The sequence below is a fragment of the Rutidosis leptorrhynchoides genome, chromosome 4 (assembly GCF_046630445.1).
Source record: "Rutidosis leptorrhynchoides isolate AG116_Rl617_1_P2 chromosome 4, CSIRO_AGI_Rlap_v1, whole genome shotgun sequence".
Classification (NCBI taxonomy): domain Eukaryota; kingdom Viridiplantae; phylum Streptophyta; class Magnoliopsida; order Asterales; family Asteraceae; genus Rutidosis; species Rutidosis leptorrhynchoides.
Genome location: NC_092336.1, coordinates 149380277 through 149452365, shown reverse-complemented (window position 1 = coordinate 149452365; position 72089 = coordinate 149380277).

The window sequence follows — 72089 nt, the reverse complement described above, 5'->3', positions numbered from 1 at the left end:
GACTTCTTTCATACCTGAGAATAAACATGCTTTCAAGTGTCAACCAAAAGGTTGGTGAGTTCATTAGTTTAACATAAATAATCATTTCATAATTTTAATAGACCACAGGATTTCATATTTCCATTTCTCGTAAACATACGTCCCATGCATAGAGACAAAAATACCATTCATATGGATTGAACACCTGGTAACCGACATTAACAAGATGCATATAAGAATATCCCCATCATTCCGGGATCCTCCTTCGGACATGATATAAATTTCGAAGTACTAAAGCATCCGGTACTTTGGATGGGGCTTGTTGGGCCCGATAGATCTATCTTTAGGATTCGCGTTAATTAGGGTGTCAGTTCCCTAATTCTTAGATTACCAGACTAAAAAGGGGCATATTCGGTTTAATAATCCAGCCATAGAATGTAGTTTTAAGTACTTGTGTCTATTTCGTCAAACATTTATAAAGCAGCGCATGTATTCTCAGTCCCAAAAATATATATTGTAAAAGCATTTAAAAAGGGAGCAAATGAAAATTCACGCATATAAATATTGTAAAACAGTTAATAAAGCATTTGCATGTATTCTCAGCCCAAAAATGTAATGACTAAAAAGGGAGCAAATGAACTCACCCAATGTATTTTGTAGTAAAAATACATATGACTGTATTGAACAACTGAACAATGCAGGGTTGGCCTCGGATTCACGAACCTAAATCATTTGTATATTCATTAATACATATAATCGTATTCGAATGAATATATATATATAAATTTATTAATTACATTATTTTTATATTAATAATATATATTTCTAATTTGTATAATCATTCAAATGGTTAATATTCTTATAGTTATATTAATATATTGATATACGTACTTGTTTGATATTATATTTAAAAAAAATTGATAATTTGTTGTTTGTAAGTGTTTATATAAATAATTTTTAATAGGTTATATATATATATATATATATATATATATATATATATATATATATATATATATAGTTATGTAAAGTTTTAATATAAGTGTAGTATATATGATAAATATATTTTATGTACAAAATATTTATTTGCTTAAAAATGATAGTTTTTGAGAATAATAAAGATAATATTAATAATCATATTATTTAATATTAATACCTATTTTGATAATGATATTATTAGTAATAATAATAATAATAATTATTATAATTGTAACTAGGGTTATGTTAACGATAATAATAGTTGGTAACTACTAATTATATTAACGGTAGTAACACTAATAAGTAACATTCATAATGCTTATTAATAATAATTTAGATACTTAAAAATAATAATAATAATAATAATAATAATAATAATAATAATAATATCTTAATCATAATAATGATAATTTATACTTATTTTAACATTAATATTAATAATAATTATAATACATGTGATAATAATAATAACTATAACTAATTATAATAATATAAATAACAATAATAAGAATAATAATGAAAGTGATAATAATAATAACCATTATACTTCTAGTAATAACATTATTATTAATATTAATAATAAAAATAATAATAATAATAATAATAATAATAATAATAATAATAATAATAATAATAATAATAATAATAATAATAATAAAAATAAAGACTACCTTTAACATTTTCCCAAAAAAAAAAAGTCCACAACCAAGCTCGAACCCGAGACCTCTCGCTCACCCGTTAACACCACAAACCACTCAATCAATTCTGTTTTTCCTGAATTAAAACACAGTTTAATTTATTTAAACCATTTATTCGATTGTATCCATTTTCTTCTTCTAAAAAAATAGAGTAACTAGAAAACAATTCTTAACACTCAACTATTTGTTTGTTTTATAACCTTTGATTGACATAGAAACGATTAACATCTGGTAATTAGATTATTTGAAACAGAAAAATAAAAATCAAGCTGTAACAGTTTCATATGAATTCGTTTGAACTTAAAATCACTTTCGAAAATTTAAGAAGTTTCAGGCAACGATTCCTGAATGAAAATGATTGTAAATTTTCCTTATAAACTATCTGAATCATCAATTTAACTCAAAACATCAAAACACGATCGAATTTCCTTATGAACAATTTATTTGACTTTTGAACTCAGAACTTTGACTCCAAAATTCGAATTCAATTTAATGATTTGAGTTCTGAAACTTTCCAGATAGTTTAGGCAAGAGATTTCTAGCAAAACTATATTTTTACATTTTAAAAATTCATTCGAATTTAAGTCAATGCTCATCACAGTTTAGGACGTTATAAACACCAACATCAAATTTAAATTTTAAGATATTTTAGATCATAATTGTTGAATGAAATATGTTTATAATCCTTCCTATAAACTTTTTGAATCATTAATTGTATCAGAAACATCAATCAGATTTCAAATTTTGAGATGAACAAAATCTTTGACTTTTTGAGTTAAAACTTTGACTTGAAAATTTCGATTAAATAAGATGAATTGGAAGATAATATTTTACAGATAGTTTACTTACCTGATTCCTAAACAAGCTGCATTATTACTTTTTGAAATTGATTTCGAAATCGAACCGTTGGAAAAATCATGAAGAACAGGGTACAGCGAGCTGTATCACTTAGTTTTCTGTTTTAATTTCAACGAATAGGGTTACTTTAAATTGATATTTGATAGAGATGATAAAAGGACTGAATGATTTTTAAACTATAATACTGACGAATTCGTTTCCAATATATACAGATAAGGGTCGACAATATTTATCTTCAAGGACAGAAGAAAATGAAAAAAAAATAAAAAGTAGAATAGGACCTATAACAGATTTTGGATGTATGTCTGTGTTTGAACTCTTAATTGGTATGATTTTATTAGACATAAAGCAATTTTTGTTCAGCTTAAAAAAAATTGAAGGGAAACAGAATACATACATTCTTATCTATATTTACATACGTATATGTATAATACAGTATTTATTTATATAATATTTCGTATATGTTTTTATATACATGTATATCTGTATTTTATATATATGTATAATTATATATAACTGTATTTATTTATTTTGATTATATATTTGTATATATATGCATATCAAATTTCTTATTTTTGATAATTAACTAATACCTTTATATTAATACTACCAATATTTATGATGCTCATAATATTATTAACAATATTGTTAACAAATATTAATAATAACAATTGACAAAATAATATTGTGACTAACAATGATGATAATAATTTTATAAAGATAATATTATTAATATTATTAATGATAATAATAATATCACAAATTATATGTATTCTATTTTCATATTATAACCTTAATGATACTTATAATATTATTAATAATTATTGTAAATATAACAACTCATATTTATATCCATTTTTGTAATAATATTAGTATTACTGTTATATGTGTTAACATTGTAAGTGTAATATTATTATTATTACAATTATAGTTTAACTTATAATTAAATTTATTATATTAGATATTTACATTACATATTATTAATCACATGATATGTATAAGAATAACAATGATAATAATAATAATTCTTAATGTCAAATGATTAAATTTTATTATTTCCAATTATTATATATATTTACATTTATATATGTATACACTTGTACATATCTATTTACAATAATTGTTCCTGAATCGTTGGGAATAGTCAAAGGTCAATTGAATATAAGAACATCGTTTTGAAATCTTCTAGACTCAACATTACATACATTGCTTATCGTGTCGAAATTATATAAGAATAAGTTTAAATTTTGTCAGAAATTCCCGGGTCATCACATTAAGTTTAAATTTAGTCGAAAATTTCCGGGTCACTACAGTTCTAATCCCTAATTAGTTGGAATATTTGACTTCGGGTATAAGGTTAATTTGACGAGCATTTTATAATTATGACCGATGAACTATTATGGGCATAAATCAGATAGGTTTCAAATAAATCCAGGACAAAGAACAATTAACCCAGGGTAATAAATTAAAATCAAAACGTCAAACATCATGATTACGGAAGTTTAAATAAGCATAATTATTTTATTACATTTCTTAACGCAATTTTATATATCGTTATTTAAATATCGTTATTTATTTTACGCACTTTAATTTTCGTCATTTATATTTACGCTTGACTTAAAATCGACAAACCGGTCATTAAACGGTAAATCCCCCTTTTATATATTATTATATATAATTATATATATTTTGTACAAATATAGTTATATAAAAATATAGTGTAAAATAAGCCAGCTCCCTGTGGAACGAACCGGACTTACTAAAAACTATACTACTCTGCGATTAGGTACACTGCCTATAGTGTTGTAGCAGAGTTTGGGTATATCCTATTTGTAAATAAATTAAATAAACATGTATCATTTTTCGTCGTATTTCGTAGTAAAAATAATAGTATATTTGGTACGCCTCCGCAGCATCATCATGTATATATTTGTTATAGGTTCGTGAATCGACCCGTGGCCAAGTCTAATTCTCGACGAATTAAAAATCTGTGAAAGTGAGTTATAGTCCCACTTTTATTATCTAATATCTTTTTGGGATGAGAATACATGCAGTTTTATAAATGTTTTACAAAATAGGCACAAGTAATTGAAACTACATTCTATGTTGAATTGCTACTCCGGATATCGCCCTTTTTGAACTTGGTAGCCCATGAATTAGTGTTTAATATAATTGCCACTAATTGACGCGAATCCTAAAGGTAGATCTACTGGCTTTGACACGCCCCAGTTAGAGAATTTGAACTGCTTTAGTACTTCGATTTTTTCTCTACAGACGAGTGGTTCTGTTTTGGGGATATTCTAGATGCATTTTGTAAATGTCGGTTACCAGGTGTTCAAACATATGAATGATTTTTATACCGATGGCTATTTATGAGAAAGGAAATCTTGTAGCCTATTATTACGATTTGATAAATATATAGGTTAAACCTTAACTCACCAACATTTTTTGTTGACGTTTAAAGCATGTTTATTCTCAGGTGAGTATTAAGAGCTTCCGCTGTTGCATGCTAAATTAAGGACAAGATTTGGAGTCGGCATGCTTGTATAATATTGTTTAAAAACTGCATTCGAGAACTTACTTTGTTGTAACATATTATTATTGTAAACCATTATGTAATGGTCATGTGTAAGCGTGATATTTAAGATTATCATTACTTGATAATCTAGGTTATGTCCTTTAAATCTTTGTCGATAAAATAGAGTTTATGGTTTGCTTTAAAAACGAATGCAGTCTTTGAAAAACGTCTCATATAGAGGTCAAAACCTCGCAACAAAACCAATTAATATGAAACGTTTATAATCGATATGAACGAGACATTTCACAGGCGAGAAAGGTGCACCATGATAAGCACGAGTGAACCTCGAATGCTTACGATGAAGAAATTTGCCTAAGTAAAAATCTACATATACGCACTCTTAAATTTAGGCGCGATACAATAAATGTAAACACTGCTAACAACAGAATAAATCATAAGAGATTAATATTTCATTATCGAACAAGATATTACACAATCCAAAAAGTTCTTTACACTTGCTTCTGAAACGACCCAACCCGTCGTATTCCTGCACACATAATTTTTTTTAATGAAATAAAAATTATAACATTTATATCCCAATTATGTTTCCAAAAACATCTTCATTACAATAGTAAGTTTAATTGACTTTAAAACATACATTACATAAGTTGAACTACAAAACGGGAATACAACCCAAGACCCGTTTGAAATAACCAAAAGGTAAACCTTGACCCGACTATTTTACTTTTCAACAAAACCGAGCATGGTGATTGGGAACGCTACCCAATCCTAATCAAAAGTCTAAAGCACAATCTTCTAAAGCAACCCGCAAAGCACTAGTCCCCATGCTTACCCAAGCCGCCACCTTGTGAACCTATAAAAATGTAAACAACGAGAGGGCAAGCTAATGCTTAGTGAGTGAGAATATACTACATCCATATATTTGTATAAAATGGACACGCCACACACAATAATTAAATAGCACATACCGGAGTCCGAGCATAAAGGCAAGCTAATCTAAGCATACCGTACGATCGCTATACAACAAGCTAATATGTCAGCAATGTAAGTACATCAACAACGATATGTACAATGTCATCAAGCTACACCCGGAGGGTTAGCTACATCACAACAATACGACAATAATATATAACAATGCGTAAACCGCCCAAGGTTAACCCCTTAACCCAATACCAAATGAAGATTGGCCGAAACTACACGAGCCTTAGTAAATCCGCACCATATGCGACTACTATCTTCAATACCATCACAACATCGAGGTTGGCCGAAACTACACGAGCCTTAGTGAATCCGCACCACACGTGACCACTACCTCAATAAGATGACCGAATCTACACACGTCATCGTGAATCCGCACCACACGTGACTCACCTCCCAAATCAAAACCCACGGTTCTGGGATTATATAAATTCGCATCATTGGGGTTACTCAACCGCAACTCAAATCCCAACCCTTTGCCATCGGGGTTATATAAATCCACATCACAAGCCCATGTGATAACGTACACGCGAAGTTTGCACCTCGCCAAAGGTGGTCAACCAAAATGCACAACCATGCCAATTGGACCTATTACACAAGTCCATCAACTCCACCTATTTGTGAAGTGAGCTCTATAGTCGAGGATCACTTCACCCAACCCGCTCCCATCCTATACATACATATGCACATAATATATTGACACTCACCTTGAAATCTTGATGGATGCAAAACCAAAATCTGCAATCGCCAATGGAACGTACCTATTCCATTTATCACATAACAAACAACACAATTAGGGTGGATTACAAACTAACCCATATTGACACCTAGTGCAATTTCGACCCAATTTCACTTTCAAACAAAATCCAAGCCCAATCTCACCAATAATCACTAACTAGAGTGATAATGGTTCTAATAACGCCAGTCAAACCCAATCATAAGTGTTAAACACCTATCTTGCCCAATTTGACACATAAATCCTAATTTTGACCCATTTTAAAATTAGTCAACCAAATGCATCCAAATGGGTTCCAATACTTCCAAAATCACTAAACTAAATGATTACACCCAAAATCAAAGCCTAATCATGGCCAAAATGTCAACTAACCCAAAACCCACCAAGTATCAAAAATAACTAGTCATCATAAACCCACTTCATCATCTAAATGGGTTTCACAACTAACAAGCTCAAAACCCTAACTTGAATATCAAATCATAAAGATGAATTTCAGAGTTGAGACTTACCAATACCACTAAAATGATGCCATTGACGAGTAGAACAACTTTAACTCTTGAGACCCGACCCAAAACACTCTTCTTCTTCCCTGATTCAACCTTTCCCTCACTAAAATGGGTTTCTCACTCTAGGGTTTGAAGAAGGAGGTGAAGTGTGTGAAAAATGAGATAAGGATAAGCTTGGTATCAGTTTTTATGCTCACAAACCGTCCATATAGTGAAAAGACCAAAACACCCCAAAAGATACCCTTAAAAACGAGTTAAAATAGTCAGTTCAGCTACTACGTCGCGTTTCGTGACAACCTATCGCGTTTCGCGACGACTCAAACGCGACAACATAAACTAAAACGCGATAAAGTGGTCAGGAGTAGTGGTTTTCAATCCGTCGCGTTTCAATCACTTCTGTCACGTTCCGCAACATACTGAGACGCGATACTCCCCTTCCAAACGCGACGATTCACCAGTTTGCACCCCAAACTCAAATCTTAAACCATTTTAAGTCATACGTAACTATGTAGATGCGTTTTAAAGATTAAACACCTATCCTCTGACTCCGTATGATGCCTCAAGCGTCATGTTTAGAAAAACGGGGTGTTACAGCTTCAGAAAAATAAAAATTACAATTTTTTCACCAACAAGCACTGAGCATTGGCGCTGAGGTCCTTGGACAAAGCAACCAACTTAGGTACCATGATGTTCACAAAAGTAGGCGCAATCTGCTCACTCTTTTGAACCACCTACGGGTCCACATCTTCGCAAATGATAGCATCCAGGGCTGCGGAAGGCTGGACGTGGGGTCTGATCTTCTCCCAAAACAAGAACCTTTCCTCTAACTTAAAAGCAAACAAGGCGTCCACAAATAGATCGCTCACATACTGAGAATCGCATGCACGAGCGACCAATGAAGGGAGCCCCTCCTAAAGAATTTGAAATTGGCACAGAGTCGCATCGCGGTCACCTCCACAAACGGTCAACCTACTAGCCAAATTCTCGCGCTCTTTTACCAGCGCCTGTCTTTCAGATTCTAAAGAGTTCACCTTTTCGGTCAACTCCCCAACCCTAGTGGCCAATGATGCCTTCTCGGAGGCAAGGGTAGATGCAGCAGTAGTGGCCTCAGTCTCAACACACGCTTTCTCCGCTTCTTCAAGTTGCCCCTTCAAAATGACTATGCGATCATGCGCCTCATCGGCAAATAGTATACTTGGCGCCGAAGAACTAGCGCCGTCAAGATGAGCTCTCGTCTCCTGAAGACGAAAGTGAGAGTACATCAAGTTCAACATAGTCATTTGAACATCTACACGCCACAATGCCTCAGGCGACAAACTCGAGAAGTTATTTCAGAAAGAGACATCCCATAAGAAGCTGTATTGAGAGGTCACCGCCTTCTCTGGCATTGACAATAGGTGGGTCATGCCGTGAAACACCAAGCGATTCTCTGCAGACACTAAGACAAAGTTAGCCATAGCACACCAGCGCAAGAACGCAATATGAACAGACAAATGACTACCTTTTGCCTTCTTGGCGCATTTCCACTTGTGCCCACTTTAAATCAGGGCCTCTGTTTCCTTAAGCCCCTCAGTATTAACTCTTTGAGAGTCGTCAACAACATGACTCTCATGCAGATCAACACCATCAGAACCACCGCCCTGAACCGAATGGTCGACATCAAAATGACGCTCGCCTTCATTCCCAACGTCTGGCGTCTCAGTATAAACGACCTTGATGTTGCGGGATCCAGGAAGCCTATCAAGACGCATGAATGAAATAAATAACACAAGTTAGAAGGAAGAAATATAAAGAAAAGAAGTGTATAAAGTTAGCGCCCATCTACCGCTTACCATTATCACACTCGTCTTTGATAATTGGCAGGGTGGACGGATAAGGACACATGTTAAAAGCCCGCAAAATTTTGCTACTATAGTGGCGAATTGGGAGTTCACGATTAATAAAATACTCGAGCCTTCGCTCGTCGTCTACGGACAGCACTGGTTTAACGTTCAAATGCACATCAGTAATTTCTGTATGCCAAGCACGGATGTTCGCGCGAGCGACAGGGATGAAGGAATCATCAATATAAAAGAACGAGTTTTTCCACTTCTTGCGAACACCAGCCTTCAAGTGTATCATAAAATTAACCCTGTCGTTGAAACCGTACCAACTTTGTTGCCTTTTTTGGTAAGAGAAACCGTTTTTAAATAAGGCCAATGTGGGTGGAGACTGGTAATGATTACACCACATCTCAAAGAGCGTAACACGACAAGCGCTATATGGATGCAATTGGCCAATACCAATGTTGAAGTGACTAAGAACCTCCATGAAATAAGGAGTCAAAGGGTAGCGCAAATTCCCTTCCACCATAACTTGCCGATACACAGTAATCTTATCAGGAATAACAGTATCCGTGCGCTGATCGGGTAGAGGCGCGATGGGGTTTAAGTCACGCAAAGGCGGGTACCACTTTATCTATCTCGCGATTGCTCAATCGGTAATGACGGGCCTAATGCTCCCGCAGTTGGGAGGTTCACCAGAAGAAGAGGAAGTAGACACCATCTATCACAACAAAATCAAAAAATATCTCAAACAAAAGAAACCAAATACGCGTTCACCAGAACACTTAAAGTTGAACCGGGAAGCACTAAGAGATAGGTAGAGAAGATTCTCGCTGGATCAGAGAAAACAAAGAAAGTAAAAAAGTGGGAGAAGAAGTTATGAGGTATTTATAGGAGAGTAAAAACACATGAAGCGTCTCAAAAGAAGTTGGGAAAGGGCGGTTAAATAACAAATGGCAGAGATGTTGCCACGTGTCGAAAAGCATGAATGGTAGGACAGCGAAGCGACCACAGGCGGCTGAAGTGACAGCCGAGTCATTGTAGCGGACTGACAAACGTCGTCGGAACTTCCATGCATTTAATGCAACAAGACAAAATATTATTTAAGTAGAATAATAAGGAAAATGAAGGCATTTTGGCGCAAGGCAAGCGGATGGCAAGGGGGTATTGTTGGCAGGTCAGCTCACACAAGGAGGTATTGTTGGCAGACCACGACCCTTTAACTCTATTATGTGGTAATAGAAGAAAAAAAGGTTTACCCTATAAATAAAGGACTCACTCCACAGCAAGGGGACATCCATTGGACTTTCACACATATACTATTTTTAGCATCTCAAACAGTGGCGCTTCTCTTATAGCGCAACTTTGCTCGCGCTACCGACTCATAGCGTATCAGTAGACTTATCTTTGATTTACAAGTAACGTTCTATGAACACAAATCCTATAATTCAACCTGAGCCATCACTCGCCGGCTAACCTGTCGATGGTGGGTCTACGTTTAACCACCCCTGCTGAGATTTTCATCTCGTAAGGGGTTATTCACGGTACTCTGGACCGGAGGGTTAAACTCAATTGACCCTTAAATCCTCCTTTATTGATGTCAAGTATGGACCGAACCCGACATATTTATTCTATGCTTGATCAATGTCATTTTTTCATTAAAACTGTTACATGTCAACAACAACAACAACAACAACAACAACAACAAAACCCAATACCACATAAGTGGTGTATGGGAGAGGTGAGATGTAGACAATTATTCCCCTATTCGAGAAAAAAGACAAGTCATTTCTCCACTCTTCAGAGTGAAAACACTCTCAAAAGTAGAGAAAGTCATCCCTCTCTATTCGACGGATAGAGAGATTGTAGTGACCTGAACTTTTCCATGTTTATATATATTAATTGAGATTGATATTTACATGATTAAATGTTTCCAACATGTTAAGCAATCAAACTTGTTAAGACTTGATTAATTGAAATATGTTTCATATAGACAATTGACCACCCAAGTTGACCGGTGATTCACGAACGTTAAAACTTGTAAAAACTATATGATGACATATATATGGATATATATATAGTTAACATGATACTATGATAAGTAAACATATCATTAAGTATATTAACAATGAACTACATATGTAAAAACAAGACTACTAACTTAATGATTTTTAAACGAGACATATATGTAACGATTATCGTTGTAAAGACATTTAATGTATATATATCATATTAAGAGATATTCATACATGATAATATCATGATAATATAATAATTTAAAATCTCATTTGATATTATAAACATTGGGTTAACAACATTTAACAAGATCGTTAACCTAAAGGTTTCAAAACAACACTTACATGTAACGACTAACGATGACTTAACGACTCAGTTAAAATGTATATACATGTAGTGTTTTAATATGTATTTATACACTTTTGAAAGACTTCAATACACTTATCAAAATACTTCTACTTAACAAAAATGCTTACAATTACATCCTCGTTCAGTTTCATCAACAATTCTACTCGTATGCACCCGTATTCGTACTCGTACAATACACAGCTTTTAGATGTATGTACTATTGGTATATACACTCCAATGATCAGCTCTTAGCAGCCCATGTGAGTCACCTAACACATGTGGGAACCATCATTTGGCAACTAGCATGAAATATCTCATAAAATTACAAAAATATGAGTAATCATTCATGACTTATTTACATGAAAACAAAATTACATATCCTTTATATCTAATCCATACACCAACGACCAAAAACACCTACAAACACTTTCATTCTTCAATTTTCTTCATCTAATTGATCTCTCTCAAGTTCTATCTTCAAGTTCTAAGTGTTCTTCATAAATTCCAAAAGTTCTAGTTTCATAAAATTAAGAATACGTTCAAGTTTGCTAGCTCACTTCCAATCTTGTAAGGTGATCATCCAACCTCAAGAAATCTTTGTTTCTTACAGTAGGTTATCATTCTAATACAAGGTAATAATCATATTCAAACTTTGGTTCAATTTCTATAACTATAACAATCTTATTTCAAGTGATGATCTTACTTGAACTTGTTTTCGTGTCATGATTCTGCTTCAAGAACTTCGAGCCATCCAAGGATCCATTGAAGCTAGATCCATTTTTCTCTTTTCCAGTAGGTTTATCCAAGGAACTTAAGGTAGTAATGATGTTCATAACATCATTCGATTCATACATATAAAGCTATCTTATTCGAAGGTTTAAACTTGTAATCACTAGAACATAGTTTAGTTAATTCTAAACTTGTTCGCAAACAAAAGTTAATCCTTCTAACTTGACTTTTAAAATCAACTAAACACATGTTCTATATCTATATGATATGCTAACTTAATGATTTAAAACCTGGAAACACGAAAAACACCGTAAAACCGGATTTACGCCGTCGTAGTAACACCGCGGGCTGTTTTGGGTTAGTTAATTAAAAACTATGATAAACTTTGATTTAAAAGTTGTTATTCTGAGAAAATGATTTTTATTATGAACATAAAACTATATCCAAAAATTATGGTTAAACTCAAAGTGGAAGTATGTTTTCTAAAATGGTCATCTAGACGTCGTTCTTTCGACTGAAATGACTATCTTTACAAAAACGACTTGTAACTTATTTTTCCGACTATAAACCTATACTTTTTCTGTTTAGATTCATAAAATAGAGTTCAATATGAAACCATAGCAATTTGATTCACTCAAAACGGATTTAAAATGAAGAAGTTATGGGTAAAACAAGATTGGATAATTTTTCTCATTTTAGCTACGTGAAAATTGGTAACAAATCTATTCCAACCATAACTTAATCAACTTGTATTATATATTATGTAATCTTGAGATACCATAGACACGTATACAATGTTTCGACCTATCATGTCGACACATCTATATATATTTCGGAACAACCATAGACACTCTATATGTGAATGTTGGAGTTAGCTATACAGGGTTGAGGTTGATTCCAAAATATATATAGTTTGAGTTGTGATCAATACTGAGATACGTATACACTGGGTCGTGGATTGATTCAAGATAATATTTATCGATTTATTTCTGTACATCTAACTGTGGACAACTAGTTGTAGGTTACTAACGAGGACAGCTGACTTAATAAACTTAAAACATCAAAATATATTAAAAGTGTTGTAAATATATTTTGAACATACTTTGATATATATGTATATATTGTTATAGGTTCGTGAATCAACCAGTGGCCAAGTCTTACTTCCCGACGAAGTAAAAATCTGTGAAAGTGAGTTATAGTCCCACTTTTAAAATCTAATACTTTTGGGATGAGAATACATGCAGGTTTTATAAATGATTTACAAAATAGACACAAGTACGTGAAACTACATTCTATGGTTGAATTATCGAAATCGAATATGCCCCTTTTTATTAAGTCTGGTAATCTAAGAATTAGGGAACAGACACCCTAATTGACGCGAATCCTAAAGATAGATCTATTGGGCCTAACAAATCCCATCCAAAGTACCGGATGCTTTAGTACTTCGAAATTTATATCATATCCGAAGGGTGTCCCGGAATGATGGGGATATTCTTATATATGCATCTTGTTAATGTCGGTTACCCGGTGTTCACCATATGAATGATTTTTATCTCTATGTATGGGATGTGTATTGAAATATGAAATCTTGTGGTCTATTGTTACGATTTGATATATATATAGGTTAAACCTATAACTCACCAACATTTTTGTTGACGTTTAAAGCATGTTTATTCTCAGGTAAATATTAAGAGCTTCCGCTGTTGCATACTAAAATAAGGACAAGATTTGGAGTCCATGTTTGTATGATATTGTGTAAAAACTGCATTCAAGAAACTGATTTCGATGTAACATATTTGTATTGTAAACCATTATGTAATGGTCGTGTGTAAACAGGATATTTTAGATTATCATTATTTGATAATCTACGTAAAGCTTTTTAAACCTTTATTTATGAAATAAAGGTTATAGTTTGTTTTAAAAATGAATGCAGTCTTTGAAAAACGTCTCATATAGAGGTCAAAACCTCGCAACGAAATCAATTAATATGGAACGTTTTTAATCAATAAGAACGGGACATTTCAGTTGGTATCCGAGCGTTGGTCTTAGAGAACCAGAATTTTGCATTAGTGTGTCTTATCGAGTTTGTTAGGATGCATTAGTGAGTCTGGACTTCGACCGTGTTTACTTGAAAAATGATTGCTTAACAAATTTTGTTGGAAACTATATATTTTTAACATGTGAATATTATGTGATATATTAATCTCTTAACGCGTTTGATAATATGTGATAGATGTTTACCTCTAGAACAAGTCCCATTGACTCACCTAATAATAATGAAGAGTCAAATGTAAATTGGAATGATTCGTGGACTGATTCACAAGTTCCCGAAGAGTCGGAACCGGAAGAAGAATCGGAACCGGAAGAAGAATCGGAACCGGATGAAGAAATAGAACCGGTGGGGGAAATAATAAAACGGTTAAGTAAAAGAAAATCCTCAACCAACCAACCAAGGTTAATTATGGTCAATGGTGTTTCCGCCAAGGAAGCAAAATATTGGGAGGATTACCAATTCTCCGATGAATCGGATTCCGACGAGAATTCCGATGATGTTATAGAAATTACCCCAACTGAATTTAAAAAGGCAAAAGAAAATAATAAGGGAAAGGGCATAAAAATAGAGAAATCTAATTCCAACCCCGATGAACTTTATATGTATCGTCAACCCCCGAAGTCCTTAAGTTGTAACAATGACCCGGGAACCTCTAAACCACCAGGTTTTTCTAAACCAATGTGGATCACGACGGCTCGTATTAGGGGAACATCATATATCCCTAGAAACTTGGCAAAACGAACCAAAACCGAAGAAGAAGAAACAAGCGAGTCGGAATAAGATAGTTGTATTCGTGTGGTGTAATATATGTAATATAGTGTGCTTATGCTTTATGATATATGTAAAAATTGCTTGTATTAATAAGTATTTTTTTTTTATGAATCTAACTCTTGTCTATTTTACAGTATAAAAACACAAAATGGATAGACAACCCAATATTTTAAGAGACCTACCCGGAGACATGATTGATGAAATCTTGTCTAGAGTCGGTCAGAATTCTTCGGCACAACTATTTAAGGCGAGATCAGTTTGTAAGACATTCGAAGAACTTTCCAAGAATGCCTTGGTTTATAAAAGGCTTTCGTTCGGAAGATGGGGGATATCACATTGGGAAATCCATAAGTTACGATGTGTTTACTTTGACGCATATATTGAGGGGAACCCAAATGCTATTTTACGCAATGGGTTAAGAAATTATTTTGACTCAATATATCTGAATATTGGACTTCGTGATTTAGAAAAAGCGGCTAACATGCAACATAAAGAAGCATGTTATGCTTACGGATTAGTAATGTTCGCTTCTCACCAAAGTGAGAACAAGAACATCGGGCTACAACTATTAAACAAAACGTTCCCACAAGTGACGGAGTCGGTAATTGGGGTAAGAAATGAGGTTTTTAGATTGTTACGGGACTGTTGGACATTACGTAACCCTCGTCCCTTTGACGACGTTACAACACGCTGTCTTATCAACGGCCATAACGGTTATGTTCCACAAGACCAAGGATGGGAAGTAGTCCTAGTAAAACCAGAATGCATGACTTGTTTCTGGACGTATGAATTACGTGTCTTTATTGCCTTTGCTGAACGACTTTTGTACTAGCTAGAATTATCTTCACAACCATCTTGTATCAAATTTATTATGTGCTATATTTCATGCTATATGTAAAATAAGCGGTATTGTAAGTTTGTAAAATATTGTGTAAAAGTTTGAACGCGAAATATTATTATAATCAGTTTTTCATATAGAATTGTAGTAGTTGAATTGTATATTAGCTACTAAGTATGAACTTAACGGGTAGGTACTACCCGAATTTAAACTTATAAAACGCTAATATGAAGAAAAAGCTTTTATAAATGAGTTCATATTATGCTACGAAATACTATTAACTACTCTTAATATTCTGTATGATTAACTTGTTCCATTTAACTATTTTGAAGGAAATGGCACCGACTACTCGACACACCGTGAATATGAATGAAGAGGAATTTCGTACTTTTCTAGCTTCAAACATAGCCGCAGTACAGGCTGCGCTACATACCAACAATAACCTTGGATCTAGCAGTACAGGAAATCGTGTAGGATGCACCTACAAAGAATTCACTGCCTGCAAACCTTTGGAATTTGATGGAACCGAAGGACCGATCGGATTGAAACGGTGGACCGAGAAGGTCAAATCGGTGTTTGCCATAAGTAAGTGTACTGAAGAGGACAAAGTAAAGTACGCTACGCATACCTTCACAGGTTCTGCGTTAACATGGTGGAATACCTATCTAGAGCAAGTGGGACAAGACGATGCGTACGCACTACCGTGGTCAGCATTCAAGCACTTGATGAACGAGAAGTACCGTCCCAGAACCGAGGTCAATAAGCTCAAGACAGAACTTAGAGGGTTACGAACCCAAGGATTTGATATTACCACGTACGAAAGACGATTCACAGAATTGTGCCTATTGTGTCCGGGAGCATTCGAAGATGAGGAAGAGAAGATCGACGCGTTTGTGAAAGGATTACCGGAAAGAATCCAAGAAGATATAAGTTCACACGAGTCCGCCTCCATACAACAGGCATGTAGAATGGCTCACAAACTCGTGAACCAGATTGAAGAAAGAATTAAAGAACAGACTGCTGAAGAGGCCAATGTGAAGCAAGTCAAAAGAAAGTGGGAGAAAAACGGTGATAAGAATCACCAATACAACAACAACAGCAATTACAACAATAATCGCAACAATTATCCCAACAATCGCAACATCAATCGCAACTACAACAATCATCCCAACAACAATAATAACCGCAACAACAACAACAATCAGAAGCAGCTATGCCAAAGGTGTGAAAAGAATCACTCGGGGTTCTGCACCAAATTTTGCAACAAGTGTAAAAGAAATGGTCATAGCGCGGCGAAGTGTGATGTCTACGGACCAGGGGTTAACAGAACGAAAGGAACAAATGGTGTCGGAACGAGTAATGGCGGAGCAAGTAGTGTCGGAGCAAGTTATGCCAATGTAGTTTGTTATAAATGTGGAAAACCGGGCCACATTATTAGAAATTGCCCGAACCAGGAGAACACGAATGGACAAGGCCGCGGAAGAGTTTTCAATATTAATGCGACAGAGGCACAGGAAGACCCGGAGCTTGTTACGGGTACGTTTCTTATTGACAATAAATCTGCTTACGTTTTATTTGATTCGGGTGCGGATAGAAGCTATATGAGTAGAGATTTTTGTGCTAAATTAAGTTGTCCATTGACGCCTTTGGATAGTAAATTTTTACTCGAATTAGCAAATGGTAAATTAATTTCAGCAGATAATATATGTCGGAATCGAGAAATTAAACTGGTTAGCGAAACATTTAAGATTGATTTGATACCAGTAGAGTTAGGGAGTTTTGATGTGATAATCGGTATGGACTGGTTGAAAGAAGTGAAAGCAGAGATCGTTTGTTACAAAAATGCAATTCGCATTATACGAGAAAAAGGAAAACCCTTAATGGTGTACGGAGAAAAGGGCAACACGAAGCTACATCTTATTAGTAATTTGAAGGCACAAAAACTAATAAGAAAAGGTTGCTATGCTGTTCTAGCACACGTCGAGAAAGTACAAACTGAAGAAAAGAGCATCAATGATGTTCCCGTCGCAAAAGAATTTCCTGATGTATTTCCGAAAGAATTACCGGGATTACCCCCACATCGATCCGTTGAATTTCAAATAGATCTTGTACCAGGAGCTGCACCAATAGCTCGTGCTCCTTACAGACTCGCACCCAGCGAGATGAAAGAACTACAAAGCCAATTACAAGAACTTTTAGAGCGTGGTTTCATTCCACCAAGCACATCTCCGTGGGGAGCTCCTGTTTTGTTTGTCAAGAAGAAAGATGGTACATTCAGGTTGTGTATCGACTACCGAGAGTTGAACAAACTTACCATCAAGAACCGCTACCCACTACCGAGAATCGATGACTTATTTGATCAACTACAAGGCTCGTCTGTTTATTCAAAGATTGACTTACGTTCCGGGTATCATCAAATGCGGGTGAAAGAAGATGATATTCCAAAGACTGCTTTCAGAACACGTTACGGTCATTACGAGTTTATGGTCATGCCGTTTGGTTTAACTAATGCACCAGCTGTGTTCATGGACCTTATGAACCGAGTGTGTGGACCATACCTTGACAAGTTTGTCATTGTTTTCATTGATGACATACTTATTTACTCAAAGAATGACCAAGAACACGGTGAACATTTGAGAAAGGTGTTAGAAGTATTGAGGAAGGAAGAATTGTACGCTAAGTTTTCAAAGTGTGCATTTTGGTTGGAAGAAGTTCAATTCCTCGGTCACATAGTGAACAAAGAAGGTATTAAGGTGGATCCGGCAAAGATAGAAACTGTTGAAAAGTGGGAAACCCCGAAATCTCCGAAACACATAGGCCAGTTTTTAGGACTAGCTGGTTACTACAGAAGGTTCATCCAAGACTTTTCCAGAATAGCAAAACCCTTGACTGCATTAACGCATAAAGGGAAGAAATTTGAATGGAATGATGAACAAGAGAAAGCGTTTCAGTTATTGAAGAAAAAGCTAACTACGGCACCTATATTGTCATTGCCTGAAGGGAATGATGATTTTGTGATTTATTGTGATGCATCAAAGCAAGGTCTCGGTTGTGTATTAATGCAACGAACGAAGGTGATTGCTTATGCGTCTAGACAATTGAAGATTCACGAACAAAATTATACGACGCATGATTTAGAATTAGGCGCGGTTGTTTTTGCATTAAAGACTTGGAGGCACTACTTATATGGGGTCAAAAGTATTATATATACCGACCACAAAAGTCTTCAACACATATTTAATCAGAAACAACTGAATATGAGGCAGCGTAGGTGGATTGAATTATTGAATGATTACGACTTTGAGATTCGTTACCACCCGGGGAAGGCAAATATGGTAGCCGATGCCTTGAGCAGGAAGGACAGAGAACCCATTCGAGTAAAATCTATGAATATAATGATTCATAATAACATTACTACTCAAATAAAGGAGGCGCAACAAGGAGTTTTAAAAGAGGGAAATTTAAAGGATGAAATACCCAAAGGATCGGAGAAGCATCTTAATATTCGGGAAGACGGAACCCGGTATAGGGCTGAAAGGATTTGGGTACCAAAATTTGGAGATATGAGAGAAATGGTACTTAGAGAAGCTCATAAAACCAGATACTCAATACATCCTGGAACGGGGAAGATGTACAAGGATCTCAAGAAACATTTTTGGTGGCCGGGTATGAAAGCCGATGTTGCTAAATACGTAGGAGAATGTTTGACGTGTTCTAAGGTCAAAGCTGAGCATCAGAAACCATCAGGTCTACTTCAACAACCCGAAATCCCGGAATGGAAATGGGAAAACATTACCATGGATTTCATCACTAAATTGCCAAGGACTGCAAGTGGTTTTGATACTATTTGGGTAATAGTTGATCGTCTCACCAAATCAGCACACTTCCTGCCAATAAGAGAAGATGACAAGATGGAGAAGTTAGCACGACTGTATTTGAAGGAAGTCGTCTCCAGACATGGAATACCAATCTCTATTATCTCTGATAGGGATGGCAGATTTATTTCAAGATTCTGGCAGACATTACAGCAAGCATTAGGAACTCGTCTAGACATGAGTACTGCCTATCATCCACAAACTGATGGGCAGAGCGAAAGGACGATACAAACGCTTGAAGACATGCTACGAGCATGTGTTATTGATTTCGGAAACAGTTGGGATCGACATCTACCGTTAGCAGAATTTTCCTACAACAACAGCTACCATTCAAGCATTGAAATGGCGCCGTTTGAAGCACTTTATGGTAGAAAGTGCAGGTCTCCGATTTTTTGGAGTGAAGTGGGGGATAGACAGATTACGGGTCCGGAGATTATACAAGAAACTACCGAGAAGATCATCCAAATTCAACAACGGTTGAAAACCGCCCAAAGTCGACAAAAGAGCTACACTGACATTAAAAGAAAAGATATAGAATTTGAAATTGGAGAGATGGTCATGCTTAAAGTTGCACCTTGGAAAGGCGTTGTTCGATTTGGTAAACGAGGGAAATTAAATCCAAGGTATATTGGACCATTCAAGATTATTGATCGTGTCGGACCAGTAGCTTACCGACTAGAGTTACCTCAAAAACTCGCGGCTGTACATAACACTTTCCACGTCTCGAATTTGAAGAAATGTTTTGCTAAAGAAGATCTCACTATTCCGTTAGATGAAATCCAAATCAACGAAAAACTTCAATTCATCGAAGAACCCGTCGAAATAATGGATCGTGAGGTTAAAAGACTTAAGCAAAACAAGATACCAATTGTTAAGGTTCGATGGAATGCTCGTAGAGGACCCGAGTTCACCTGGAAGCGTGAAGATCAGATGAAGAAGAAGTACCCGCATCTATTTCCAGAAGATTCGTCAACACCTTCAACAGCTTAAAATTTCGGGACGAAATTTATTTAACGGGTAGGTACTGTAGTGACCCGAACTTTTCCATGTTTATATATATTAATTGAGATTGATATTTACATGATTAAATGTTTCCAACATGTTAAGCAATCAAACTTGTTAAGACTTGATTAATTGAAATATGTTTCATATAGACAATTGACCACCCAAGTTGACCGGTGATTCACGAACGTTAAAACTTGTAAAAACTATATGATGACATATATATGGATATATATATATAGTTAACATGATACTATGATAAGTAAACATATCATTAAGTATATTAACAATGAACTACATATGTAAAAACAAGACTACTAACTTAATGATTTTTAAACGAGACATATATGTAACGATTATCGTTGTAAAGACATTTAATGTATATATATCATATTAAGAGATATTCATACATGATAATATCATGATAATATAATAATTTAAAATCTCATTTGATATTATAAACATTGGGTTAACAACATTTAACAAGATCGTTAACCTAAAGGTTTCAAAACAACACTTACATGTAACGACTAACGATGACTTAACGACTCAGTTAAAATGTATATACATGTAGTGTTTTAATATGTATTTATACACTTTTGAAAGACTTCAATACACTTATCAAAATACTTCTACTTAACAAAAATGCTTACAATTACATCCTCGTTCAGTTTCATCAACAATTCTACTCGTATGCACCCGTATTCGTACTCGTACAATACACAGCTTTTAGATGTATGTACTATTGGTATATACACTCCAATGATCAGCTCTTAGCAGCCCATGTGAGTCACCTAACACATGTGGGAACCATCATTTGGCAACTAGCATGAAATATCTCATAAAATTACAAAAATATGAGTAATCATTCATGACTTATTTACATGAAAACAAAATTACATATCCTTTATATCTAATCCATACACCAACGACCAAAAACACCTACAAACACTTTCATTCTTCAATTTTCTTCATCTAATTGATCTCTCTCAAGTTCTATCTTCAAGTTCTAAGTGTTCTTCATAAATTCCAAAAGTTCTAGTTTCATAAAATCAAGAATACGTTCAAGTTTGCTAGCTCACTTCCAATCTTGTAAGGTGATCATCCAACCTCAAGAAATCTTTGTTTCTTACAGTAGGTTATCATTCTAATACAAGGTAATAATCATATTCAAACTTTGGTTCAATTTCTATAACTATAACAATCTTATTTCAAGTGATGATCTTACTTGAACTTGTTTTCGTGTCATGATTCTGCTTCAAGAACTTCGAGCCATCCAAGGATCCATTGAAGCTAGATCCATTTTTCTCTTTTCCAGTAGGTTTATCCAAGGAACTTAAGGTAGTAATGATGTTCATAACATCATTCGATTCATACATATAAAGCTATCTTATTCGAAGGTTTAAACTTGTAATCACTAGAACATAGTTTAGTTAATCCTTCTAACTTGACTTTTAAAATCAACTAAACACATGTTCTATATCTATATCATATGCTAACTTAATGATTTAAAACCTGGAAACACGAAAACACCGTAAAACCGGATTTACGCCGTCGTAGTAACACCGCGGGCTGTTTTGGGTTAGTTAATTAAAAACTATGATAAACTTTGATTTAAAAGTTGTTATTCTGAGAAAATGATTTTTATTATGAACATGAAACTATATCCAAAAATTATGGTTAAACTCAAAGTGGAAGTATGTTTTCTAAAATGGTCATCTAGACGTCGTTCTTTCGACTGAAATGACTACCTTTACAAAAACGACTTGTAACTTATTTTTCCGACTATAAACCTATACTTTTTCTGTTTAGATTCATAAAATAGAGTTCAATATGAAACCATAGCAATTTGATTCACTCAAAACGGATTTAAAATGAAGAAGTTATGGGTAAAACAAGATTGGATAATTTTTCTCATTTTAGCTACGTGAAAATTGGTAACAAATCTATTCCAACCATAACTTAATCAACTTGTATTATATATTATGTAATCTTGAGATACCATAGACACGTATACAATGTTTCGACCTATCATGTCGACACATCTATATATATTTCGGAACAACCATAGACACTCTATATGTGAATGTTGGAGTTAGCTATACAGGGTTGAGGTTGATTCCAAAATATATATAGTTTGAGTTGTGATCAATACTGAGATACGTATACACTGGGTCGTGGATTGATTCAAGATAATATTTATCGATTTATTTCTGTACATCTAACTGTGGACAACTAGTTGTAGGTTACTAACGAGGACAGCTGACTTAATAAACTTAAAACATCAAAATATATTAAAAGTGTTGTAAATATATTTTGAACATACTTTGATATATATGTATATATTGTTATAGGTTCGTGAATCAACCAGTGGCCAAGTCTTACTTCCCGACGAAGTAAAAATCTGTGAAAGTGAGTTATAGTCCCACTTTTAAAATCTAATACTTTTGGGATGAGAATACATGCAGGTTTTATAAATGATTTAAAAAATAGACACAAGTACGTGAAACTACATTCTATGGTTGAATTATCGAAATCGAATATGCCCCTTTTTATTAAGTCTGGTAATCTAAGAATTAGGGAACAGACACCCTAATTGACGCGAATCCTAAAGATAGATCTATTGGGCCTAACAAACCCCATCCAAAGTACCGGATGCTTTAGTACTTCGAAATTTATATCATATCCGAAGGGTGTCCCGGAATGATGGGGATATTCTTATATATGCATCTTGTTAATGTCGGTTACCAGGTGTTCACCATATGAATGATTTTTATCTCTATGTATGGGATGTGTATTGAAATATGAAATCTTGTGGTCTATTGTTACGATTTGATATATATATATATAGGTTAAACCTATAACTCACCAACATTTTTGTTGACGTTTAAAGCATGTTTATTCTCAGGTGAATATTAAGAGCTTCCGCTGTTGCATACTAAAATAAGGACAAGATTTGGAGTCCATGTTTGTATGATATTGTGTAAAAACTGCATTCAAGAAACTGATTTCGATGTAACATATTTGTATTGTAAACCATTATGTAATGGTCGTGTGTAAACAGGATATTTTAGATTATCATTATTTGATAATCTACGTAAAGCTTTTTAAACCTTTATTTATGAAATAAAGGTTATAGTTTGTTTTAAAAATGAATGCAGTCTTTGAAAAACGTCTCATATAGAGGTCAAAACCTCGCAACGAAATCAATTAATATGGAACGTTTTTAATCAATAAGAACGGGACATTTCAGAGATTGCTTCCGAGTGGACCTCCGGCCAATAAGTAGGAAAAAAAAGTTTTAAAAATAAAATAAACAATAAATAATAAAGTTGAGAACCTCCTACCAATAAGTAGGAAAAAAATTTTAAAAATAAAATAAAAAATTAATAATAAAATTGAGACACCATGAAAATGGTAAAATCAAATTTCCATGGGTTTTAAATCCTGCTTGAAATTTAATTTAGGCTCTAAGAGTCAGTAAAGTCGTCAATAAATCGACGCTTGCTTTTGACTCAATAACTAGAGTCGTATGTCACATATCAAGTCTTCATTAAATATTAATAATTTAGAAAAATATGGATTATTGCCATATTAAATTTGCCACACGTCAGTCCCTTTTTATTCAACTACCGTGCAACGAAATTGTTCATAAACTAGTATATATATATATATATATATATATATATATATATATATATATATATATATATATATATATATATATATATATATATATATATATATATTATAATAATCTATAATCTATGATATATCTTCAAAACATGATAACAATTAAGTCTATAATAATAATAATAATAATTTATATAATAAAATTAAAATATTTACAAGCAATGTTGACAAATAAGGAATTTGAAAAGTCAACAGTAGACACTTGTAGTGAAACGGATGGAGTATCTATTGCCATTAACATATTTTAGACTAATCTACCGATACTTACTGCATATACGTGGGATTGAGTTTTGTTGTTGTTGTTGTTGTTGTTGTTGTTGTTGTATATTTTAGACTAATCTAGACATACATTAGTATCGGCGATACATGTTGATTTTTGAATCCGTTATAAATTTATTGCGTTTTATCGAGTGGCGAGTTTAAATGTAACCTCGTAGGGTCATGGGACACCACTTGTTTAAAAAAATTTAGTAGAAAATACTCTTTAAATTGTAGGACACCACTAAATATAACTGCAGGACCTCATATATTTTTCAGATTGATAGTTTTTCTTTTAAATTATATAGGACACCACTAAATTTAACTACTCGGACCCTATAGTTTTTTGAAAGTAAACTACCACTAAAATAGCATTTACATATATTTAATACTGAAAAAATACGGGACCCTATTGAATTACAATCCTGAAATCACCACTGGTTTTTTCGCAAATAAAACAAATCAGTAATTTATTATTAAGATAATGAATAGGCTATAAATAGAGAGCCCAATTAGGAGAATGATCAATGCAAGCATCCGAAAACCAAATTAAGCAATAAAAATATATAGCACTGTTTTTGTAGTAACAAGAAGAATAATATGACTTCTAGTAACGTATTCGGTACGCCTGTGACGGAAGGATCATCTTGCCTGCAGAGGGCACGCAACGCTCTTTACAATCCAAACGTATATGGCAAGCGTGACGAAGCACTTAAGTTCATCAGGAATGCAAAAGATACCTACGGTGATGGTATTTCGACACTATGTATGTTTTATAATGCTACTGGTGAGTCCTTGCGTTTTACTCAGGAAAATTCTTTTACTGGGAAATTCGAGACGGCGGTTCCGATTTTAGTCCAGAATGGCCAGTGGGGTGCGTTTTTGCATACCAAAACTACTGCTGGTGCTTCTGGTTCGGTTGGCTTAGTAGTATATCGTGTTAAGGTCAACGCCACTGAATTTGCCAAACTGGTCTTTTCTTGGGCGACCCCTGCTGGCCCACACAATAACAAAGTAAGTATATATCTACCTCTACTATATCTAAGTGTATACTAATAATAGTTTTAATTTTAATTTTAATTAATCAACTCATTAAATTAATAAGTTGAATATTTGTTGGTGTATATATAGTCCTACTGTGATGTCTTTGATGACTTGGATGATACTGCGGATATTAACACTGACGATATCTATGGCAAGATGAACGAAAAAGGTGCTTTACAATATTCTGTTTCCAAGAAAGGAATGCGTATGACTACAACCACTGAGACCACCAAATCACCTGTGTATGAAGCGCAACTCACTATTGGGGCCGCAGCCTCGTCTGTGGAGCATTAAGCTTTTTAAAGCCGATATAAATAATAATAATTTCAATAATAATAATAATACTAAATGTGTGTGCTACGAAGTTGCTATAAATAATAATACTACATGTTTGTGGAATGCTATGAATAATATGCAGTGTTGTATATAACAAACGCATAATGTTTCCCTTTGCTTTTATATGTTTGTAATTTGTACTGTACCTGGTTCTATTTCCGGTAATAATATTATATGTTGTGTTGATTTAATTTATATATATTTCAAGAAAAAGTGTATTCGATGGGTTGTCCTTTTTTTATTGCTTTTTTTTTTTATTAGTTACATACATGTATCTATGCAATCAGGGATGGATTTAAGAATCGTAGTCACTGGTGTCACTCATAAAAGCCCATTTTATTTCACTAGATAGCTTATGTTTTTGATGAATCGAATGAGATAAAAAAATTTGGCCTTTAAACTTTTGTAAAAGTCAACCGATTTTTTTAGCTTAAGTTACATAAATCGTTATAACCATTCAGGCTTGCCTGAGTGGTCACCGAGTTGCCCGATGAAGCACACCACCCGGGTTCAAATCTTGGCTATGCCAAATTGTTCAAAAAGAGAGTGTGACTAGAGGGTGCGCATAATGCGCAATTCACTCGGTACCAGGTCTCGCGCTCGGAGGGCTTGATTACCCGAGGTTTTACCTTCTCAGGGGGAGCCAATGTGTTCGTTCATAGGAGTGTTTTTTCGCTTACCAAAAAAAAAAAAACATACATATATCAATATATTTTTAATCATACACCACTACATATGCTTTAATGAATTGTATTATACAATTATTTACTCTGTAATGCATAGTTAGTGATATATTACTATAAAAGGTGGTGTATGGATCACCTTTTTTTTATTTATGTATTTCTTTTGCTATTTAAATATTACTATTTTCATTTTTTATTAATTAATTACATAATGGAAAATGAAATGAGTTAAGGTTGAAATGGAAAATGGATTTGTATCCATATGTTGTATACCAACCTTTTCTATCTATTTTTTTTAAATCATAAGTACTCCTATTTTAAAATTATCAAAATAATACGTATATATCAAAATAACACATGCAATTTAAATTTTGATATTATGAGAAAGAAGTGGATTGAGAAAGATTAATCAAAACGAACATGGCTAAACAAAAATCGTGAGTCAAATGGACTATTGAAGGAGATGAAAACACTAAATATTTTAATTCGATAATAAATAGAAGATATTCGAAACGCAACATTCACAGTTTGAACATTAATGGCATTTGAAGTGAGGACCCGATCGAAAAAAAGAAGATGCATTTATTCACTTCCAGAAGCTTTTTAAACGACAAGTATCGAATACCATGGGATTTAAAACAGACTCCGAGCAGAATACTCCTATCGAGCATCTCACTCCACAACAAGCTGCCCAGATTGAATCCAAATTTACAGAGGCAGAGATTTTAGATGCTATTCGCAAATGTAGTTCCTCAAAAGCACCGGGGCCGGACGGGTTCAAATTAAATTTTTACAAGTTGCGTTGGGGGCTAATCAAGGATGATCTCGTCAAGGCTCTAAATTAGTTTTGGGATAAGTGTGAAATCTCGAAGGGATGTAACGCTTCTTTTATCACGCTTGTACCAAAAACATCGGATCCCCTGGGATTAAATGAATTTCGACCTATTAGTTTAATAGGTAGCTATTACAAAATCCTCGCAAAGGTCCTCTCAATTCGTATTAGGAAGGTGATCCCCAACCTTATCGGTATTGAGAAAAATGCATTTATTGTAGATATATACTTGACGGTGCACTTATTGCAAATGAGGCTATTGAGTTTCTCATAAAAAAAAAGAAACTCTCACTTTCAAAGTCGATTTTGAAAAAGCCTTTGATAGCCTAAGTTGGGAATTTTTGTTAGAAGTAATGGAGAGAATGGGGTTCGGTGAAAGGTGGAGAAAGTGGATACATGCTTGTCTCAAATCGAGTTCTAAATCAATCCTTGTGAATGGCTCCTCCACACGTGAACACTCTATTGAAAGAGGGGTTCGTCAAGGCGACATTTTGTCTCCTTTCCTTTTCATAATCGCGGCGGTAGGTTTGCATCTCCTAACCAAAAGAGCAATCAATAGTTCTTTATTTAAGGGGGTTGAAATAGGTGCGGACAAGATCTTGGTGTCACACCTTCAATACGCGAACGACACAATTTTTTGGGCGATTGGAGTAGAGCAAATCTCTTTAATCACAAGAAAAGTAGAGCAAAACTCACTAACATTTTAAAGTATTAAAGGTCAACACATTTATAGAATGCTAGTTTTTACATTGTTAACTTGATATGCAAACAAATGTTGAATTTAAAAAAAACCTATTGAAGTGCTACGTGTGTGTGTGTGATTTTGGGGGTTTTGGGGGGGGGGGGGGGGGTGGTACATACGGATTATAAATTATTAGTAATTGACATACAGTTTCGTATGCAATGAGGTGTAAATATGACAATGCTATGACACCATATATTTTCTTTTAAAGAGTCTAGTAAGAAATGTTAAATAATCATACCTATGGAAGAGTACAATTACTCAAAACAAGAGTGTTTTTTTTTTTTTTTGGCTAAAGGATATCAAAACATGTCAAGCTTGTAATAGAAGTACGTTCAAAGAATTTTTTTTTCTTCCCAAAGCCATTATAACCGGCTTTAGTAATTCCAGTTTTACACATGTTCACCAAAACCGGTTTTAGCAATGCCGATTTTGCCAGCGTGGTATCCAGGTTTTGTATCAAAAGTAAAATCTTGTATGTGGCTAGATCTGCCATTGACCGGCTTTAGCAATGCAGATTTCAATATGCTTTTACTGACATTGGCTAAACGATATTCAGATGTTAAAGAGCAATGTTCACTTGGTTGATTCACAATTATGGTGGATTGTCCTTAACAGTTAAAGCCAATTATATGTCTAAGAACATATAATGCAATCCCTCAATCTTGACTAACTCACATTAATCTTGCTCAAAAGACCAACAATATAATGAATAAGCTATTAAGATTCTATCTAAATTAAACTCACGTAAAACTAGGGATAGCAAAAAGACCTGCACCCGTTGGGTAAACCCGAAACCCTGAGTAGGGCTCGGGGTAATTTCAATTTTATTATACCCTACCTGTATACCCGACCCGAAGGGAATTTCAATTTTATTAATAATAATACTAATATACGTTACAATGTGGTATTGTAATATTATTCGATATTTATATATAGTCATTTAAATTTAATACTCATTTTAATAACATTATTAAAACAAAAATTAAAATAGTTGAATGGAGAATGCGAATGCGTAACAACATAGATATTCGATACTCGCGAGAAAACCCGATAACCCGAGTGTTAGTAAGTAAATGGGGATCCCCGTTTACCCGTGGGAAAACCCGATAACCCGATGGTTAGTAAGTAAATGAGGACCCGACGGGTATGAGTCCGGGTTTGGGACAAAGTTTCTTAACTAGTCAGTAACATATATAATTGAATTCAAGTAATAAACATGCATAAAAATGGTTCCATAAAAAACGTAATAACAATTTAACGAATCAAACATAATAATAATAATCCATATAATAAGACAATCCAAACCATGAAAGTTTCACAACCAAGCAAACATTAGTAGTTTAGCAACACTTGTTCGTGAAAAATCATAGAAACACTCATAAACAATGGAATCCATAATAATATCACTAAAATTTAGAAAATTTCGAGTACCAATGATGATCTAAGACCCAATCTTCAAGTCTTGATGATAACTCCTTTAGATTTAATAAAGAACGGTGTTTGAATCACCAAATAGCCCAAAAATTGGCTCCAAACGAGTGAAAACGCAACTGACCTAAATACAAATCGTGCAACACTTAAATAAGTGGACCTGCCCGGCACCCCACTCGCGATCGCGAGTGGGCTTCTTCACTAGGACCCGCGAACACGAGCTATATGAAACTGGTCAAAGTTGTCCGCGAATTGAGATCTCGCGACTAGAATGACCCCTCGATGTTGTAATTTTTATACTTTAAACCAAAACGAACCGAAGCTGGTTTTCTTGACTTTTTAGTTTCAAAACTCTCATAAATCACCATTAATACCGCCAAAACACCTTATGGACTAAAAAGGCGTTATCTTCACAAAATGTTGATAAATATACTTCGAATGAGCGAGAAGATAAAACCAAAATGGAACCTATATTGCGATATAAATATGTATAGTTGAAGCAATATCAATACATCATACAAAAATAGTTTTTAATGTTCAACATACAGACTTGCCTGAGTGGCCACCGAGATGCGCATAATGTGCAATTCACCGGGTACAAGGTCTCGCGCTCAAAGGCATGATTACCCGAGGTTTAACCCATAGAGATACAATATGCTCGTTAATAAGGGGTTTCCTTGCTAATCCAAAAACATACAAATATTGGCACGTCTGCTACTGTAGTTGTGGTCAACTGGTCACAGACCTTTTGAATAAAACATCTTAAATTAAAAATAACACCTAAATAGTTAGAGTAATGGTATTTTTGTCTTTTAGTATATATAAAGATAAAAGATAAATAATATTAATATTAATATATATCGTTATAAACAATAAATAATTATTGTAAAGTCTTTTAGTCTTCTAGTATATACAAAAATAAAGAATAAATAATTGGAACAATAGTCATGTAGTCTTTTATTTAGTATATTTTATATATAAATATAATAAAGAATAGATAATTAGAACAAAAGTCTTTCGGTCTTTAATTTAAATGGTGTTGAGTCTTTCAGTCTTTTATTTAGTATATTTTATGAATTGAATCTCATAGAATTCTAAATTTAATGTAAGCTCAATTAGCATTTAAGGTGTTCTTTAATAATATAGATATAAATATAAATATAAATATAAATGTAAAATATGCATCTCTTTTCGAGGAAAACTTTTATGTCTTATCAGTCGTAAGAAAGACGGCACTTCTTCCATGTACAGAAGCAGGATGGACCTTTGTAAGATGTTTGAAGAACATTCTTTTGGCTGAACGTTGTGTTTAGGCGTTCCATTGCTGTACCCGATTCTTGTTTGTGATCTATCGGGATGGGGCTCATATGCGAACTTTATATAATAGATGAAGGAGGCAGAATCTCAACGAAGGAAAAGGAATAATTTTGTTCAGTAACATACGGGTGGCAAAGACTTGTCACTTGTTGCATCAACTAATGTATAGTTTTCTGACCACATGCATGCTCCAACAAACCCTGGATAAAATGACTTAAAAATTAAGTAGACCATTAAATTTGAGAATACAGTTGAAGATAATTATATAAAATCTTTTTGTATTTAAAAATGAAATCAGCTTGTCGAGAAAGAATAATTTTTTACCTTAAACCCAACATCGGCTAAGTGTTGCCTACCGAATACACATATTCAAACCACAAATGTGTTCGAAACTAAACTTGATTTGGGCTATGTGTTTTGGATTTGGGCTTGCAAGTATCAAGTATTTTGGATCAAGATCATAATCCATTATGTAGAAACTACTTGTAAAATGTAGTAGAGACAGCGTGTAGAAAGTGTGTAGAATGATCTTATAAAATATCTAGGTCTAGAAGTATCATAATACTAAGAAATATATAGATACTAGTAGACTGTGAAGCATTCTAGACTACTCCATTGTGTAGTATAAATAGAGGGCTTCACCCCTCATTTGTAATCAAGTAATTAAGCAATAAACAAAGCTTTCAAGATCAATCAAACATCTAAATCATCAATCCTCTCTTTCACAAATAATATACATAACCTCCTATTTCTAACAAATTGGTATCAAGAGCTTGGTTCGATAAGATGATGGCCAACAATGTCATCACGTTTCCTTGCCTCATAAAGGATAATTATGATCGATGGAGCATCCAAATGAAGACCTTCCTAGGTGGACAAGACGTATGGGAGATTGTGGAGGAAGGCTATGAGGAACCTGCAGAAAAAGGTCCTCTCAGCAAGGAGAAAAAATTATTGAAGACCAACGATCAAAAGGCTCTTTCCATCATCCAACAAAGTGTAGATGATGGAGCTTTTGAGAAAATTGCAAGTGCAACCACCGCCAAGAAAGCATGGGAGATCTTGGAGAATTCTTATAAGGGAGTTGATAAGGTGAAAAAGGTTCGACTACAAACACTACGAGGTGAGTTCGAATCCTTATATAAGAAAGACTCAGAATCAATTTCTGATTATTTTACAAGAGTCTTGGCGGTTTTCAATCAATTAAAGAGGAATGGTGAAACTCTAAGTGATGTAAGAGTCATTGAGAAGATTCTTAGATCATTCGATTCAAAATTCGACTATATAGTCGTAGCCATCGAAGAATCTAAAGATCTAGAATCAATGACTATCGATGAACTCATGGGTTCACTACAAGCCCATAAAGAGAGGTTCAATAAGAAAAATAAGGAGCCTTTGGAGCAAGCTTTACAAGCAAAACTCTCTTTCAAGGAAGAGAGCAGTGAAAAGACTCATCAAACGAATCAACGAGGTCGTGGTCAAGTACGTGGCCGAGGACGAGGGCAAGGATATATCAAACGTGGTGGTTATAGTTCTTATAAAAATGAAGAAAGAAGTCAAAATTTTCACCCGACAAGAGGTCGCGGGAGAGGCAACACAAGTAGAAGGCCAAGGTATGACAATTCTCAAACCAAATGCTATAATTGTCATAAATTTGGCCACTATGCTTCGGAATGCGAGAAATCAAACGATTAAGTGCAAGAAAGAGCAAATTTAGTGCAAGAAGATACCGAAGCCGTGGAAAACACTTTGTTACTAGCATGCAAAGGTGAAGATAACGGAGAATTAAATTTGTGGTATCTCGACACGGGTGCAAGCAACCATATGTGCGGTGACAAAAATATGTTTGTGGAGTTAGACGAGGTAATAAGTTGAAATATCACCTTCGGAGATTCCTCTAAAGTACCGGTTAAAAGTTAAAGGTAAGATCCTCATCCGCTTGAAGAATGGAAGTCATCAATTTATCTCTAACGTGTATTATGTGCCCAATATGAAGTCCAATATACTGAGTGTTGGACAACTCTTAGAGAAAGGCTATGATATTCACATGATAAATCGTAGTCTTTCTATAAGAGACCAAAGAGGAGGATTGATTGCTAAAGTGCCAATGTCCACGAATAGGATGTTTTTGCTAAACATCCAACATGACATTCCAAGATGTTTAAAAGCATGTTTCAAAGATAATTCTTGGCTTTGGCACATGAGATACAGGCACTTACATTTTGGAGGCTTAAAGTTATTATCAAGTAAAGGAATGGTGAAGGGTTTGCCTCCAATTAATTATCCTGATCAAATCTGTGAGGGATGCCTTCTAGGAAAGCACTTCCGAAACAGTTTTCCAGTAGAGGCTTCTAGTAGAGCAAAGAAACCTCTAGAACTTATTCAGACAGATGTGTGTGGACCCATCCATCCACCATCTTTGGGTAAAAATAGATATTTTCTTCTATTCATTGATGATTTTAGTCGAAAGACATGGGTCTATTTTCTAAAAGAGAAATCAGAAGTCTTTGGAATGTTCAAGAAGTTTAAAGCATTTGTGGAGAATCAAAGTGGTCTCACCATAAAGGCGATGAGATCCAATCGTGGAGGAGAGTTCACATCTAAGGAATTCAAGGAATTTTGCGACAACAATGGGTTACGACGTCCTCTAACTCTTCCGTATTTACCTCAACAAAATGGTGTTGCGGAAAGAAAAAATAGGACCATTCTTTATATGGCCTGAAGTATGTTAAAGAGCAAAAGGATGCCTAAGGAGTTTTGGGCTGAGGCAGTGAACTGTGCGATCTATCTATCAAATCGCTCGCCCACTAGAAGCGTCAAGAACAAAACACCCATTGAAGCTTGGAGTGGAAGGAAGCCCGACATCTAACACCTTCGAGTGTTCGGAAGTGTGGCATATGCTCATGTTCCAGATCAGAAGAGAACGAAGCTTGATGATAAAAGCGAGAAACTCATATTCGTGGGCTATGACTCAAGTTCGAAGGGTTACAAGTTATACAATCCTAAGACCGGTAAAGTAATTTCAAGTCGAGATGTGGTGTTCGATGAAGAAGCAACATGGGATTGGAATGTTCCCGAAGAGGAGAACTACAACTTTCTCCTTTATCCATTCGAGAGTACTGCAAGGAACGAAGAATATATAGAAGTTCAAGAACCTTCTAGTACACCATCTCCGCACTCTCCACGTACTCCAACCAATACACCTAATGAAGTGACACCAACATCAGGAGGAGAATCAAGTAGGCTACAACATCACACAAGGAGCATTGAGGAGTTGTACAAGGTAACACAGCCTATGGAGGATCTAACATTGTTCTGCCTTCTTGCCGATTGTGAGCCAATAAGCTATAAAGACGCAGCAAAAAGTCAAAAGTGGAAACATGCCAGGAGATTTAAGCAATCCAGAGGAATAATAAGTGAGATCTTGCTACTCTACCAAGAGGGCATAAGGCTATTGGTGTAAAATGGGTGTACAAGGCCAAGAAGAATTCCAAAGGTGAAGTTGAAAGATACAAAGCAAGGTTGGTGGCGAAGGGATATAGTCAACTAGCTGGCATAGACTATGACGAGGTATTTACCCTCGTCGCTCGTCTAGAAACTATAAGATTGATAATCTCACTTGTGGCTCAACATAATTGGAAGATTTATCAAATGGATGTAAAATCCGCGTTCCTTAATGGTCACTTAGAAGAAGAAGTCTATATAGAACAACCTTTGGGATACATTGTGAAAGGTAAAGATAATAAGGTGCTGAAATTGAAGAAGGCCTTATATGGGTTAAAGCAAGCGCCTCGTGCATGGAATAGCAGGATATACAATTATTTCCAGCAAAATGACTTTACAAAATGCCCACATGAGCATGCTCTCTACACTAAAGTAAGCAATGATGGAGGTGTTATGATTGTTTGCCTTTTCGTGGATGACTTGATATTCACCGGTAGTAATCCCAAAATGTTCGAGGAGTTCAAGAAAGCAATGGTTCGGGAGTTCGAGATGACCGACATTGGACTTATGGCTTACTATCTTGGGATAGAGGTGAAACAAAAGAAAGAAGGAATATTCATATCCCAAGAAGGTTATGCAAAGGAGGTGCTGAAGAAATTTAAGATGAATGACTGCAAGTCAATGAACACACCGGTAGATTGTAATCTCAAATTGTCAAAAGATGATGAAGGGTACTTGGTTGACACAACACAATACAAGAGTTTGGTTGGAAGTCTCAGGTACCTGACCTGCACAAGGCCAGATATTCTCTACGAAGTTAGACTAGTAAGTCGATATATAGAAGCACCTACAATAAATCACTTGAAGGTAGCTAAGAGGATACTTCACTACATCAAAGGTACGGTTGACTATGGTCTGTTTTATTCACCTTCTGATCATTTCAAGCTAGTTGGATATAGTGATAGTGATTCGGCTGGAGACAAAGATGATCGTAGGAGTACGTGAAATGTCCCGTTCATATCGATTATAAACGTTTCATATTAATTGATTTCATTGCGAGGTTTTGACCTCTATATGAGACGTTTTTCAAAGACTGCATTCGATTTTAAAAACAAACCATAACCTTTATTTTGTCGATAAAGGTTTAAAAACATAACGTAGATTATCAAGTAATGATAATCTAAAATATAACGTTTTACACACCATTACATAATGGTTTACAATAATATTACACATCGATTTAATTCTCCGAATGCAGTTTTTAAATAATATTATACAAGCATGCAGACTCCAATTCTTGTCTTTATTTAGCATGCAACAACGGAAGCTCTTAACAATCACCCGAGAATAAACATGCTTAAAATGTCAACAAAAAATGTTGGTGAGTTATAGGTTTAATTTATATATTTATCAAATCGTAATAATAGACCACAAGATTTCTTATTTCCATTTCTCATAAACAACATGCATGCATATAGCAATCTGCATAAAAACCATTCATATGGTGAACACCTGGTAACCGACATTAACAAGATGCATATAGAATATCCCCATCATTCCGGGATATCCTTCGGACATGATAATTTTGAAGTACTAAAGCATCCGCAACAATGGATGGGGCTTGTAGGGCTCAATAGATCTATCTTTATCTTTAGGATTCGTGACAATTAGGGGCCAGTTCCCTAATTCTTAGGCTACCAAGCAAAAAGGGGCATATTCAATTTCGATCATTCAACCATAGAATGTAGTTTCGCGTACTTGTGTCTATTTTGTAAAACATTCATAAAACTGCATGTATTCTCATCCCAAAAATATTAGATTTTAAAAATGGGACTATAACTCACTTTTACGGATTTTCACTTCGTCGGAAAAATAAGACTTGTCCACGAGTCGATTCACGAACCTATAACAACGTTTTAACGAATTAAGTTTGTTAAGTTAACAGTCCAACGTTAGTAGTCCACAATTAGTTGTCCACAGTTAGTAATACAGAAATAAATCAATATATATTATCTCGAATCAATCCACGGCCCAGTGGAATCAACCTCAACCCTGTATAGCTAACTCGAGCATTACCGCATATAGAGTGTCTATGGTTATTCCAAATAATATATATAGATGACATCGATATGATATGTCAAAACATTGTATACGTGTCTATGGTCTATCAAGATTACATAATATATGTTAGAATACATGTATAATACAATATAAGTTAGTTAAGTTATGATTAGTATATATTTGTTACAAAGTTTCACGTAGCTAAAACAAGCAAAAATATCCAATTTTGTTTTACCCATAACTTCTTCGTTTTAAATCCGTTTTGAGTGAATCAAGTTGCTATGGTTTCATAATGAACTGAAATTTATGAAACTAAACAGAAAAAGTATAAGTTTATAGTCTAAAATACAGGTTACAAGTCATTTTTGTAAGAGGTAGTCATTTCCGTCGAAAGAACGACATCTTGATGACCATTTTGAAAAACATACTTTCACTTTGAGTTTAACCATGATTTTTGGATATAGTTTCATGTTCATATGAAATATCATTTTACCAGAAGTACAACTTTTAAATCAAAGGTTATCATTGTTTTTAATTATCCAACCCAAAACAGCCCCCGGTTTCACTACGACGGCGTATATCCGTTTTTACGGTGTTCTTCGTGTTTCCAAGTTTTAAATCATTAAGTTAGTATATCTTATAGATATATAACATGTGTTAAATTGATTTTAAAAGTAAGTTAGAAGGATTAAATTTGTTTGCAAACAAGTTTAGAATTAACTAAACTATGTTCTAGTGATTACAAGTTTAAATCTTCGAATAAGATAGTTATATATATATATATATATATATATATATATATATATATATATATATATATATATATATATATATATATATATATATATATATATATATATATATATATATATATATATATATATATATATATGAATCGAATGATGTTATGAACATCATCACTACCTCAAGTATAGTAGGTAAACCTACTAGAAATGACAAGAAATGATCTAGAGCTTCAAAGGATCTTTGATGGCTTGGAAGTTCCTGAAGTAGAATCATGACATGAAAACAAGTTCAAGTAAGATTACTTCTTGAATTAAGATAATTATAGTTGTAGAAATTGGATCAAAGTTTGAATATGAGTATTACCTTGAATTTGGATGATAACCTACAGTAAATAACAATGATCTAGTGAGGTTGGATTATCACTTGAAGTGGATTTGCAAGATTGGAAGTAAGTTAGCAAACTTGGAAGTGTTCTTGATGTGTTCTTGAGTTGTACTTTTGTAAGTTGGTTTATGTAAGGATTTAAGAACTAGATTGAACTAGATTTTGATGAAGATGATGAAGAACACTTAGAACACCAAGAGAGAACTTGAGAGAGATGAGTTTGATTCAAGAAAATTGAAAAGTGAATGTGTTTGTGTGAGTGATACTTCATGTGTTTGTACTGAGTCGTTAAGTCATCGTTAGTTGTTACATGTAAGTTTTGTTTCGAAACCTTTAAGTTAACGATTTCATTAAATGTAATTAATCCCATTGTTATTATATTTAATGAGATGTTAAATTGTTACATTATCATGATAACATGATGTACTAATATATCTTAATATGATATATAAATATTAAGACGTTATTACAACGATAATTGTTACGTATAGATATCGTTTTGAATTTCTTAACTTAGTAGTCTTGTTTTATGTAAAAGGTTCATAGTTAATATACATAATGAGATACATTAATTATCATTTCATCATGTTAAACATATATATATGTGTATATATATATATATATATATACATATATACATATATATATATATACATATATATGTATATGTTCATATATATAATATCATGTCATATACAAGTTATAACGTTCGTGAATCATCGGACAAACTGGGTGGTCAAAAGTTAACACTAAATCCGTTTCAGTTAATCAAGTATTAACAAGTTTGATTGCCTAACATGTTGGAAATATTTAATCATGTAAATATGAACAGTACGAGTGGTTTCGTGTTATATATGGGAGATATGATGTTCGAATGGAGTTCGAAGAAGCAACCCATAGTGACTTTCTCAATGTGTGAAGCCGAGTTTGTAGCAACAACATCGTGCACCTGTCATGCAGTATGGTTGAGGAAGTTACTAAATGAGCTTAAGTTTTTCCAAAAGGAAGCTACGGAGATATATTTGGATAACAAGTCTGCGATTGCTCTAGCAAAGAATCCAGTCTTCCATGATTAAAGCAAGCACATCAATACTAAATACCATTTCATCAGGGAGTGTGTTACAAATAAAGAGGTGCAGATAAAGTACACGAAGTCATTTGACCAAGTTGCTGATATTTTCACAAAGCCTCTAAAACACGAGACGTTTCAGAGACTACGGAATATGCTCGGATTAACTAAATTAAGTTTAAGGGGGGCTGTTGGAAACTAAACTTGATTTCGGCTATGTGTGTTGGATTTGGGCTTGCAAGTATCAAGTATTTTGGATCAAGATCATAATCTATTATGTAGAAACTTCTTGTAAAATGTAGTAGACAAAGTGTGTAGAAAGTGTGTAGAATGATCTTATAAAATATCTAGGTCTAGAAGTATCATAATACTAAGAAATATCTAGATACTAGTAGATTGTGAAGTATTCTAGACTACTCCATTGTGTAGTATAAATAGAGGGCTTCACCCCTCATTTGTAATCAAGTAAGTAAGCAATAAACAAAGCTTTCAAGATCAATCAAACATCTAAATCATCAATCCTCTCTTCCACAAATAATATAAATAACCTCCTATTTCAAACAAAATAAAGTATGAATAGCTTACACGATATTCATTGATTATTAAGGTGATCCATTCTTTTAATGGGAACCAGCATGAATTGTAACAATTACTTACGTGAACCTTGTTCTCTACTGCTACCCTGACACCTTAATATGGCTCCAGCTCACAATGTGTTAAATCATCAATGATGACCAACATTGAACCAGATAACCAACATTGAACCAAATACTTATAAAACAACCAGTGATATACTTACAATAATAGCATTACCAAATAATTATAGATTACAAAATTTAAAATGCAAAATTAATAAGAGTTACCTTGGGACTATTCCAATTTTATTCAACACCATTTTTCAAATAAATTGAGTAAAATCAAGTGACTAAACAGGTAGATCCGTATGTACCTTTGCCATTGTTGTGATATATATATATATATATATATATATATATATATATATATATATATATATATATATATATATATATATATATATATATATATATATATATATATATGAGAATTACTAAAAAATCTAAGATTTACCAAATGAAATCACTCATGAATCACAAGACCACATAGAGTTGGGCACTTTTGAAAAAAAATAATTAAAGTATACAACTCAAAAAGTATGTCTAAAATTTAATATACATTTGCAAAAACTACAAAAAGTGCACTAAAAATTTGAGAGATGGTGAAAGTTGTTTAGGGTGTTTACTATCCGTTTCAAATTGCAGGTCTAATACGTTGATAATAATTGTAATTAAATTGAAGAATTATTTAGGTTGTTTAGTATCCCTTCCCACATAAGAGGTAAAAGCTCTCAGTGGCAGAAGTTCAATCATAAACATAAGATCGAGCACCGAATGACGTAAACTTCACTGAAGCATCGAAACATGAGAATGTATCTACGACCGTCATGGTGTAAAACTAATAAAGGAGTAAAACATTGCATACATTTTCTTGATTAACACAATTCAGGAAATAACATAACAAAATATAAACATTTTATATCATGGATCGTAGTTTAAAATATCATCAACCGAAGAACAAGGGTTATTACAAATATTAGCTAAATTAGGAAATGAAAAATTATCTACATGACTTCCTACAATTGGAACCCATTAGAGAGCATCCTAAACAAGCTTAGCGGTAACAACTTCAGGCAAAGGATCTGGAAAATTTGGAACATTTTTCTTCAAAAATTAAAGAAAATTCATCTGGTCAGCATCACAAGCAACATGTATAAAATCTTTAAATAGGTCACCTAGGCCATCACTTTACAACTAACTAAACTTGTGGCATTGAACACAATTTCTCTCACACAAAGTACTTTCTATCACTAGAACTTAATCGCTTAACCACATAGCGCTAAATATACCATTTCACATTCTGGTTGAAGATTGATAAAGCCACCCCACGACTCCTAGGTCGTGAAACGGGTCTGCAAAGATTCATCCCGAGACAATCCACCTCATCACACGGAGCAGTTCTAGTGCTGTACTAATACATATTGACGCTAGCCAGAAATACATACCAACAAACGTCTAAACAACAAACACACTAAATATAACCAAAATGTATAAAAATTATTTTCTATCAATTTATCTCGTGACACATCCCTACCTTTCAATATGTGTCCTCACTGTCACCGTAGATTCGTGGGTTATACATAGGTGGTTAATCAGTTAATTTCATTGCATCCCGTTTTACTTTAATTGCATCCCATTATACTTAATCGCATCTCGTAGTCATCGGATTGCATTACGTTTATCCGATTACATCTTTGTATGCATTTGCTATATTTTATCAATGAATAAAAGGTTGCGGCAAATCAAATTACAGAGGACGAAATTGGAAACTTAAAAATTCAAATGTCAAAAAAGTTAATGGTTGTTCTTGCATCTACTTTTCATTTAAAATTACACAAGAAATTGGTGGTTCACAATTATAAATATACTATTAGGCTCGTCAAACCTGTTCGTTTTGCGCAAAAACATATTCCCAAATGATAACAATGCAAACAACCTGGATTTTTCATTCCTAACCCCCATACAACGGATTTCAGGGTTCACTTTGTAAATAATCTATAAATTTCAACGGATTTCAGGGTTCACTTTGTAAATAATGCACGAGTATAAAACTTAAATTTAATTTTTAACTACTGTAATACCCGCAACCTTGCGGGTTTGGAATGGAAATTTTTTTTTTGGATTCGTTATTATGAAAACATATATATAGACATGTAAATTGTATTTCGTAAAATAAATACACATATTATTTATAGTAATGTAACTTAGATGTGTAGAAAAAACACTTCTGTTATAATAACAATATGATAGACACACTAACCAGTATTTGTAGTGACCCGAACTTTTCCATGTTTATATATATATTAAATGAAATTGTTATTTACATGATTAAGTGTTTCCAACATGTTAAGAAATCAAACTTGTTAAGATTGATTAATTGAAATAGGTTTCATATAGACAATTGACCACCCAAGTTGACCGGTGATTCACGAACGTTAAAACTTGTAAAAACTATACGATGACATATATATGGTTATATATATAGTTAACATGATTTTATTATAAGTATGTATCTCATTAGGTATTTTAACAATGAGTTATATACATAAAAATGAGACTATTAATTTAAGAAACTCGAAAACGATATATATAACGATTATCGTTATAACAACGTCTTACTAGGTACATATGAATCATATTAAGATATTGATACACTTGGTTAATTATGTTAAATGATAAGTAAATATATTATTAAGTGTATTAACAATGAAATACATATGTAAAAATAAGACTACTAACTTAATGATTTCGAAACGAGACATATATGTAACGATTATCGTTGTAACGACATTTAACTGTATATATATCATACTAAGATATAGTATATATCATAATATCATGATAATATAACAATTTAACATCTCATTTGTTATAATAAACAATGGATTAACAACATTCAACAAGATCGTTAACCTAAAGGTTTCAAAACAACATTTACATGTAACGACTAACGATGACTTAACGACTCAGTTAAAATGTATATACATGTAGTGTTTTAATATGTATTCATACACTTTTGAAAGACTTCAAGACACTTATCAAAATACTTCTACTTAACAAAAATGCTTACAATTACATCCTCGTTCAGTTTCATCAACAATTCTACTCGTATGCACCCGCATTCGTACTCGTACAATACACAGCTCTTAGATGTATGTACTATTGGTATATACACTCCAATGATCAGCTCTTAGCAGCCCATGTGAGTCACATAACACATGTGGGAACCATCATTTGGCAACTAGCATGAAATATCTCATAAAATTACAAAAATATGAGTAATCATTCATGACTTATTTACATGAAAACAAAATTACATATCCTTTATATCTAATCCATACACCAACGACCAAAAACACCTACAAACACTTTCATTCTTCAATTTTCTTCATCTAATTGATCTCTCTCAAGTTCTATCTTCAAGTTCTAAGTGTTCTTCATAAATTCCAAAAGTTCTAGTTTCATAAAATCAAGAATACTTCCAAGATTGCAAGTTTACTTCCAAGTTTTCTAAATCCATTCCAAGTAATCATCCAAGATCAAGAAACCTTTGTTACTTACAGCAGGTTATCTTTCTAATACAAGGTAATAATCATATTCAAACTTTAATTCAATTTCTATAACTATAACAATCTTATTTCGAGTGGAAATCTTACTTGAAATTGTTTTCGTGTCATGATTCTGCTTCAAGAACTTTCAAGCCATCCAAGGATCCTTTGAAGCTAGATCTATTTTTCTCATTTCTAGTAGGTTTATCCAAGGAACTTGAGGTAGTAATGATGTTCATAACATCATTCGATTCATACATATAAAGCTATCTTATTCGAAGGTTTAAACTTGTAATCATTAGAACATAGTTTAGTTAATTCTAAACTTGTTCGCAAATAAAAGTTAATCCTTCTAACTTGACTTTTAAAATAAACTAAACACATGTTCTATATCTATATGATATGCTAACTTAATGATTTAAAATCTGAAAACACGAAAAACACCGTAAAACCGGATTTACGCCGTCGTAGTAACACCGCGGGCTGTTTTGGGTTAGTTAATTAAAAACTATGATAAACTTTGATTTAAAAGTTGTTATTCTGGGAAAATATTTTTTATTATGAACATGAAACTATATCCAAAAAATTATGGTTAAACTCAAAGTGGAAGTATGTTTTCTAAAATGGTCATCTAGACGTCGTTCTTTCGACTGAAATGACTACCTTTATAAAAACGACTTGTAACTTATTTTTCAGACTATAAACCTATACTTTTTCTGTTTAGATTCATAAAATAGAGTTAAATATGAAACCATAGCAATTTGATTCACTCAAAACAGATTTAAAATGAAGAAGTTATGGGTAAAACAAGATTGGATAATTTTTCTCATTTTAGCTACGTGAAAATTGGTAACAAATCTATTCCAACCATAACTTAATCAACTTGTATTGTATATTATGTAATCTTGAGATACCATAGACACGTATACAATGTTTCGACCTATCATGTCGATACATCTATATATATTTCAGAACAACCATAGAGACTCTATATGTGAATGTTGGAGTTAGCTATACAGGGTTGAGGTTGATTCCAAAATATATATAGTTTGAGTTGTGATCAATACTGAGATATGTAAACACTGGGTCGTGGATTGATTCAAGATAATATTTATCGATTTATTTCTGTACATCTAACTGTGGACAACTAGTTGTAGGTTACTAACGAGGACAGCTGACTTAATAAACTTAAAACATCAAAATATATTAAAAGTGTTGTAAATATATTTTGAACATACTTTGATATATTTGTATATATTGTTATAGGTTCATGAATCAACCAGTGGCCAAGTCTTACTTCCTGACGAAGTAAAAATCTGTGAAAGTGAGTTATAGTCCCACTTTTAAAATCTAATATTTTTGGGATGAGAATACATGCAGGTTTTATAAATGATTTACAAAATAGACACAAGTACGTGAAACTACATTCTATGGTTGAATTATCGAAATCGAATATGCCCCTTGTTATTAAGTCTGGTAATCTAAGAATTAGGGAACAGACACCCTAATTGATGCGAATCCTAAAGATAGATCTATTGGACCTAACAAACCCCATCCAAAGTAACGGATGCTTTAGTACTTCGAAATTTATATCATATCCGAAGGGTGTCCCGGAATGATGGGGATATTCTTATATATGCATCTTGTTAATGTCGGTTACCAGGTGTTCACCATATGAATGATTTTTATCTCTATGTATGGGATATGTATTGAAATATGAAATCTTGTGGTCTATTATTATGATATGATAATATATAGGTTAAACCTATAACTCACCAACATTTTTGTTGACATTTTAAGCATGTTTATTCTTAGGTGATTATTAAGAGCTTCCGCTGTCGCATACTTAAATAAGGACGAGATTTGGAGTCCATGCTTGTATGATATTGTGTAAAAACTGCATTCAAGAAACTTTTTCATTGTAACATATTTGTATTGTAAACCATTATGTAATGGTCGTGTGTAAACAGGATATTATAGATTATCATTATTTGATAATCTACGTAAAGCTTTTTAAATCTTTATTGATGAAATAAAGGTTATGTTTTGTTTAAAAATGAATGCAGTCTTTGAAAAACGTCTCATATAGGGGTCAAAACCTCGCAACGAAATCAATTAATATGGAACGTTTTTAATCAATAAGAACGGGACATTTCAGTTGGTATCCGAGTGTTGGTCTTAGAGAACCAGAATTTTGCATTAGTGTGTCTTATCGAGTTTGTTAAGATGCATTAGTGAGTCTGGACTTTGACCGTGTTTACTTGAAAAATGATTGCTTAACAAATTTTGTTGGAAACTATATATTTTTAACATGTGAATATTATGTGATATATTAATCTCTTAACGCATTTGATATTATGTGATAGATGTCTACCTCTAGAACAAGTCCCATTGACTCACCTAATAATAATGAAGAGTCAAATGTAAATTGGAATGATTCGTGGACTGATTCACAAGTTCCCGAAGAGGAACCGGAAGAAGAGTCGGAACCGGAAGAAGAATCAGAACCGGAAGAGGAGGAACCGGAGGAGGAAATAGAACCGGTGGGGGAAATAATAAAACTGTTAAGTAAAAGAAAATCCTCAACCAACTGACCAAGGTTAATTATGGTCAATGGTGTTTCCGCCAAGGAAGCAAAATATTGGGAGGATTACCAATTCTCCGATGAATCGGATTCCGACGAGAATTCCGATGATGTTATAGAAATTACCCCAACTGAATTTAAAAAGGCAAAAGAAAATAATAAGGGAAAGGGCATAAAAATAGAGAAATATAATTTCAACCCCGATGAACTTTATATGTATCGTTAACCCCCAAAGCCCTTAAGTTGTAACAATGACCCGGGAACCTCTAAACCACCAGGTTTTTCTAAACCGTTGTGGAAAACGACAGCTCGTATTAGGGGAACATCATATATCCCTAGAAACTTGGCAAAACGAACCAAAACCGAAGAAGAAGAAACGAGCGAGTCGGAATAAGCTAGTTGTATTCGTGTGGTGTAATATATGTAATATAGTGTGCTTATGCTTTATGATATATGTAAAAATTGCTTGTATTAATAAGTATTTTTTTTATGAATCTAACTCTTGTCTATTTTACAGTATAAAAACACAAAATGGATAGACAACCCAATATTTTAAGAGACCTACCCGGAGACATGATTGATGAAATCTTGTCTAGAGTCGGTCAGAATTCTTCGGCATAACTATTTACGGCGAAATTAGTTTGTAAGACATTCGAAGAACGTTCCAAGAATGTCTTGGTTTATAAGAGACTTTTGTTTGAAAGATGGGGGATATCACATTGGGAAACCCATAAGTTACGATGAGTTTACTTTGACGCATATATTGCGGGGAACCCAAATGCTATTTTACGCAACGGGTTAAGAAATTATTTTGACTCAATGTATCCGAATATAGGACTTCATGATTTAGAAAAAGCGGCTAACATGCAACATAAAGAAGCATGCTATGCTTACGGGTTAGTAATGTTCGCTTCTCACCAAAGTGAGAAAAAGAACATCGGGCTACAACTATTAAACAAAACATTCCCACAAGTGACGGAGTCGGTAATTAGGGTAAGAAATGAGGTTTTTAGGTTATTACGAGACTGTTGGTCATTACGTAACCCTCATCCATTTGACGACGTTACAACACGCTGTCTTATCAACGGCCATAACGGTTATGTTCCACAAGACCAAGGATGGGAAGTAGTCCTAGTAAAACCAGAATACGTGACTTGTTTCTGGACGTATGAATTACGTGTCTTTATTGCCTTTGCTGAACGACTTGTGTACTAGCTAGAATTATCTTCACAACTATCTTGTATCAAAGTTATTGTGTGCTATATTTCATGCTTTATGTAAAATAAGCGGTATTGTAAGTTTGTAAAATATTGTATAAAAGTTTGAACGCGAAATATTATTATAATCAGTTTTTCATATAGAATTGTAGTAGTTGAATTGTAAATTAGCTACTAAGTATTAACTTAACGGGTAGGTACTACCCAAATTTAAACTTATAAAATGCTAATATGAAGAAAAAGCTTTTATAAATGAGTTCATATTATGCTACGAAATACTATTAACTACTCTTAAGATTCTGTATGATTAACTTGTTCCATTTGACTATTTTGAAGGAAATGGCACCGACTACTCGACACACCGTGAATATGAATGAAGAGGAATTCCGTACTTTTCTAGCTTCAAACATAGCCACAGTACAGGCTGCGCTACATACCAACAATAACCTTGGATCTAGCAGTACAGGAAATCGTGTAGGATGCACCTACAAAGAATTCACTGCCTGCAAACCTTTGGAATTTGATGGAATCGAAGGACCGATCGGATTGAAACGGTGGACAGAGAAGGTCGAATCGGTGTTTGCCATAAGTAAGTGTACTGAAGAGGACAAAGTGAAGTATGCTGCGCATACCTTCACAGGTTCTGCGTTAACATGGTGGAATACCTATCTAGAGTAAGTGGGACAAGATGATGCGTACGCACTACCGTGGTCAGCATTCAAGCACTTGATGAACGAGAAGTACCGTCCCAGAACCGAGGTCAATAAGCTCAAGACAGAACTTAGAGGGTTACGAACCCAAGGATTTGATATTACCACGTACGAAAGACGATTCACAGAATTGTGCCTATTGTGTCCGGGAGCGTTCGAAGATGAGGAAGAGAAGATCGACACGTTTGTGAAAGGATTACTGGAAAGAATCGAAGAAGATATAAGTTCACACGAGCCTGCCTCCATACAACAGGCATGTAGAATGGCTCACAAACTAGTGAACTAGATTGAGGAAAGAATTAAAGAACAGACGGCTGAAGAGGCCAATGTGAAGCAAGTCAAAAGAAAGTGGGAGGAAAACGGTGATAAGAATCACCAATACAACAACAACAGCAATTACAATAATAATCGCAACAATTATCCCAAAAATCGCAATATCAATCGCAACTACAACAAACGGCCCAACAACAACAACAACAACAACAACAACAACAACAACAACAACAACAACAACAACAACAACAACAACAACAACAACAACAACAACAACAACAACAACAACAACAACAACTACAACAATCATCCCAACAACAATAACAACTGCAACAACAACAACAATCAGAAGCAGCTATGCCAAAGGTGTGAAAAGTATCACTCGGGGTTCTGCACCAAATTTTGTAACAAGTGTAAAAGAAATGGTCATAGTGCGGTGAAGTGTGAGGTCTACGGACCAGGGGTTAATAGAACGAAAGGAACAAATGGTGTCGGAATGAGTAATGGCGGAGCAAGTAGTGTCGGAGCAAGTTATGCCAATGTAGTTTGTTATAAATGTGGAAAACCGGGCCACATTATTAGAAATTGCCCGAACCAGGAGAACACGAATGGACAAGGCCGCGGAAGAGTTTTCAATTTTAATGCGGCAGAGGCACAGGAAGACCCGGAGCTTGTTACGGGTACGTTTCTTGTTGACAATAAATCTGCTTACGTTTTATTTGATTCGGGTGCACATAGAAGCTATATGAGTAGAGATTTTTGTGCTAAATTAAGTTGTCCATTGACGCCGTTGGATAGTAAATTTTTACTCGAATTAGCAAAAGGTAAATTAATTTCAGCAGATAATATATGCCGGAATCGAGAAATTAAACTGGGTAGCGAAATATTTAAGATTGATTTGATACCAGTAGAGTTAGGGAGTTTTGATGTAATAGTTGGCATGGCCTGGCTGAAGAAGATGAAAGCAGAGATTGTATGTTACGAAAATGCAATTCGCATTATACGAGAAGAAGGAGAACCCTTAATGGTGTACGGAGAAAAGGGCAACATGAAGCTACATCCTATTAGTAATTTGAAGGCACAAAAACTAATAAGAAAAGGTTTGATAATGCTAAAAACGAACATATATTTCATAGCATTATTCCTCAAGAAAGACAAGCTTTTAGTTGCAATTGTTCTATTTACAAGTGATATTCGTTTAAATAATAAAAGATGAAGACAAAAGACAGATTCGACGAATTGAAGACGCAAACGACCAAAAAGCTCAAAAGTACAAAAGACAATCAAAGAGGTTCCAATTATTGATAAGAAACGTCTCGAAATTACAAGAGTACAAAATTCAAAACGCAAAGTACAAGATATTAAATTGTATGCAAGGACGTTCGAAAATCCGGAACCGGAACCAGAGTCAACTCTTAACGCTCGACGCAACGGACTAAAAATTACAAGTTAATTATGTATATAAATATAATATAATATATAATTAATTATATTAATTATATATATATATTATATTTATAAATAAAAACCGTCGGAAGAGAAAGACTCCAAAGATGTGAGCTGTAATTTCATTCTCCGCGACTCGCGGAGTTTGAAGGCAAAAATGCCGCGAGTCGCGGAGCCCCAATTTCAGAAACTCCCTATAAAGCTCGCGCATTCTGATCGTAATCATCATCTTTTTTCTCCTCATTCATACGATATATATATATATATATATATAATTTATATTTTAATTTTAATTTTAATTATAATTCTAATAATAAGGGTATGTTAGCGAATATTGTAAGGGTGTAAGTCGAAATTCTGTCCGTGTAACGCTACGCTATTTTTAATCATTGTAAGTTATGTTCAACCTTTTTACATTAATGTCTCGTAGCTAAGTTATTATTATGCTTATTTAATCCGAAGTAATCATGATGTTGGGCTAATTACTAAAATTGGGTAATTGGGCTTTGTACCATAATTGGGGTTTAGACAAAAGAACGACACTTGTGGAAATTAGACTATGAGCTATTAATGGGTTTTATATTTGTTTAACTAAATGATAGTTTGTTAATGTTAATATAAAGATTTACAATTGGGCGTCCCTATAAATTACCATATACACTCAATCGGACACGATGGGCGGGGTATTTATATGTACGAATAATCGTTCATTTAACCGGACACGGGAATGGATTAATAGCCACTAGAATAATTAAAACAGGGGTGAAATTATGTACAAAGGACACTTGGTATAATTGATAACAAAATATTAAAACCTTGGGTTACACTCAGTCGACATCCTGGTGTAATTATTAAACAAAGTATTAAAATCTTGTTACAGTTTAAGTCCCCAATTAGTTGGAATATTTAACTTCGGGTATAAGGATAATTTGACGAGGACACTCGCACTTTATATTTATGACTGATGGACTGTTATGGACAAAAACCAGACGGACATATTAAATAATCCAGGACAAAGGACAATTAACCCATGGGCATAAAACTAAAATCAATACGTCAAACATCATGATTACGGAAGTTTAAATAAGCATAATTCTTTTATTTCATATTTAATTTCCTTTATTTTATATTTAATTGCACTTCTAATTATCACATTTTTATTGTTATTGTAATTAATTGCACTTTTAATTATCGTACTTTTTAATTATCACAAGTTTATTTTATCGCACTTTTATTATTCGCAATTTCATTATCGTTATTTACTTTATGCTTTAATTTAAGTCTTGTATTTATTTTTAATATTTTACATTTGGTTTTAACTACGACTAAAGTTTTAAAATCGACAAACCGGTCATTAAACGGTAAAAACCCCCTTTTATAATAATAATATTACTTATATATATATATTTGTATTTTTATAAAAGTAAGCTAATATAGCGTTGAGCTTTGTTTAAAAAAGATTCCCTGTGAAACGAACCGGACTTACTAAAAACTACACTACTGTACGATTAGGTACACTGCCTATAAGTGTTGTAGCAAGGTTTAAGTATATCCATTCTATAAATAAATAAATATCTTGTGTAAAATTGTATCGTATTTAATAGTATTTTCGCACTAAAATTAATACTATTTTGTATACACCCCCTACGACATCAAGTATTTTTGGCGCCGCTGCCGGGGACTCTCTTAAAAGCCGGAAGCGCAACGCTAATATAAACAAAAATTTGTATATTTTTAAGATTTTATTAAATATTTAAGTTTTATAAAGTTTCTTTATTTTTATATAAGTTTTATTTAAGTATTTTGTTTTTATTTAAAAACATAAAAAATATATATATATATAAATCTAGTTTAAAGTTTTTTTTTTTTTAAAGAAGTTCTATTTTTATTTAAGTTTTTAATTATAAGTTTTTATTATACATTATAAAATAGAAAAATATAAAAACAGAAAATAAAAAAAAAAAATTAAAAACGCGTCGAAATTAAAAGCTGTCAGTTGAAATTCTGAGCCCCGCGACTCGCGGGGTTTGCAGCTTTGAGAACCGCGACTCGCGGAGTTTCTCTGACACCGACAGAAACCCTAAAACTGCATTTATTACGGATTATTATTAATTATAATTATTATTAACCCTAATTATTATTATTATTATAATTAGTTTTATTTTTAGTTTTACTTTTTATTTATTTTATATTTTAGTTAATTTAGTTTAATTAATTTGTAAAATTAGTAGTTTTAATAAATAATTAATATAAAAATAATATTTTTATAAAAATTGTACTTTTTACAACTTTTTGTATATTTTTATATTTTGTCCCTTTTTAATCATTTTAGCGTAACTTTTGTATTTTTAGCTCATATTTAGTTTTAAACTTAGTTTTTGTCATAGTCACTTTTACTCCTAGATTTTTAGGCTTTGCCGTAAAATCCCTTAAGTGCTTTTTCTTTAGACTAAGATTTAGGTGATTTAGAATTTTGCGACGCCTTTTTAAGTTTTAGTTTCTTTTTAAGTTATTTTCATTTGGGATTTAGTTTTCCTGTAAGCTTTAATATTTTTAGACGACTTTTACCTATGTATCAATTATCATTCCAATTAGTAATTTCAATTTGCGATTATAATTTTAAGTTAGTTGTAGTAATAAGGTTAGGTTAGTCAAGTATTTTTTTTAAGTTTTATAAGTTTCTTTTATTTTTCCGTCACCTTTTATTTTTCAACCATTTTTCTTTTCCGATCTTTTTCGACGAACTCTTTTTCTTTCTTATTTCTCGCTATTCTAGTTTTTAGGACATAGATTTTTATTCTACTTCTTATTCTTATCTAAATTTCTTAAAATTACGAAAATTTATTTTAAGTGGTTAAATTGATAGACATCAAAATTTTCTGGTTCGTAGTAATAGTTGGATTTGTACGTGGACCGGGTTATTGGAGCCAAACAGTCCTCAATTATATTGAGACCAAACGAATCCTGCCCCTCTGCTGCATCTTTTGGCTATTCGAAACGTGGGCAAAATCAGAAAAGTCTATTGATTGGATAACTTATTATAATTTTTCTTTCCTTTTAAAAACTAATAGGATATTCAGTGAATGCACCGAGCAAGACGTTCACCACCTTTTGTACGTTCACCACCTGTAACTAGATCAAGACATTTAGCAAATATAACCGCCGTTGATTTTTCTTTAGAATCGTCATCCAGTAGACCAAGTACTTCAGTTCAAATTTCCGATAATCCATTTTTTGAACCCAACCTCACAATTGAGAATCCGGAGAATATTCAGGAACGGTTCGTAGATCCTGAACCACTAAACTTTCCTCCGGAGCCACCAATTATTCAAACAGAGATTGTTGAGGAACGAACCATTAAATCAGAATCATCTAGTGATACCGATTCAACAAATTCAATTATGGAGAATCTGGAACCTTTAAGTATGGAAGACCGAATGAGAGCTAAACGCACTGGCCAAGGTCACGCAATTACTCATCCAGATATTAATGCGCCAGATTATGAAATCAAAGGACAAATTCTACACATGGTGACTAATCAATGCCAATTTAGTGGTGCGCCGAAGGAAGATCCAAATGAACATTTACGTACCTTTAATAGAATCTGCACACTATTTAAAATCCGAGAAGTTGAGGATGAACAGATATATCTCATGTTATTTCCCTGGACTTTAAAGGGAGAAGCCAAAGATTGGTTGGAATCGTTACCTGAATGGGCGATTGATACATGGGATGTTTTAGTTGACAAATTTCTTAAACAATTCTTTCCTGCATCTAAAGCCGTAAGACTTCAAGCAGAAATTGTTACGTTTACACAGAAGCCGAATGAAACTCTATATGAGGCATGGACAAGATATGGAAAGTTATTAAGAGGATGTCCGCAACATGGTTTAGACACCTGTCAAATAGTACAAATATTCTACCAAGGATGCGACATCACTACAAGGAAAGACATAGATATAGCAGCTGGTGGTTCTATTATGAAGAAAACCGAAACTGATGCTTACAAAATTATTGATAACACTGCTTCCCACTCACATGAGTGGCACCAAGAAAAAGATATCATTAGATCATCTAAAGCAGCTAGAGCCGATTCTAGCCATGACTTAGATTCCATTTCCGCAAAGATAGATGCTGTGGAAAGACGAATGGAAAAGATGACTAAGGATATTCACTCAATACGAATTAGTTGTGAGCAGTGTGGAGGACCACATTTGACAAAAGATTGTCTCAGTATTGAATTAACAATGGAACAAAGAGAGAATATTTCATACATAAACCAAAGGCCTGGAAATAATTATCAGAATAATTATCAACCGCCAAGACCGATTTACAATCAAAACCAGAATTATAACCGAAATATTCCATACAACAACCAACAAGGTCCTAGCAATCAACAAGTATCCAATAATACTTACAACCAGCAAAGACCAAATTTTCAAAACAAACCACCACAACAAACCGATGATAAAAAGCCGAATTTAGAAGATATGATGACAAAGCTAGTTGAAACTCAAACACAGTTTTTCACATCTCAGAAACAAACCAATGAACAAAATGCTCAAGCATTTAGAAATCAACAAGCTTCTATTCAAAATCTGGAACAAGAAGTAAGTAACCTAGCAAGGTTAATAGGTGAAAGAAAACCGGGGAGTCTACCTAGTGATACAAATGCTAACCCCCGGAATGAAACAGCTAAAGCCATTACCACAAGAAGTGGTACAACACTTAAACCACCTGAAATACCTGTAACTTCTGATGAAACTATTCCTACTCCACAAGAACCACAACCTGATCAAGATAAGGAAAAAGAACCGGTAGTTGAAAAGGTTAATGAAGATAACACAGCTAAGGCTAAACCTTATGTTAAACCATATCAACCACCACTTCCTTATCCGAGTAAAATGAAGAAAGAAAAACTTGAAGCCGAGCAATCCAAATTCTTGGATATGTTTAAACAGATAAATGTAAATCTTCCTTTCATTGATGTGATTTCAGGAATGCCTAGATATGCTAAATTCTTGAAAGATCTAATCTCAAATAGAAAGAAAATGGAAGAACTCTCGGCTGTTACTATGAATGCTAATTGTTCAGCAGTGCTGTTGAATAAGATACCAGAAAAATTATCTGATCCAGGAAGTTTCACAATTCCATGTTTTCTGGGTAGTCTTAGTTCAATAGAAGCATTGGCAGACTTAGGTGCTAGTATAAATCTAATGCCGTATTCACTATACGCTAAACTAGACCTTGGAGAATTAAAACCAACCAGAATAAGCATACAACTAGCCGATAGATCAATAAAATATCCTAGAGGGATAATGGAGAACATGCTAGTTAAAGTTGGTACTTTAGTATTTCCAGTAGATTTTGTTGTTTTGGACATGGAAGAAGATTCTCAAGTTCCTCTCATATTAGGAAGACCATTCTTAAACACAGCTAAAGCAATGATAGACGTGTTTGGTAAGAAACTGACCCTAAGTATAGAGGATGAGAGTGTTACCTTTTCAGTTGATAGAGCAATGAAACAACCACAATCTGCAGATGATACATGTTATTATATTCAAACTATAGATGCACATGCAGAATTATTAGAAGAATTTCCAGAATTACAAGGAACAGGAGAATGTTCTTTAGGAGAAGGTAATGAACCAATTGATGAAGCTGAAATGTTAGCTACACTTATAGCTAATGGATATGAACCAACAACAGAAGAAATTCAAATGCTAAAAGAAGAAGACAGATATCGATACAAATCATCGATAGAAGAACCTCCGAAATTAGAGTTAAAGCCACTTCCAAACCATTTGGAATACGCTTATTTACATGGTGAATCTGAATTACCTGTAATAATATCGTCTTCTCTTACTGAAAATTAGAAATCACAACTCATTTCTGTGTTGAAAGCTCATAAACCAGCCATTGCATGGAAGATTCATGATATTAAAGGAATAAGTCCTTCGTATTGTACACATAAAATCCTTATGGAAGAAGGTCATAAAACGTATGTGCAACGCCAACGAAGACTAAATCCTAATATGCAAGATGTAGTTAAGAAAGAGATTATTAAACTGCTAGATGCAGGTTTAATTTATCCAATTTCTGATAGTCCATGGGTAAGCCCAGTTCAATGCGTGCCTAAGAAGGGTGGCATGACTGTCATTACAAATGAGAAAAATGAGCTTATTCCTACTAGAACTGTAACAGGATGGCGTGTGTGTATTGATTATAGAAAATTAAATGACGCCACCAGAAAAGATCACTTTCCCTTACCTTTCATAGATCAAATGTTGGAAAGATTAGCCGGAAATAGTTACTATTGTTTTCTAGATGGATTTTCCGGATATTTTCAAATTCCAATAGCACCCGAGGACCAAGAGAAAACCACATTCACGTGCCCTTATGGTACTTTTGCTTACAAACGCATGCCATTTGGACTTTGCAACGCCCCTGCAACCTTTCAAAGGTGTATGATGGCGATTTTTCACGACATGATAGAAGAATGCATGGAAGTTTTCATGGATGACTTTTCAGTCTTCGGTGATACATTTGAATCATGTCTAGTTAATCTTGAACGAATGCTTTTTAGATGCGAAAAATCAAATCTAGTACTTAATTGGGAGAAATGCCATTTCATGGTTAAAGAAGGCATCATTCTTGGACATAAAATTTCAAAAGAAGGAATTGAAGTGGATAGAGCTAAAGTAGATATAATTGCTAAACTTCCACATCCCACCAATGTTAGAGGAGTTAGGAGTTTTCTAGGGCATGCCGGTTTTTACCGACGTTTCATAAAAGATTTTTCTAAAATTGCCACTCCTATGAATAAACTCCTAGAAAAGGATGCGCCATTCATCTTTTCAGATGAGTGTATCAAATCTTTTAATATTCTTAAAGAAAAACTCACTAATGCGCCGATCATGATAACACCAAATTGGAATCTACCATTTGAACTAATGTGCGATGCAAGTGATTTTGCAATGGGAGCCGTTTTAGGACAAAGGATTGAAAAACGATTTCAACCTATATATTATGCTAGTAAGACGTTACAAGGAGCACAAACGAACTATACAACTACTGAAAAAGAACTCCTTGCTATTGTCTTTGCTTTTGACAAATTTCGATCATATCTCGTTCTAGCAAAAACGGTGGGCTATACCGACCATTCTGCTCTTAGATACCTATTTTCAAAACAAGATGCTAAACCAAGATTAATCCGTTGGATCTTACTCTTACAAGAGTTTGATATTGAAATCCGAGATAAAAGAGGAGCAGAAAATCTCGCCGCTGATCATCTTTCTCGTCTTGAAAATCCTGAGTTAGAAGTTCTAAATGAATCGGCCATACAAGACAACTTTCCTGATGAATATCTATTGAAGATAGATTATAATGAAATCCCATGGTTTGCAGACTATGCAAACTACTTAGTTTGTGGATTCCTTGAAAAAGGATTATCGTACCAAAGACGAAAGAAATTCTTCAGTGATATAAAACACTATTTCTGGGAAGATCCACATCTGTTTAAAAGTTGTCCCGATGGAATAATACGCCGATGTGTATTTGGAGATGAAGCTAGTAAAATATTAAACCATTGTCACACAGGACCAACAGGAGGGCATTATGGGCCTCAACTAACAGCAAGAAAAGTTTATGAAGCTGGATTCTATTGGCCTACAATTTACAAAGACGCACACCTTCTTTGCAAATCCTGTGATGCATGTCAAAGGGCCGGAAAAATAAGTCAACGTGATGAAATGCCACAAAATGTCATCCAAGTATGTGAAGTATTTGACATTTGGGGTATTGACTTTATGGGTCCATTTCCAAAATCTCATAATAATCTATATATACTCGTAGCCATTGATTATGTATCTAAATGGGCGGAAGCACAAGCTCTCCCAACTAACGATGCACGAGTTGTAGTCAACTTTTTAAAACGTCTTTTTGCAAGGTTTGGAACACCGAAAGCTTTAATAAGTGATCGGGGTACTCATTTCTGTAATAATCAACTTGAGAAAGTTCTTAAAAGATATGGAGTAACTCATAAAATCTCCACCGCATATCATCCACAAACAAATGGACAAGTTGAAAATACCAACCGAGCCTTAAAACGTATTCTAGAGAAAACCGTAGGATCAAATCCGAAGGAATGGTCCATTAAATTGGAGGATGCACTCTGGGCTTTTAGAACAGCCTACAAAACTCCAATTGGAACCACACCTTTTAGACTTGTTTATGGAAAAGCATGTCATCTTCCAGTAGAAATTGAACACAAAGCATTTTGGGCTTTGAAAACATGTAATCTTGATTTACATGAAGCCGGACGTCTACGATTAAGTCAACTAAACGAATTAGAAGAATTAAGACATGAAGCATACGATAATTCGTTAATCTATAAAGAAAGAACGAAGAAATGGCATGATAAAAGAATCAGAAGTTCAAAAGAATTTAAAGAAGGAGACAGAGTTCTTCTTTTCAATTCACGATTCAAGCTATTTCCTGGAAAATTGAAATCAAGATGGTCTGGACCATTCATAGTCAAAAGAGTTTTCCCATACGGAACAATAGAATTGATAAATTCAAATGGGATTGAATTTAAAGTTAATGGTCACAGAGTTAAACATTACATACATGGTCCGATGGAAGTCGACAACGAAGTTAATCACAATTTCGACACCACAGCTAACTAAGTGTGGGGAGAATCAAGTCTTTAAAGGATAATATGTATTTATGTTAGAGTTAGATTGTCTGTTTTCGTGTAGTTCTCGAAAATGGAACCCGAATGGTCTTTCCCTAGCAGACCCTAAAGAACTAGTCTTCTCCCCCCATTCTGAATTTTTATTTTTTTTAGGTTTTTACGAAATGAAGACTGCCTGTGAACTAAACCATGGTCTAATGCTACACGCTTTGATCACTAAACGTAATAATGACATACTACCAAGTGAAATAGTATCAGTAATCAGAGAAAGAATGGACGGAGTTAGAAAAGAATCCAGATGCGAAGATAATAAGTTACAATTTGGTAAAGGAAAATCAAAATCCGCAGTAAAAAGAAGAGCACGACACCTAGAAAGATGTCACAAATGCGGAAAATGGTCACATGGAGGTAAATGTTCAAATAATCAAACCTATTCAAATACCGAATTTGTTACTTTATGCAGAGACGGACCGTTCATATGTTTAGAAGAAAAGACACTGAATGCTCGAGGTTACGCCTATGTAGCCATGGAAAACCAATTAAACCGACTATCTTATGAATGGGATAGATCATATAACTAAGAAATCTATTTCACAGGTATGTCTGTACAGTTTTTATTTTTATTTTTTATTTTTAACCTTTTGATAATAAACGCTAATTTGTTCGCTAAAAAGTATTAAATTGGTATTGAATAAAATTAGGTTTGGCGACCGAAATTATTGATATCATTCAAAAATTTATTACATCACTGCGAAATTTAACGTTTATTCTTAAGGTATAAATATCTTTAATCAATCAACCCAAAATATTTCAAAAATTCGTCATGAGTTAAATTAGGTCTTGGAACCGAAATTACTTTACCGAAAAGAGGGGCGCATATTTTTGATAATATTTGATTGATTAAAGTGGGATAAAAAGACAAAAAGATTTTTAATTTTATTTTTACCATGTTTTTAAAATTAATATATAAATCTTAAATTAATATTGTAAACTTTGTAAAATCAATATTTTTAAAATTGTAAATATTTGAAAAAATTAATATAAGTTTGGTGTGAATTTATAATATGAATTTTTAAATTAAGTTTGACGTGAACTTTTAATTTTTAAAATATGAATTTTTAATTTTATTCATTTCAAATTTTAAGTTTGGTGTGAATTTTTAATATTAATTTTGAATTTTATATTTAAGTTGTGTGAATTTAAAAACAAAAATTTACTTTATCTCATTAAGTTAAAAATATGATTTTTAAAATTCGTCGTAAGTTGAAGACTAGGTCTTTGAACCGAAATTGCTTTACCCGAGAGAGGGACGAGAACTTTTATTATCATTATTTTTAATCTCATTGAATTAAAGTATGCCAAAAACATTAAAAAAAATATATATATATATATATATCAAACTCCGCGACTCGCGGAGTTTGAAGAGTTATTCACCGCGAGTCGCGGGAGGACCGGAAATCAGAAAAAAAATAATAAAGAGCTGCAAACTGATCAGTCCACACCCCCAACAGCAAAATAACTGCGAACATACTCCACAAAAACCCGAAAAATACACCCCAAAATCACAATTTTTAACCGTTAATCACCAAATTTTTTACTAAAATCTTGTTTAGAAGGATGCTATCTAGGAATTACTCAAGAAAAACGGTAAATTTCTACACCTAAACACCATTTAATCCGAAATTTGGTGTTCTTGAGCTATTTTTTTCCCAATTTGATTTTGATGCTTTTTAGTGTAATTATGCTTAAATTGTTTATGTATTATGCTTGTATAACCTAGATTGATGCTATTTAACATGATTAGAAGCCTTAAACTTCAAATTTTGAGTAATCTAGGGTTTGTGTTCTTGAGCAAATTTGGGGCTTTTTGATATAAACAGGTTATGGCCGATTTTTGTCATGAATTGTTGCTAAATTGAGTAGTGTAACATGTCTAGGTAGTTAAATGATCCAAACTTTGAGCCTAAACATGATTTTGAGAATTAAAGTGGACTTTTTCAAGTCTAAAATTCATGAACTTAATTTTTGAAAGATAATGCCATTTGAGACTTGTTTAATTGCTAGTAATGATTATTTTGACATGTTATTTGAGTTGAATGATTATGAACTAGGCAAACATTTTCGTATATGCTTATTTGAAAAAGTGTAGATTTGATGAAAATATGAAAATGAGCTTAAGTTTGATATAAATTGATCAGGTCATTGTAATTATTTTGATTGATGATTTTGCTGACACTAATGCATATTTGGATGCACAAAATTTGTGTTTGATGTGTTTTGCAGACTGAAAGGGGTGAATCTTCATCCCAAGCCCGCAATGCTCCTACTGAGAATGCGGAACAACAGGAGGTGGATAACTACTACAAGCAGGATATACCTCATCCAGTCATGACCTTTTCTGATATGCACTTGGAAGAGTTGCACCCGAACCTGAGATTTGACAGACTTTGGATAGATTATCCAAAATATCAAAGGGGTTTGCATACTCTTCATTCTAAGGTTGTTGAGGTACCGAGGGTCATAGAATGGGGAAACTTAGAAGATGTAGAATTGGCCGGGCCAATTAGGGAATTACTTGTACAGAGGTATGGTAATTCTACTTTTAATGACTGGGTACGTTTATTCACCATGCGTAGACCTGTATATAAAGTATGGTGTGAAGAATTGTTGTGTAGTATAGAGTTGAATGATCGGGTAGCTAGTTTAACCGATCGTTCTTTTATTAGATTTTTGTTAGGCGGTTCGATGCACCACATGTCTTTACTAGACATGGCTCAGGCTTTACGTATATATACGCCTGAGGAGTTAGCATCTGCCGATTGTAGAGGGTTGATACTAAACGGTAGAAAGATAGATGAAAATTTTGATACACACGGTGTGTGGAGTCAAATGACAAGCCATCACCGTTTCAAAGGGGGAAATTACTCTTATTTGGATATAGATAGAGCCGAATTAAGAGTGATTCATAGGTTTTTAGCTAATTCGATTACACAAAGAGGTAAGAACAAGGAAAAAGTAAATGAACAAGATTTGTTTTACCATATGTGTATTCGAGACCCACAAAGTGCTGTAAGTATACCATATTGTGTGGGTTATTATTTATCAGCTATGGTTCGGGGGATGCGACCGCATAGCATAATAGGAGGTGGTATTTTTATTACTTTGATTGGTGAATATCTCGGTGCGGATATAAGTCGGGGGGGATTATTAGTAGAAGAACCAGAACCCCGCGATACTATAGGTTTAAATGTATACCATGGTGCGAAAGTTTTGAAGAGGCGAAATAACGCCGCAGTACGATACCATGGTAGACATCCACAGGTGGAGAGAAACCAACAGCAAGGTAATGTAGGAGGGGGGAATGAGATGCAAGAAATGCAAAGGTTTATAGCTTCTCAGGAATACGAAAATGCTAGACAAAGAGCATTTGAAGATTGGCAAGTTCATCAGAACCAAATCATAGCTCATTGCCAACATATAGGTAGAAACTATATTCCTACACCGAAACCCATCTTCCCCCCTGGTCTATAGAGATGCAGCCACCGTATCCTACGTATGACCCTGCCGAAGCATTCTATAGCACCTATGGTTATGCCTGGAACCCCTATTGGTACCAGTATCATCCCTAGTATATTTAATTTTTTTTTTATTTTTTTGTAATTTGTAATGATTGATACGTTTAATGCTTTTGTTAATATTGTAATCATTTTTATAATTATCTAACTTTTATTCTTAGATTTTAATAATTTTTGAATGTGGGGTAATATACCAAACTTCAAAAATATGTATATATGTTTGCAGTTTATCTTATGTACACAACAGGGTAAAACAACGCATTTTCAAAGACTGGCATTAAGTTCAGCAAAAGCAACTAATTTTGACGACAAGATGCAAAATATATGTGAAATAATAACAAGACGGAATGAACAAATGATGTGCACCATTTACCATTCAGCAAACAAACGCCAATATATTTGGAAACTTTGGTAAAAATTTAATCATTTTCACACAAATCACCCTCAATAATTTAAATTATTCCTGATTTCTTGCAAATGAGGGCATTGCAAGATCTTAAGTGTGGGAAGGGGTTAAATTCTTTCGGATTTTAAATTTTTTTTTTACTTTATACACTTGGTTACCATTAAAAATACTAGTAAAGCAGTAGTTGTATTAGAATCTAGTGCTCTCTGATAATAAAGAACAGCCCTAGTCTTATATACTCACTACCCAATTCTAGTAAAATTTCTTAAAATTTTCAATTAAATGAACTCAAAATCATGTTTATACATATTTATGAACGATAAAAACTAGGTTTTAACACCGAAATTATTGTTACCTCGGAAAGGATATAAATTGAGAAACAAACTAAAATGTTAAAATTCATTTAAAATGGAATAGAGGACGATAAAAAGGAAAATAAAAGCCCTGTGTGGGAAAATTTACCAAGTTATCTTAAACATATGTCACATATATCTGTAACAAATAACTGAAAATACTTTTGCTTTGGACTAAACTAAACTGTTTTACCCGATGAGAGAAAAGAAGAGATGGATCTACACGATGAATCAATTCCATCATTAAAAGGAAGTAAAGTCTTCCGAAAAAGACACGCGCTTCTTGATTTAGGTCATGAAGTTGTCGTCCAGACCAGCTGTAGGTTGACGAAAAATCTAGAAAAGTCATCACTAAAATCAGCAGGAAATCCACGGACCTCAGCATTAAACAGGGTCGCCAAGTGGTCAGATTTATCCTAACCATGAGAAGGGTTTATCTCGTACAATGGGGGGCGCCATGCAAATTAGCTGGATAAGACTAATGAATCAGATCCCCAGAAAGGATAATCTCCTTAAAGATCAAAAATCAGCTTTTAAGACTGATATTACTCAATCCTTGAGATTGACCTTAAAGATTGAGAATTACAAACTCATGGAATTCGATGATATCTAAACTCGAGCTTGAACGAGAAAATATTTTGATCAAAAATATAAACCGATTTGTTTTCCGAAAACCCATTTTCAATGCGTTCATTACCATTGAACGTAAAATCCTAGGAATTCACCTGGAATTCATTAGGTCACCTGAACCAAATCGGGTGTCAACCGTAAGAACGGTGGTTGCATAGTGGTCAAAGACAGGACCTTGTGCCAGACCGAAAAATCATAAGGGTGAGCTTTACTATTGCTCCTACCAAGGATAGTAATTGCGTCCGACACGTTATAGACCATAATTAAAAGCATGTCAGGGGACATTGCCTTAACAGTTGCTTGTTCAACGCTTTCCTTTACAACCGGACGGTAGTTTACCGAAAGGTAATATACGGGACAAGTAAACTGGACGTGTTGCTTTCCAAATACAAGGTTAGCAAGTGGGTGACACAAAACCATAAGTTTTGAGCTAAAATTTTCAAATCTGAAACCCACCAAACCCACAAAAATATTTTGCAAACACCGGTAAAGGGTTATTCCGGAAAACTTATCTAGGGTAAAAACTAGATTTAATTTTCAAAAGATCAAATGTTTTCATAAAGATCCAGTTTCCTTAATGGATCTAAATTTTTATAGTCATGTGGGACTGTAAACCATATCGTTACTACCATTGTTTATATCACCGTATAGAAATCACTGATGTACAAAGTTTGAAGAATAAAGAAGTGATTCTAGTATTTCAAGACGATATTGCTTGAGGACAAGCAACGCTCAAGTGTGGGAATATTTGATAATGCTAAAAACGAACATATATTTCATAGCATTATTCCTCAAGAAAGACAAGCTTTTAGTTGCAATTGTTCTATTTACAAGTGATATTCGTTTAAATAATAAAAGATGAAGACAAAAGACAGATTCGATGAATTGAAGACGCAAACGGCCAAAAAGCTCAAAAGTACAAAAGACAATCAAAGAGGTTCCAATTATTGATAAGAAACGTCTCGAAATTACAAGAGTACAAGATTCAAAACGCAAAGTACAAGATATTAAATTGTACGCAAGGACGTTCGAAAATCCAGAACCGGAACCAGAGTCAACTCTTAACGCTCGACGCAACGGACTAAAAATTACAAGTTAACTATGTATATAAATATAATATAATATATAATTAATTATATTAATTATATATATATTATATTTATAAATAAAAACCGTCGGCAGAGAAAGACTCCAAAGATGTGAGCTGTAATTTCATTCTCCGCGACTCGCGGAGTTTGAAGGCAAAAATGCCGCGAGTCGCGGAGCCCCAATTTCAGAAACTCCCTATAAAGCTCGCGCATTCTGATCGTAATCATCATCTTTTTTCTCCTCATTCATACGATATATATATATATATAATTTATATTTTAATTTTAATTTTAATTATAATTCTAATAATAAGGGTATGTTAGCGAATATTGTAAGGGTGTAAGTCGAAATTCTGTCCGTGTAACGCTACGCTATTTTTAATCATTGTAAGTTATGTTCAACCTTTTTACATTAATGTCTCGTAGCAAAGTTATTATTATGCTTATTTAATCCGAAGTAATCATGATGTTGGGCTAATTACTAAAATTGGGTAATTGGGCTTTGTACCATAATTGGGGTTTAGACAAAAGAACGACACTTGTGGAAATTAGACTATGAGCTATTAATGGGCTTTATATTTGTTTAACTAAATGAGAGTTTGTTAATGTTAATATAAAGATTTACAATTGGGCGTCCCTATAAATTACCATATACACTCAATCGGACACGATGGGCGGGGTATTTATATGTACGAATAATCGTTCATTTAACCGGACACGGGAATGGATTAATAGCCACTAGAATAATTAAAACAGGGGTGAAATTATGTACAAAGGACACTTGGTATAATTGATAACAAAATATTAAAACCTTGGGTTACACTCAGTCGACATCCTGGTGTAATTATTAAACAAAGTATTAAAATCTTGTTACAGTTTAAGTCCCCAATTAGTTGGAATATTTAACTTCGGGTATAAGGATAATTTGACGAGGACACTCGCACTTTATATTTATGACTGATGGACTGTTATGGACAAAAACCAGACGGACATATTAAATAATCCAGGACAAAGGACAATTAACCCATGGGCATAAAACTAAAATCAATACGTCAAACATCATGATTACGGAAGTTTAAATAAGCATAATTCTTTTATTTCATATTTAATTTCCTTTATTTTATATTTAATTGCACTTCTAATTATCGCATTTTTATTGTTATTGTAATTAATTGCACTTTTAATTATCGTACTTTTTAATTATCGCAAGTTTATTTTATCGCACTTTTATTATTCGCAATTTCATTATCGTTATTTACTTTATGCTTTAATTTAAGTCTTGTATTTATTTTTAATATTTTACATTTGGTTTTAACTACGACTAAAGTTTTAAAATCGACAAACCGGTCATTAAACGGTAAAAACCCCCCTTTATAATAATAATATTACTTATATATATATTTGTATTTTTATAAAAGTAAGCTAATATAGCGTTGAGCTTTGTTTAAAAAAGATTCCCTGTGGAACGAACCGGACTTACTAAAAACTACACTACTGTACGATTAGGTACACTGCCTATAAGTGTTGTAGCAAGGTTTAAGTATATCCATTCTATAAATAAATAAATATCTTGTGTAAAATTGTATCGTATTTAATAGTATTTTCGCACTAAAATTAATACTATTTTGTATACACCCCCTACGACATCAAGGTTGCTATGCTGTTCTAGCACACGTCGAGAAAGTACAAACTGAAGAAAAGAGCATCAATGATGTTCCCGTCGCAAAAGAATTTCCCGATGTATTTCCGAAAGAATTACCGGGACTACCTCCACATCGATTTGTTGAATTTCAAATAGATCTTGTACCAGGAGCTGCACCAATAGCTCGTGCCAACTGCAAAGCCAACTGCAAAGAACTATTAGAACGTGGTTTCATTCGACCAAGCACATCACCATGGGGAGCTCCTGTTTTGTTTGTCAAGAAGAAGGATGGTACATTAAGGTTGTGTATTGACTACAGAGAGTTGAACAAACTTACCATCAAAAACCGTTATCCACTGCCGAGAATTGACGAATTATTTGATCAACTACAAGGCTTGTCGGTTTATTCGAAGATCGATTTACATTCTGGATATCATCAAATGCGAGTAAAGGAGGATGATATTCCAAAAACTGCTTTTAGGAGGCGTTATGGTCATTACGAGTTTATGGTTATGCCGTTTGGATTGACTAACGCACCAGCTGTGTTCATGGACCTTATGAACCGAGTATGTGGGCCATATCTTGAAAAGTTTGTCATTGTTTTCATCGATGACATACTTATTTACTCAAAGAATGATCAAGAGCACGAAGAACATTTGAGAAAAGTGCTAGAAGTATTGAGGAAAGAAAAACTGTACGCTAAGTTTTCAAAGTGTGCATTTTGGTTGGAAGAAGTTCAATTCCTCGGTCACATAGTGAACAAAGAAGGTATCCAGGTGGACCCGGCAAAGATCGAAACCGTTGAAAAGTGGGAAACCCCAAAAACTCCGAAGCATATACGTCAATTTTTAGGATTGGCTGGTTACTACAGAAGATTCATCCAAGATTTCTCCAAAATAGCAAAACCCTTGACTGCATTAACACATAAAGGGAAGAAATTTGAATGGAAGGATGAACAAGAAAAGGCGTTTCAATTATTGAAGAAAAAGCTAACTACGGCACCTATATTGTTGTTGCCTGAAGGGAATGATGATTTTGTGATTTATTGTGACGCATCAAAGCAAGGTCTCGGTTGTGTATTAATGCAACGAACGAAGGTGATTGCTTATGCATCTAGACAATTGAAGATTCACGAGCAAAATTATATGACGCATGATTTGGAATTAGGCGCGGTTGTTTTTGCATTAAAGACTTGGATGCACTACTTATATGGGGTCAAAAGTGTTATATATACCGACCACAAAAGTCTTCAACACATATTTAATCAGAAATAACTGAATATGAGGCAGCGTAGGTGAATTGAATTGTTGAATGATTACGACTTTGAGATTCGTTACCACCCGGGGAAGGCAAATGTGGTAGCCGACGCCTTGAGCAGAAAGGACAGAGAACCCATTCGAGTAAAATCTATGAATATAATGATTCACACTAACCTTACTACTCAAATAAAGGAGGCGCAACAAGGAGTTTTAAAAGAGGGAAATTTAAAGGATGAAATACCCAAAGGATCGGAGAAGCATCTTAATATTCGAGAAGACGGAACCCGGTATAGGGCTGAAAGAATCTGGGTACCAAAATTTGGAGATATGAGAGAAATGGTACTTAGAGAAGCTCATAAAACCAGATACTCAATACATCCTGGAACGGGGAAGATGTACAAGGATCTTAAGAAACATTTTTGGTGGCCAGGTATGAAAGCCGATATTGCTAAATATGTAGGAGAATGTTTGACGTGTTCTAAGGTCAAAGCTGAACATCAGAAACCATCAGGTCTACTACAACAACCTGAAATCTCGGAATGGAAATGGGAAAACATTACCATGGATTTCATTACTAAATTGCCAAGGACTGCAAGTGGTTATGATACTATTTGGGTAATAGTTGATCGTCTCACCAAGTCAGCACACTTCCTGTCAATAAGAGAAGATGACAAGAAGGAGAAGTTAGCACGACTGTATTTGAAGGAAGTCGTCTCCAGACATGGAATACCAATCTCTATTATCTCTGATAGGGATGGCAGATTTATTTCAAGATTCTGGCAGACATTACAGCAAGCATTGGGAACTCGTCTAGACATGAGTACTTCCTATCATCCACAAACTGATGGGCAGAGCGAAAGGACGATACAAACACTTGAAGACATGCTACGAGCTTGTGTTATTGATTTCGGAAACAGTTGGGATCGACGTCTACCGTTAGCAGAATTTTCCTACAACAACAGCTACCATTCAAGCATTGAGATGGCGCCGTTTGAAGCACTTTATGGTAGAAAGTGCAGGTCTCCGATTTGTTGGAGTGAAGTGGGGGATAGACATATTACGGGTCCGGAGATAATACAAGAAACTACCGAGAAAATCATCCAAATTCAACAAAGATTGAAAACCGCCCATAGTCGACAAAAGAGCTACGCGGACAGTAAAAGAAAAGATATAGAGTTTGAAATTAGAGAAATGGTCATGCTTAAGGTTTCACCTTGGAAAGGCGTTGTTCGATTTGGTAAACGGGGGAAACTAAATCCAAGGTACATTGGACCATTCAAGATTATAGATCGTGTCGGACCAGTAGCTTACCAACTGGAGCTACCTCAACAACTCGCGACTGTACATAACACTTTTCACGTCTCAAATTTGAAGAAATGTTTTGCTAAAGAAGATCTCACTATTCCGTTGGACGAAATCCAAATCAATGAAAAACTTCAATTCATTGAAGAACAAGTCGAAATAATGGATCGTGAGGTTAAGAGACTTAAACAAAACAAGATACCGATTGTTAAGGTTCGATGGAATGCTCGTAGAGGACCCGAGTTCACCTGGGAGCGTGAAGATCAGATGAAGAAGAAATACCCGCATTTATTTCCAGAAGATACGTCAACACCTCCAACTGCTTAAAATTTCGGGACGAAATTTATTTAACGGGTAGGTACTATAGTGACCCGAACTTTTCCATATTTATATATATATTAAATGAAATTGTTATTTACATGATTAAGTGTTTCCAACATGTTAAGCAATCAAACTTGTTAAGACTTGATTAATTGAAATAGGTTTCATATAGACAATTGACCACCCAAGTTGACCGGTGATTCACGAACGTTAAAACTTGTAAAAACTATACGATGAAATATATATGGTTATATATATAGTTAACATGATTTTATTATAAGTATGTATCTCATTAGGTATTTTAACAATGAGTTATATACATAAAAATGAGACTATTAATTTAAGAAACTCGAAAACGATATATATAACGATTATCATTATAACAACGTCTTACTAGGTACATATGAATCATATTAAGATATTGATACACTTGGTTAATTATGTTAAATGATAAGTAAATATATTATTAAGTGTATTAACAATGAAATACATATGTAAAAATAAGACTACTAACTTAATGATTTCGAAACGAGACATATATGTAACGATTATCGTTGTAACGACATTTAACTGTATATATATCATACTAAGATATAGTATATATCATAATATCATGATAATATAACAATTTAACATCTCATTTGTTATAATAAACAATGGGTTAACAACATTCAACAAGATCGTTAACCTAAAGGTTTCAAAACAACATTTACATCTAACGACTAACGATGACTTAACGACTCAGTTAAAATGTATATACATGTAGTGTTTTAATATGTATTCATACACTTTTGAAAGACTTCAAGACACTTATCAAAATACTTCTACTTAACAAAAATGCTTACAATTACATCCTCGTTCAGTTTCATCAACAATTCTACTCGTATGCACCCGCATTCGTACTCGTACAATACACAGCTCTTAGAAGTATGTACTATTGGTATATACACTCCAATGATCAGCTCTTAGCAGCCCATGTGAGTCACCTAACACATGTGGGAACCATCATTTGGCAACTAGCATGAAATATCTCATAAAATTACAAAAATATGAGTAATCATTCATGACTTATTTACATGAAAACAAAATTACATATCCTTTATATCTAATCCATACACCAACGACCAAAAACACCTACAAACACTTTCATTCTTCAATTTTCTTCATCTAATTGATCTCTATCAAGTTCTATCTTCAAGTTCTAAGTGTTCTTCATAAATTCCAAAAGTTCTAGTTTCATAAAATCAAGAATACTTCCAAGATTGCAAGTTTACTTCCAAGTTTTCTAAATCCATTCCAAGTAATCATCCAAAATCAAGAAATCTTTGTTACTTACAGTAGGTTATCTTTCTAATACAAGGTAATAATCATATTCAAACTTTAATTCAATTTCTATAACTATAACAATCTTATTTCGAGTGGAAATCTTACTTGAAATTGTTTTCGTGTCATGATTCTGCTTCAAGAACTTTCAAGCCATCCAAGGATTCTTTGAAGCTAGATCTATTTTTCTCATTTCCAGTAGGTTTATCCAAGGAACTTGAGGTAGTAATGATGTTCATAACATCATTCGATTCATACATATAAAGCTATCTTATTCGAAGGTTTAAACTTGTAATCACTAGAACATAGTTTAGTTAATTCTAAACTTGTTCGCAAATAAAAATTAATCCTTCTAACTTGACTTTTAAAATCAACTAAACACATGTTCTATATCTATATGATATGCTAACTTAATGATTTAAAATCTGGAAACACGAAAAACACCGTAAAACCGGATTTACGCCGTCGTAGTAACACCGCGGGCTGTTTTGGGTTAGTTAATTAAAAACTATGATAAACTTTGATTTAAAAGTTGTTATTCTGGGAAAATGATTTTTATTATGAACATGAAACTATATCCAAAAAATTATGGTTAAACTCAAAGTGGAAGTATGTTTTCTAAAATGGTCATCTAGACGTCGTTCTTTCGACTGAAATGACTACCTTTACAAAAACGACTTGTAACTTATTTTTTCGACTATAAACCTATAATTTTTCTGTTTAGATTCATAAAATAGAGTTCAATATGAAACCATAGCAATTTGATTCACTCAAAACGGATTTAAAATGAAGAAGTTATGGGTAAAACAAGATTGGATAATTTTTCTCATTTTAGCTACGTGAAAATTGGTAACAAATCTATTCCAACCATAACTTAATCAACTTGTATTGTATATTATGTAATCTTGAGATACCATAGACACGTATACAATGTTTCGACCTATCATGTCGACACATCTATATATATTTCGGAACAACCATAGACACTCTATATGTGAATGTTGGAGTTAGCTATACAGGGTTGAGGTTGATTCCAAAATATATATAGTTTGAGTTGTGATCAATACTGAGATACGTATACACTGGGTCGTGGATTGATTCAAGATAATATTTATCGATTTATTTCTGTACATCTAACTGTGGACAACTAGTTGTAGGTTACTAACGAGGACAGCTGACTTAATAAACTTAAAACATCAAAATATATTAAAAGTGTTGTAAATATATTTTGAACATACTTTGATATATTTGTATATATTGTTATAGGTTCGTGAATCAACCAGTGGCCAAGTCTTACTTCCCGACGAAGTAAAAATATGTGAAAGTGAGTTATAGTCCCACTTTTAAAATCTAATATTTTTGGGATAAGAATACATGCAGGTTTTATAAATGATTTACAAAATAGACACAAGTACGTGAAACTACATTCTATGGTTGAATTATCGAAATCGAATATGCCCCTTGTTATTAAGTCTGGTAATCTAAGAATTAGGGAACAGACACCCTAATTGACGCGAATCCTAAAGATAGATCTATTGGACCTAACAAACCCCATCCAAAGTACCGGATGCTTTAGTACTTCGAAATTTATATCATATCCGAAGGGTGTCCCGGAATGATGGGGATATTCTTATATATGCATTTTGTTAATGTCGGTTACCAGGTGTTCACCATATGAATGATTTTTATCGCTATGTATGAGATATGTATTGAAATATGAAATCTTGTGGTCTATTTTTATGATATGATAATATATAGGTTAAACCTATAACTCACCAACATTTATGTTGACATTTTAAGCATGTTTATTCTTAGGTGATTATTAAGAGCTTCCGCTGTCGCATACATAAATAAGGACGAGATTTGGAGTCCATGCTTGTATGATATTGTGTAAAAACTGCATTCAAGAAACTTTTTCATTGTAACATATTTGTATTGTAAACCATTATGTAATGATCGTGTGTAAACAGGATATTATAGATTATCATTATTTGATAATCTACGTAAAGCTTTTTAAATCTTTATTGATAAAATAAAGGTTATGTTTTGTTTAAAAATGAATGCAGTCTTTGAAAAACGTCTCATATAGGGGTCAAAACCTCGCAACGAAATCAATTAATATGGAACGTTTTTAATCAATAAGAACGGGACATTTCAGTATTGGTCTCAATTTATATTCAGGTGCAGCGATACAAGTACTGCAACATCTTTATGTTGGTTAAACCCAACAGTTTGTGCATCAAATGTGGTCTGCTCAGCAAGAGTTACCCTAAATATACAAAATCCAAGTCAATGATAGCAAGTAGAGGAA